Here is a 72089-nt window from a genome sequence, read left to right on the forward strand (position 1 = left end):
ATCCACTCGTCAATGTAAGTGATCCCCTCGGGACGCTGTTATTTGTCTATGTAGTGTGCACACTAATCAGTCAACACAAATTACCCGGGGCGGGGGCTCGGGCAGGGGGGGGGGGGTAGGGAGACTTATGAATATAGCGCGGGCGCAATATCATACACACGATTATAGCTCAATGATTACAACAGCATGCCATTGTCCGGAGGCATTGTGCGTAAACTTTCAGTCACATGAAGTCGCTCTCCCATTAGCTTAACCCGGAGCTTAGAGCGCTTAATTTAATTTCAGTGAATGCCAGCAAGATCCCGCGTCTGCATGCAGTTACCTGGCGGTTTGTAAAAAAAGGTAAAAGATCTGGACCTGGTCGTAAGGATCGAGCTGAAATCATGAAATTTGACGATATTCTCGTAACTCTTGGGGAGTTTGGCCGTTACCAGAGGTACATCTATGTCCCCTTTTTCTTGCTGTCGATACCCAATGCGTTCCATGCGATATCTATCGTATTTCTCGCTGGATCGGCTGATCATTGGTGCAAGGTGAGTTTGGATTTTACTTGAACAGTTATATTTTATAGACTAGTCAGTGATGGCCATAGAGATATAGGCCTATACTAATAAATCTCTATTGTGATGGCGCATCTCCGCGCAACTATAGTGGTGTAAACACTGTAAATCCGGTTCGAGCAGGAGGGGGGGGGGGTGATATCACTATATTGACCTGAAAATTCAAAATTTTTGGGACATCCACAACAATTCTGCCATCTTTCAGTCAAAGGCCTATGACCGGCCGGGGCCTATGACATTTTAATGGCTAACATTGTATTGGTTTTGTTGTGATGTACGTACTCCGGCTTAGGGAGTTAGGCCTAAACTATTGTACTGATCTAAGTAAATAAATAATAAACAAATAAATAAATGACATTAAACATTTGTAGGGTGCTTTATACGGATGTTTCAAAGCGCACAGTCTAACGAAGTAATAGACTCTACAGTTAATATGCGAGCGGAGCGAGGAGTGAGCAAAATTTTCAGTTGTTGGCAGATAGGATGTCCAAAAAAACTTTCAAGGGTGTGGAATTAGGGGAGCAATGCGGCAAGCGAGTGTAGTAAGCGAGCATTAAAAAGTTGCACTTAAATAAGGGCAACTTTATCAATAACGAAAACTCTTGAAAAAATGAAGTAAAGTTGTCATATCAAAAAAGAGCAAATGAGTATATAAACAGTTGAGATTTGTTCAATGAAAATAAAAAAAGATTGCATTTTAGAATGCAATAAGACCAATTTATTAGCACTTTTACTGCTTTTATGTATCATTTGATGATTAAAAGATTATTGTTTCTGCCATGTTAGAGTGAATATGCGTGTGTGTGAGTGTGTATGTGGGGAGGGGTTGATTGTGCATGCCGTTCCCCTCTCCGAAAAAGAAGGGGGATATATTCCCCCCGCCCGCGGGATTTACGCCCGTGCATCTCCGTAACCACCCTAAGTAAGTATCGCGAACAGGGATATCTACTAGTTCTGATTCTGAAGGATATCGGCATATCCCTTTAAATGGCGAAATATTCATAGTATGTCCATGGACCCTTGTGGTAGGGTCCATGGTATGTCGTAGCTTTATAGCCCTAACGAATTTAACCAGTGGCATTATCACGTGGGACGGTGGGAGTGGAGGGGATGAGGGTGGGTGGGGTCGGGGATTGGGGTGAAATAAACTGAGGGCAAGGGTGGACAAAAGAATGTATCCTACATGTAAATTCAGTTACTGTGTATTTTTTTCGTCATTTTTCAAAGTTTCGGGGGGGGGGATACCTCCCATGCCCCCTTATCTTATTTCCGCCAGCTGTCAAGAACGCAATTCGATCTATAAATCAAGTGTGAACCTTCGCCCTTCCAAAAGCGTCGTCTGCCACGATGAACTAGCTGAATACTTGAACTGACAATATGAGGGTTGCGGGAACGGCGGCGGACATCACAGGGTCCAAGAACATGAATGTTGCGTATAATTTGTTTGAAAGATGGGGGGAGGATATTAAGAGCACTCCCCGTGTTTATACCAATGCCACCTGTCTTTGTTATAATATTGTCCAGGAATACTGATATATAGGCCTATCATTCAACCACAACAACTGGGCCCGAGATACATGAAGGCATTTGTCTGAACCGCGTTTTTTTTTACTTGAATAATTATGTTTCCAGTTCCTCACTGGAAATGACTACATGGTTCATTCGTGGATTCTACGTGTATAAAGCATCGGTCTCGAGCAAGACAATGGAGCATTAAAACTAGATGAGCTGTTATGAAAGTCCTAAGTACTCGAGCCTGTCCCGAGGCATGTAACGCCAGTGGGGTGCAGCTAGCCGCATGAATGTTGCCCCGAAGGCGCAGGTCAAATAATATTTCGCGCCCCAGCCTAAGGGGTTCATTTCCAATTGGTCGATTGCCAATTCGTCCAATTACCAACTCGTCTACTATAATTTGGTCTATCATCAGTTCGTTCACTATCCACATGGTCTAATTGCCATTTCTCCAATAACGGTTGGTTTAATTGCCATTTAGTCCATAGCCTACAGATTTGGTCTAATTGGATAAGTGTTAATTGCATGGGCATATTGAACGAAAAAAAAGTATTAGACCAACTGGTATTAGACGAAATGTGTAGAGACGAACTGGAGATAAGACGAAGTGATTATTGGACCAAATGGTTGTAAGACGAAATGCTGATGGACAGAATGGCATTTAACCAAATGAAGGTAGACCATATGGTGAATGGAGGAGTTAGCAGTCTATCGCCGAAGGGTGAATTACGAATTACTCCTTCATATTATATATACAAATTTACAACATGACGTGTGTAAATAATTTTCGAGATAAGAAGCTTGCGTTTATGAGTAGAATATATTTTTATCTTTTTATTTTAGCATAACGGCTGACTCGATCTAAGCGTTTAGAGACCGGTATAGAAATAACAGTTATATACATCTCCATGCTCTTGTCAAAGGAGTCCTGTTTTGCGTCGACGAGTGTTGTTTCGGTAAAAAAGGAGCTAAAATAATGAAGTTTGACGATATTCTCGTTACAACAGGGGAGTTTGGCCGTTACCAGTTATACAGCTATGCCATCTTTTTTCTTATTTCGATACCTGATGCGTTTCATGCTATAGGTATCATTTTTCTTGCTGGGTCGGCCGATCATTGGTGTTCGGTAAGTTATTGATAATTTTTCGGATTTATTTCTTATCAAAAAGTAAAATAAACTAGTCACGAAAGACGATAATGCCCCGCGACCTTGCCATTGCATGTACTATGCTTGCCATTCAATTCATTGCACTGATCCCCCTTTGAGTATAAAATAGCCCATCACAAGAGTCACATATGCTATTATGATCCATCCTTCCTTCTGCAAGTGGAAGTAGTTGAACAAAGATAGGACTTACTCGGAATCAAGGCCGGGGAGCGTTTCATGAAAGGACCTGCATGTCAGATGTTTTATCCATCGGGCCTTGTTTTATCCCACAGTTACCACAGTAACTAACAGTGCTTCTCAGCCAATCAAAATCGAGGAAAGTTGTCTGGGGCCCGTTGCAGAAATAGTTGCGTTTAAACGCAAGTCAAAAATCAATCGCAAGTCTAAAAAGCGCGCTGTTGATTGGTTGAAAATCAAGTTGCGCGTGATTTTTAGAGTTGCGTTTGATTGCAACTCTTTCTGCAACGGGCCCCAGATCTGACAACTTGTCGGATGAAAATGTTAATGAAACGTTCCTCAGTCTTGTGTAAATTACTTACTAGTATGCACGCCAAGCAATTATACAGTGCGTATAAAAAAAAGGTTACACTTTGGAAAAGCCCTGGGAATAAAAAAAAATATACGACTTGCGTGTATTTTTTTCACTTATAATCTTGGGTTTGGGTCTCATCTATCCAATGAAACTGAAAATTATGACAGAATGTTACACTTGAGTGAGTACTGTCCATTTTTGTAAAGCTCGCAGATATCTGTGCGCTCAGAAATGCTCGTTTTTCACGCTTTGTCAAGGAGAAAGGGCGAAATCAAACTTACTCTGCGAAACATTTCTCATACATTTCCCTCGCACTTTTAGTCAATTGAAATAGAATGGATACATTCAAGCATTTTGTAATAATTTTGCCACCCAAAATAAAATTTTAACATTTAGTAAGCACAATCTTTGCCCTTTTTTGTGCCAGCTGGATCTGAGGTAATTACTGAATCTGAGCAAATGTTTATATCAGACATCTCCAGCATTTTTTTCACTAAGTTTTTATCATTTAAAGTGGGTTTACATTTCATTTTTCATTTAATACTTGTTTCTCCACACTTTTTCCAAGCTTGACAATTATAAATGAAAATCAAGGCTAAGCCATTTCATGTAAATCACAACAAAGCAACCAACGCCTCGATGCCCTCGGTGTGTGTACGCGTTTGTGTGTGGGGGGGGGCACAATGCACTCCTCGAGGTGTTTTGGGCAAGGAAACAAGTTTTAAAGGTAAAAGATATCTTCAAAACAATTTTACTAGCTAAACTCCATGGGTTCTTAATGATCAAGGTAGGAAGGTCTACTTTTATTTGCACAAACATTTCAAAGTTTTGCGCAAATCATTTTTCACTAACTTTTCAAAAGTGGTGCTCACTCAAGCGGAAATATTTTTCGACAGTTATATCGTCATTTGCTTAAATGGATCTGTAGCAATGTTAAAATGTGGAAAAATGTTCAGGATATTACAAATATGCGATTTTACAGAATTTTTTCCAAGTGTAAACCTTTTTTTTGATACGCAGTATAGTAGTGTCAGACCGGGCTCCGTGACAAGCTTTGACATAATCAAGAACAACATGGCTAAATTAGCATAAACACTATAAAGACATAATGATAGAGATATATTTTCAATATAATATACCCAGAAATCCTCAAATTGGCAAACTTGGGATATGGAAAAAATATAGACCAGTGCGGAGGTAATAGAGGTATCCTTTGGAACACTGGGTTCAATTTGCTCGTGCTGGTTGAGTGGTTTAATCTGTTATTGTAAGTTAAAATTTTACTAGACAATAACGCATTTCGAAAATAAATATAAAAAGTTGGCTAATTGATCTGGCGGATTTGGCGGCTTGGAATAAAAACGAATTTGGCAATCAATATCGTTCGTAAAAGATGCAGAGAATCTGTTAGTAAATACTGATCTCTTCCTTCTTAATTGATGTTACTTAAAATATGACAATAAGGGAGGACATTGAAGTGTAAAACACACTACTTTTCATTTGCAAGTGAGCCAAGCGAGCGAGCAGAAAATTCAACTTTCTGCTATGAAGAAATTCTATAATGTGATTTGTATGGATAAGTGCGAGCGAGTGTAACATGTACTTTATCTTAATGTTAATGATTAAGAAATTATCATGTCTGTCCTGAAAAGTAGGAGGGATATATTTTCCTATCCCTCTTGATTTATACGCCCGTGCATCTATATTAGCATCCTTAGCTTAGGGTGTGATGAAAAAGGTCCTTGTAACGTGTTACAATGTACTACTTCACCCTTAAAACCATTGAAGTAAGTATAATTGATGAATTGTGGATTTTTTAGTCTACGGCAGCCATTTTGGGCGCCATCTTGGATTTTCTAGGTACCCTGAAGTGCTTATATTCACGCTAGCCTGTATCAACAAATTGTGCTGCCGCCTAGACCATTGGATGTGAACCAAGATAGGATTCTAGGGTGGATAATGTTGTATCCATTTTCAGTGAATGGCGGCCATCTTGGACGCCATCTTGAAAATAACCACTGTCCCGGGTGCGGATTCTAGTAGATTTTCAAAATGTTATTCCTGAGGTCAAATATTACCAAAACCGTTGAGAAACCATTCGTGGCAATTTGTCCCGGGTAAGGGTATTTTTATTCGTATATTGACCAGTCTCGCATGGCTCCTTGGTCTCCGGAGCAGGACAATAGCTCAAGTTTGAAAATCGATGCGCTATAAGTCCGCGTGAATAGCCGCGTGAATGCTGCTAGGGCTGAACTCATTCTTCGTAGACATATCTACAAAGTTGTGTAAATATTAATTTCATTCAAGTCGAGATAAGAAGCTGGTGTTTAGGAGTAGAACGTTTGTTTACGTTTTCGTATCGGGGTCTGACTACTGTAACGCTGTCGAGGTGTAGATATCATCACTGACTTTATGCTCTTGGTACTGGAGTCCTTCCTGCTTTGCGTCGACGAGTGTTGTTTTTGGTAAAAAAAAGGAGCTGTAATAATGAAGTTCGACGATATTCTCGTTACGACAGGGGAGTTTGGCCGTTACCAGTTCTACAACTATGCACTCTTTTTTCTTTTGTCGATACCTGTTGCAGTTCATGCTATATCTATCGTATTTCTCGCTGGGTCCGCCGATCATTGGTGCACGGTAAGTTTAATTGGATAACTTTCAGATCTATTTTCTTATCAAAAAGTAAAATAAATCAGTCACGAAAGACGATGTATGCTTGTCATTTAAATGGTCTGTTTAAAAATCAAATTCAAAGTATTAATTCCATTTGAATATATAGGGCCTAAAGCCAAATAAAGGGGGTGGGGTTTGAACACCTGTCACCTCCACCTGCGTATGCTGCTGGTTACCATAGTAACTAATAGTGCTTCTCAGCCAATCAAAATTGAGGAAAGTTGTCAGATCTGACAATTTGTCGGATGAAAATTTAATTCAAAGAATTCAAAACATAGCAGCTAGAATCACAGAGAGAGCTCCTGGGCCCTGTCTTACAAAGAGTTATGATTGATTTGATCAATTGAAACTATGGACGGCCAGCAACGTCAACATCTATTATGCATGTTTGTTCAAAATGTTTTCTAGCTATGATGTGTATTCGTATGCATTTATTGTTTTCTTGAAAATTCACTCTGCTTCTCTTTGCATACAAACGACATTATAAAAAAAATTTTGTAGAAAAAATTATGACACTGATGGATTTCCATAGAGTTACGATTGATCGGATCAATCATTTAAGCCAGTTCGTAGTTCCTTTCTGCGCATGATCAAAAGATTCTACGCATGATCAGAAGAAGGTCATTTGTACTAAAGTGACATGGCGTTTTAAAATCTAATGAGATAAGCACCAACTTTGATGTCTTGATTATTCATATATTCTTTTGAATTGTCGTTTTCATTTACATCCACAAAAAACGACAATACTTCCACGAACGACTGGTATTTCACAGTTTGCAAAGTACATTGTGCAACATTATAAGATATGCATTCAAAGAAGTTATGCAACAAATGCCTTCATTAAGTGTTCATTTGTGTGCTATTCTAGTCACCTGGTCTATTCAATTTCTTCATCCTATGTAAGGCAAGCTTACGTAATATCTTGCTTTGAAATCTGCCTATCATAATGAAAGAAATGAAAGGTCATTTGACCAAAATTGTCCATGAAGTAATTACGAACTGGTCTATTCTTTGTAAGACGGGGGCCCTGGTCTGACTTACAACTCGATCATCCCTCCTTCGTAACCTCCACTGGCTTCCAATTGACAAGCGGGTTCTCTTGAAAATCCTCCTCATCACCTATAATAATAATAATAACGTTTATTTACCCAGGGTAGCCACTTCAATCATAAGACTGCTCTTCCAGCGGGCCCTGCATAACATAATATGTTATTATTACCCTTCTCCAGTCTAAATGCTGAGCGCCAAGCAAGAAGGCAGAAGGTCCCATTTTTATAAGTCTTTGGTATATATGACTCGGCCGGGGATCGAACCCACGACCTCCCGTTCATGAGGCGGACGCTCTACCACTGAGCCATCATGCCCGGTATAACAGTATATAAGTCTCTTTCTGGTTCAAGCCCTTCATATCTTTCTGAACTCATCAACACCTACACTCTTCCCGACGTGCTCTCAGGCCACAGAATAAGCATTTTCTTCAGGTTCCTCGTTTTAAGACACAGTACTATGGCCATACTCCTTCACCTTCAATGCTGGAACTCTCTCCCGCTTGTCATTCGGAGTGCACCCATTATCCAGACCTTTAAGACTGCACTAAAAACGTACCTGTTTAAACATTGATTATGTCTTTGCTTTATAGATTTTATTTGCAATGTAATAATAAAGTTCCGAATTTGGAATATGTCAAAGAGTTATTGTATCATTAGATATGCTTTACCATATTAAATTGCATGATTTTATGCCATGCTGTATAATGATTGAATATTCATATTATAATCTATTATGACCATATGGTATATTATTAGTTGAGATATCTAATTCATGTATATACGAAGCGCATAGAGACGTCGTGTATTATGAAATGTATTAAGAAATATAATTTCATTATTATTATATAGTATTACATAGGTCATGTAGATTCGAATCAGTGATAGGTCAATACGCCATCACGTGACCATAGCTGCGAGGACCGCATTTGTTATATTCTAGGTTTTGACGTCACCTCAGGGAATATACCGCGTTGTATTTTCAATTGCGGCGTTATATCCACTAAGGTGACGTCACTCGCTGCATACAAGTTGCGCAACAAGGTAGTTGATGTACGCGCTAGTGTTAACGCGTCGATTGCATGAATAACGCGCTTAATGTATTAAAAAAAACTATTATGACGTAGATGGATCAGAGCAGTAGCAAGAATTTCGGATTTGAGCCAGATGATGAATACAATTTCTGATGGCGAATCCACATATACTATATAATATAACAGATATTGCCTGGTCTATCGTTTTAATAAATAACATTTCAACTCCCCTCCGAAGCTATATTTTTCCCTCGGGATAATATTTTCCCCTCAGCGCTGCGCGCTTCGGGCAAAATATATTCCCTTGGGAAAAATATAACTCCGTCGGGGAGAGGAAATGTTATATTCAAACTCTAGGTAGGCAATATTTATATACTAGTGTATGCAGACATACATGTAATGATAGAGATATATTTCTCTGGAATATACCCAGCAATCCTCAAATTGGCAAACTTAGGATATCGGAAAAAATATAGCGATACGGAGGTATAGAAGTATCATTTGAAACACTGGGTTCAATTTGCTCGTGCTGGTTGAGTGGTTCAATCTGGAATTTATTCAGTCGAAATTTTGCCAAACAATAATGCATTTCGACAATAAATATAAGGAATTTGATTAATTGTTCTGGCAGATATATGGCGGCTTGGCATTAAAACGGATTTGGTCAACAATATTGTAAAACATGCACAGAATTTCTTAGTAAATACTGATCTCTTCCTCTGACAATAAATGAACATGTAGTGGCTTAACCCCCCCCCGTGCACCCCCCCACCTCGAGTCACTGCCAATGCTAGGTTGACACCTACTTCCTTATTAACAAAAGCACGTAAAAGTGGAGTTTTTCACTGTATGTCAAAATTGCGAAAATCAGCAAATAGAATGGGTACACTTTTAACCCCCATTGTAAAAGTGGAATATTAGAGGCATTTAAAGGACAAGTCCGCCTCAACAAAAAGTTGATTTGAATCAAAAGAAAAAAAATCCAACAAGCATAACACTGAAAATTTCGTCAAAATCGGATGTAAAATAGGAAAGTTATGACATTTTAAAGTTTCGCTTAATTTCACAAAATAGTTATATGCACATCCGGGTCATTATGCAAATGGGGAAACTGATGACATCACTCACTCACTATTTCTTTTGTATTTTATTGCAAGACATGAAATATGAAATATTCTAATTTTCTCCTCATTGACCTATGAAACAATTTTTTATTTCTACCCGAACATGTAGAGTTAAAATTATTTAACATTTTACGGTTCAGTCAAGTTGGTCCTTCCTGTCAAATTTGTGAAAAAATGAAATATTGTATACTTCAAACAATAAAAAAACAAAATAATTAGTGAGTAAGGGACATCATCGATTTTCTCATTTGCACGTGACTGAATTGTGTATATTCCGTGAAAAATAAGCGAAACTTTAAGATGTCTTAACTTATATTTCATCCGATTTTGATGAAATTTTCAGCATTATGCTTGTCTTATTTTCCCCTATTTATTCAAATCAACATTTTTCTGAGGTGGACTTGACCTTTAAGGGTCAGGAAAATATGGTCCACTTTGAAAGTCCATGACCGAACATGTTGTCCACCGGGGGGGGGGGGGTTTTTTTGTCGAGAAGTTTTTTTTTGGGGGGGGGCAGAACCTTATCCTCATATCTCTAAATATCCTGCCGAGGAACCGTTCGGATACCTAAAAGCTTGCCTCGAATAAGTGTCGATTTATCATGAGACGCCTCTCGTTTTGTCTTTCAAAATAAATGAATAGGTCTGAGCTTCCGCGCTTCGCACAAGGTGAACACCGAATTTTTCCCATATTGCCTGCTCGTCATCTCGTATCTATAAGCTCCGTCATTCAGAAGACGTTATACTGGTTGAGAGTTTACCAAGGAAACCTGACATTTTCTCAAACTTCAATGGAAGGTCAGAGAGTGATGCCCCCCCTCTCCCTACCTCCCTCACCAACTTGTCTATATCGAGCGCGAAAGTGACCCACACACATTTTTCGTGTTCCCCCAAGACCGAACTGTTGACCTCTGACAAAATAATCTTTTGTGTTCTTGTATTTAGGGGTGATTGACCTACAAAACTTGCTCCGGCATTGTAATACCACAGGCCTAGGTCACTGCATGGTCATCTTACAATCGCTGAATTCATCCGTATACATGCGCATTACATTGACCCCTCTCCTCCATGTATTCCATTACCCTTTTGAATGTGCTTATTTAAAAAAAGTTAAGACAATTAAGTTCATTTTTTATTGATTTCTGCAACTTTTCCCCTTTTCCATCAACAAATTAACAAAGAAACTTCAATAAACAGAGTAGGACTACTATTTTTGACAAGCAAAACGATAAGCAAAGTCGAACTTAGTGGGACATATACAATGGTGCTAAAAAGTTTGTGTATACCCCATCTGAAAATGAGCAGATTTCAAGTGATCAAGTTTTGCCATGTTTTAGATATTTGATCGTGTGAAGTCAGGTGATAAAATCTTTAACTCAATCCCGGGGGCCACTTGCATTGACGAGTGGATACCATGCGCGACCCCCCCCCCCAACAAAAAAACCACGTAAAAAGGATGTCTTTTTCATGATAAAATAAGGGTGTGAAAAACACTAAAATAATGAAAAAGACAAAAATGTTTTATAAAGGATGTACTTTTTGCCTCAACTGTCAACACTACGTGTTTAGAGTCCGATTTGCGCGAGGTGTGAGGTGGGGCCGTACTAAATCCAATGATGTAGGTAAAGGTAGAACCGACGACCGAGGTCCGTGACATATAACAATGAAAATATTACATACTTGTTTCGGAGTTCAATTCAGGGAATACTTGCCAAGGGTATCGTTTTGCTTCCAATACTTGTTATTAATGGTAGGGTTTTACACGCTTAAGGGGTGCATTTTCAGAATATTGAAAATACGTGTTTTAGGGTGCTTTTAAAGACCCCATGGTTTGATTATTATTATTATTATATACGAGTATACTACAGACATAATGATAGAGATATATTTCTCTGGAAAATTCCCAGAAATCCTCAAATTGGCAAACTTAGGATATCGGGAAAAAAATATAGCGATGCGGACCCCATGGTATCAACTCGTCAATGGAAGTGCCCCCCCCCCCGGGCACTCGTTCAATACAGTTTCTTCCTCTGGGCTCCGTTGTTTCCAATCAACAGTCAGCATAAAGGAGTGCATTTTCTGATTAGGTTCACAAACTTTTTAGCACAACTTGATTAAACAAGGTTGCAGAGGTTACCATGCACTATAAAACATTATATTGACTGGATGACAACCCCGAAAAGCAGTTAAAAGTTTATATATCATATTTATTATCTTAATGTAAGAGTGCAGGAGCGTAAATGGGGGGGGGGGGGCTGAGGAAGGGGTAATGTATCCTATCTCGATTTACAAAACCTCAAAATGCATGGGGAATGCGTAAATTTGTTTACTGTATAGGATTATAAATCGTGTCTCATATTTAATTGATTTTATTTATTTTATTTTTTTTCTGCACTCAGCATAAATATGCAACATTACATCTAGTATAGGTGTAACAATTATGTTTTACAAAATAATTCAAGCAATAGTCATAGCAAAGCAATGAAAAATTAATATTAAAAAGAAGCAATATTCAATGAAAAGAAAATAACAGTTTAAACGAATGCAGGAGACCGTCATCGTGAGCGGTTAAGCTTGAAAATGATGGCGGCCTCGTAAAAATTTCATAGAAGTGAATTCATAGTTCAAAAGATACATATATGTTACATGTTAATTTTATGCCATCTATTTAATCTTTTATTCATGTTTTGTTACCAAGTATGGTGTATTTTCCTCATACTCCAAAAGGTATGCAGAGGGAACAACTGGGAGGTCTTTGTCGAAATTTGGTGACCGGAACGGCAGTTTCGCCCAAGTTTCAGAGCTGACGACAAAAACGCAAGTATATGTCGTTTGCCCAGAATCCAGGACTAGACTGCTTTTTTGATTCACCAGTTTTCGACAAAGACTTCTTGGTTGTTCTTGTCACGAAGGGCATTTGGCAATACATTTTTTATGTTCTTGAAAGCGTTCTGCGTCGCGATCAAAAACTCCTTTATCACAACCCGAACGAGAGGTTAATATGTTCAAATTGCATCGTTCGCGTTTTTTCGGAATGTTCCTGTCTTTGGTAAATTGCCAGTTCGTATTTTGCCAACTCGTCCACTCATCACATGGTCTTCCTTCATTTGTTCTATTGCCATTCCGTCCATCAACATTTCGTCTAACAACCATTTGGTCCAATAACCATTTGGTTCAGCCATCACTACGTCTAATCACCATTTCGTCTATGACGATTTCGTCTAATAAGCAGTTGGTCTAATATCCATTTCATTTTCGTTCATTTCGCCCTATTATCACGTAGTTTAATTAGACCAAATGGTATATGCCCCAAATGGCTATTGGACCAACTGGTTATTAGACTAAATGGTGAGTGGACGAGAAGGCAATTAGACCATGTGGATACTGGACGGACTGATGGTAGACCAAATGATAGTAGACGAGTTGGCAATAGTACAAATTGGCATTAGACCAATTGAAATTGAACCCTGTATTTTAATGTAACCACAAACTGACAAAGGGTGTCTCAGATTTTATTTAGGGCTTAGAAATGTCAGATAGATGAAACAAAAGATATGATGGCACGAACAAGCATAAGTTTGACTGAAATGTGGGCGTCGTGATCTAGTGGTTAAGACTCGAGACATTCAATCTCAGGGACGTGGGCTCGATTCCCAGCCATGGCGTATTTTCCTTCAGCAAGAAATTTATCCTAAATGTGCTGCACTCAACCCAGGTGAGGAAAATTATGGGTACCGGTAGGAAGTAATTCCTCAAAAAGTTGTGAGCAAATAAAAGGTGTGAGCAGCCGGAATTGGTAGACTAGATTAGCCGGGGTAATATACCTAAGGAGCGTCTTGAGCACCTAACAAGGTGGGTACGTGGGCGATATAAATCCTACATTATTATTCATTAATGTGATAGAGAGATAAATGGAGATGGAAATAGATATGAAACACTTCAATGGGGAGGGGGGGGGGGGGCTGGACAGTAAGATTGATTGAAAACAACGTCCCCTGTCTTTCTGGTAAAATTATTCAAGAAGGCGTCTCCCGTATAATGGCAATGAGTTCTATATTGTGGGCCCTGTTATACACCTAACTGATTTTCTTTTTGTGTGTGTGTGCAAATAACAACTCCTCTTGATAAATATTTTTCAATCGCTTTCCACTATATTATCTTTCAAAGAGAAAAAAAGGAAACCTTTAGAAATGAAATAACCATGCCATTGATCGACTGTACGAAGTGATATGATAAAAGGCCTCAAGTCCTGTATCTCTCCAAAAAACATTTTTTCCAAAGAACGCATTCATAAAAACACTCATTGTCGGCAGACAATAGCGAATTGCTGAGCATTCAGCGACAGTCATGTAGGCCTATCTAAGAGAAATATTAATGTGTAGGTGTAGTTTATGGCTGGGTCTTCCTGAAGCGAAAAATATTTAATAATAGGCATATTTGGTTCATAATACATAACATAATTATGTATCTTTATGCATGAATGGTGCGAAGGTGCGCCGGGTATGTATATTACCAGGTATATATCACGATAGTGGCGACATGGCACGGTTTTTTTTATGCTCCCGCAGACGAAGTCCGGACGGGGCATTAAGCGTTGCCCATGTCCTTCATTCCGTCCACCCACTCAGTTTCTGCGCAATAACTTGAAAAAATGATGGATAAAAAAAATGGTGTGTAGGTAGATGACACCAAAATAACAGGCTCAGTTCGAATTCGGAGGCCGAAGGTCAAAGATCAAAAGTCATAGCTGATTAGATATGTGAGTTGGTTTCCGCGCAATAACTTGACAAAAATATTGAATGGATTTTCAAATTGTTTGATGTGTAGGTAAATGACACCAAAATACAGGCTAAGGTCATATTCGGATTCCGCACGTCAAAGATCACAGCTCATTAAATATGCGAGTTCGTTTCCGCATGATAACTTAAGAAATGTTCAAGTGATTAAAAAAAAAATGAATGTGTAGGTAGATGACACCAAAATACAGGCTAAGTTCGAATTCGCAGTCCGCAGGTCAAAGGTCAAAACTCATTATATAGTTTGTTCAAAGGTCTAAATTTGTTCATTACATGCATATTGGTTTCTGCACGATATTTAGGGGAAGTTCACCCTGACAAAAAGTTTGTTGTTAAAATAGCAGAAAAAATAATAAAAAATATTGCCGAAGGTTTGAGAAAAATTCATCAAATGATTAAAAAGTTATTAGAATTTTAATCATTGGATTGTGACGTCACATGGGAGCAGCATTCCTACATAGCAAATGGTAAAAAATAATGAAATCTCATTTTCTCAGAAAATTGAAAATGGTTTTATACTGTACCTTTCGCATATCAATATACAAATCATTTCACACCCGATCATGAATAGAAACAAAATTAAGTCATCAGGAACCATACAAAATTTGAAATTCATGCATTTTACATTACATAACATATGGGGCAGCTGCTCGTTTATGACGTCACAAATCCAAAACTTTGAATTCTAATAACTTTCTTAATCTTTAACGGATTTTCCTCAAACCTTCGGCAATCTTTTTTTTTCTGCTATTTTTACTACAAACTTTTCTTCAGGCTGAACTTCCCCTTTAAGTTCAATCACATTGAATGAATTTCTGATCGCGTTTAGCGGGGGTATCTGTGTCCTTTGGACACGTCAAATTTCTAGTTTACAATAATGTTGATATATTTCTATGTCTCTCTCTCGTGGATGGGTAGAATTATCAATGGAAGGACCCTGGGAACGAATATTTTACTGGCTGGACGTGCTGATGCAAATTTGTCATATGAAAGTTTGTCTCATTAATAGTTAACGTAGTCATATGAGCATTATGATGTATTAATGATAATACAGGGCTCCACACTAACCCATTTTTTCTACTGGTCCAACCTATTCATGTCGGACCAGTAGATACCCAGTTTTTCAAATTTTTACTGGTCCGAACCTAAAATCTACTGGTCCCAAAAAGTAAAGAAAACATTAAAAAAAAGGCGCAAGTTTATTTTTCTAGCCTTTCGTGACCCCCCCCCCCCGTAAAACGAAGGAATGAAGGACAAAAAGAAAGCAAGACAGAAACGAAGAGAGTAAGAAAGAAAGAAAGAAGGAAGGAAGGAAAGTCAGAAAGAAAGAAAGGAAGGATGGAAGGAAAGAAGGAAGGAAAGAAGTAAGGAAAGAAGGAAGGAAAGTAAGAAAGAAAGGATGGAAGGAAGGAAGGAAAGTAAGAAAGAAAGGATGGAAGGAAGGAGGGAGGAAGGGAGGGAGGAAGGAAGGGAGGAAGGAAGGGAGGAAAGAAGGGAGGAAAGAAGGAAGGAAAGAAGGAAGGAAAGTAAGAAAGGATGGAAGGAAAGGAGGAAGAAAGGAAGGAAAGAAAGGAGGGAAGGAAGGAAAGAAAGAAAGAAGGAAAGAAGGAAGGAAAGTCAGAAAGAAAGGATGGAAGGAAGAAAAGAAGGAAGCAAGGATGGAAGGAAGGAAAGAAGGAAGGAAGGAAGGAAAGTAAGAAAGAAAGAAAGGATGGAAGGAAGGAAGGAAGGAGGGAGGAAGGAAGGGAGAAAAGAAGGGAGGAAAGAAGGAAGGAAAGTAAGAAAGAAAGAAAGGATGGAAGGAAGGAAAGAAGGAAGGAAAGAAGGGAGGAAAGGAGGAAGGAAAGAAGGAAGGAAAGAAGGAAGGAAAGAAGGAAGGAAAGAAGGAAGGAAAGAAGGAAGGAAAGAAGGAAGGAAAGAAAGGATGGAAGGAAGGAAGGGAGGAAAGAAGGAAGGAAAGAAGGAAGGAAAGTAAGAAAGAAAGAAAGGATGGAAGGAAAGAAGGAAGGAAAGAAGGAAGGAAAGAAGGAAGGAAAGAAGGGAGGAAAGGAGGAAGGAAGGAAAGAAGGAAGGAAAGAAGGAAGGAAAGAAAGAAGGAAGGAAGGAAAGAAATAGAGAAAAAAAATTAAAAGAAAGATTGAAAAGAAAGAAGGAAAGAAAACAGGAAGAAAACAGAGGAAGAAAGCTAAAACTATTATCATAAATAATTTATGTTTCTTTTTTGGCTCAATTAAAATAGCTACGAAAGAAAGTCAGAAACCAAGTGTATCAACACACACATAAATGCATATGTAGGGCTAATAGGTATTCAGACGATACCACCCGAGACCCGATCTGTTTGAACCAAACAGAAGTGAAAATTTACCCTTTTACTGCTTACAGATGACAGAGTTACTCCAATTTTTAGGAAATATGGACATTATAAGAGCCTTTCATGAGTATGAACCGTGAATTTTGACAGTTCTGTGAGAGATTTCTGCCAGAGTTTAGCCAGGCTTCGTTCGTGCGGCCAGTGGAGAATTCACCATGTGGATTGTGTGGCTGACTACATGTACACTGTATGCAGGCTGTATAGTACTCTAGTAACACGTGCGATTCATTCTGTGTGTATTCTGTGTGTGAATTGCTGAATTTCACGGGGGGAAATGGTTTGCTGTGAATTTGACCATTTCTGGAAAAGTTATTGGCCCAACAATGGTTTTTATTACTGGTCATGTCGGACCCTTAAATCTTGCTATTTTTGGAAAAATTACTGGCCCGACAATGATATTTTTTACTGGTCATGTCGGACCAGTAAATCTTCCAATTTCTGAAAATCTACTGGCCCAACAGCGATTTTTACCGGTCTGGGACCGTCGGACCGCCGCTAGTGTCTGAGCTGGATAATAATACATATGATTTATATAGCGTCTTTTCCATTTTGATTAAATGCTCAAGGCGCTTAGAACAGAGCAAAACATAAAAGTAAAGAGAACTAAGAAAAGTACAAAAAAGGGTAAATTACAAATGAGGAAAAATGTCTGTCTTCAAACCTACTACCTGCTGCATGGTGAACAAATGCAATTTTAGGTTATAGTTTTATATATAAAAAAACTATATAATACATGCAATGTATATTGTTGCATCATAAAAATTCTGTTAACAATTGTACACATCGCTATTTAATAAGAACTTTATAGCAGTTTAACAACCATGCTTAATTTATTGATAATGTAATATAAACTTTGAACTTTGTTGTTTAAGATTGTAAACACTTATTAAAACTGTGTATGTAAGGTTGATAATACAAAAAGGGATGCATAAATCTATAACAGCATTTTTACGTCGTAGACCAAGAGGACATTAAACGAAATGGGTAAAGCCTATAAAATAGATAAAAAGATAAATAGATTTGTGTGTCCGGTGTTTTGTAATGGCGTTTTCAATCACGATTTATGTTTTTGTTTGAATTTAAAAAGCGACATTGAACACACCCAAAGAGAAAATGAGGCCAAATGGTTAGAAGTTGAACTGGTTGACGAACAATGCAAAGAAGGGAAGTATAGTCCAGGATAGGCCCCATAGAGAAGGGGTCGAACCGTGTGTTTTTTTTATAGATATACATTGATTTTTTGAAGGTTTCGTGTCAAGAGTGTAAACTGTAAAGTATTGTCTAAACCCAATAATTTCTAAAGAAATATATCATAGCTTGTGTCAATAAGGTGATGAATGCTGCATTTTGAAATTTGAAAATGGCCGCCATATTCCCCTAACGTAATATGTAATATTTGAATGGGGGAAGACAATTTCCACAAAAAAAAAACATTGCAGCCATTATCACCTAAATAACATAAGAAATGATCTATTTCGTTAGAACTCATATTTCAGACAATATTTCACTCATACATGCAACACCATTTAGTTAAGCAAAGCAAAATTCTGTTAAAAATATTTGTTCCCATTTACAAGTACATACAGGGTCTGTAGCGGCCATTTTGACTTTCAAATTTCATCATTTATTACCTGCATGGCAAAATAAATGATATATCTTGTTAGAAATTACGTTTTCAGACAATATTTTACTCTTAGATCACAATAATATGCATTTTATGGTGCTATCTCCTGTGAAAATTGGTTTCCCAGATCGATTGTTCATAAAACAGTCAACGTCTTTGGCGGCCATTTTGAAAGTCAAAATACAATATTTCGCATACATATATGAAACCCGAATAATATATTTAGTTGAAAATTATATTTTAAGGCAGTATTCCACTAATTTTAGCACTCACATTGTGATTGGTTTTTGTCCTGTCAAACATCGTACACAATACTTTTAGGGCCTTTGGCGGCAATTTTAAATATCAAAATACAGGATTTATCACATACATTACATAAAAAAATTATATATATTGTTAGCAATTGTTTTCAGACATTACTTCACTCATAGATCACTATTACTTGCATTTTAGTGCTCACTGTTGTAAAAATTAATATTCTCTATTCATATTGTACAGGGATCTATGGCGGCCATTTTGATTATCAAGAAAATTAATATTTTGTCAAAATTCATTTTTTCAGAGAGTATTTCACTACGGCAGCACGATTGCATGTACTTTATAGCCACTGGTTGTATGGACAATTTCATGATTTTTATGCGCAATTTGTCTATATTGGCGGCCCTATTGGATTTTGCCAATTAATTTGCAGAAAATGCTCAAGGTTACACACGAGTGGCATCATTCAGATGCGTCCTCAAATTGACAAGTAAACATGAAAACATTGTATATCTAAACCTGGTTCGACCCCTTCTATCCTTGACTAAAGTGGAGGTTATGAGACCCAAATGGGTAGTAGTCTGCTGTGCAAACCCTTCTCTCGAGTTAGTAATGATAATAATAGTCAGTTCTTGTATAGAGCATAACACCTTATGAATAACGTCTCTATGCGCTTCCAAAGGACTTGGATATTATTACCCTGGCTGTAGCTCAAGCAGCGTTCACGCGCTCGGCATTTCAATGAGTAAATTCCTGCCAGGCACCCATTCACCTCACCTGGGTCGAGTGCAGCACAATGTGGATTAATTTCTTGCTGAACGAAATTACGCCATGGCTGGGATTTGAACCCACGACCCTCTGTTTCAAAGTCCGGAGACTAATCCACTGGGCCACAACGCTTCCGGTAAAGGGTCTGAATGTGCAGCCTTCTCATGCCTTGTGTACTGAAGGAAGTTTTGTATGTGCTAGTATTTACGTGGAGACACACTAATTGATCAAAGTTTCAATCAGGGTCTGTGCCTGCAGACTAAATGGGTAGAAGACTAAAGTTGACGTTCACAAACGGATTGGTAAACAACAACAACAAAAGCCCTACAAACATCACTGTACGTGTTTGCTGATTATATTCCCTCTTTTGTTTATCATTCATCTTTCATTTCTCCTTACCGATATTCTTTAAAGCGTTTTGCTTATGATAGCGAGCCCCAGCATTTTGATTATTTGTAGTTCATATATATATGTGAATTATAATTTTATGTAAATATCACAATTTGCGATTTGATGTTTGTAATGTATTCATATTAATTTGTAAATGTAATTTGCCTTACAGGTCCCTGCATGGAAAAGTGAAAACTGCAGTCAACTGAGCGTGAGTGTGGACGAGTGCGAGGAGTTGAAGCGCTATGTCAGTATACCTCAGACAAACTCATCTGAGTTCAGTCAGTGCTCGATGTACAATGTCTCCAGCCTGCCCTTCGAGCCACCGCCCGATGTGAACTCGACCACGACGTCCCTGGTCATCGACTACCATGCCCTGGACGAGATACCGTGTTCGGATGGCTGGGATCACGACACGAGTCGTTATAAATCAACCATTAACATGGACGTGAGTAGAATGTTTCCTTTAGCATGTTTAGGTCCTTTATACCTCAGTCACATTTGCTCTACGGCGGTCGTACGGCAAGTCGAACACAGCCGTTTTATTCACTTTTATTAAACCACCTATGTAGCTGGTACATTTTTCTTTTAGTACCTCGGTTACATTTGCTCTATGGCGGCTGCACGGCTAGTCGAAGAAAAAGCCGTGTTAACATTTTTGTACCAGTTATAGGCCTATATAGGTGGTTTTAATTATAATGAATAAAACGGCTGTTTTCGACTAGCCGTACCACCGCCGTAGATCAAATGTGACCGAGATATAACGCCGTTTTCGACTCGCCGTACGGCCGCCGTAGAGGAAATGTGACCGAGATATTTCTTAGCATGTACAAGGATGTCGCCAGTGTGGGGATAGTCTGTTCAACATTTCACTCGAAGACTTGTGTACAAACGGCAATTATGTACTATAGTCTTGTGCGAAGACCCATTTGTTGTTTCATATTCATCTTAAAATATTCCAGATTCTGTGAAAACTAAAAATCCAAATTTTCCAGGATGACCGCGAATAAACAAATAATGATAGTGTCATTCTGGGAAAAGCGCTTTAGAAAAATTGGCTATTATTATGACAGCCATGGCTAACAAGCTTGTCTAAATTCCTGAGAAGTTGGTGTACATATGAACTACAAATAAGGTCAAACCGCAAAGCCATCCATTTAATTCTAGCACTTATAATCATATTCATATTTATATTAACTCGGACTGTGGACTTGGACAGCCTGATATAGTTTGTACGAGACGGAGATTGAACTTCATATTTAAACAATATTGTACTTGTCGTTTTTTTTCAATTAAATGTAACAGTTAATGACCGATAATGTAGATATTGATTGAGGATGACCATAGGTCACTATGGACCGCAGTATTTGTGGACTCTGGCGTTCTCTCAATGGTTATAATAGTTAAAAACTCGTCAAAACGCCACTGCCTAAATTTGTAATGATCAAGTGGAATTTTCCAAGTTCAAATTCGGGTGGTAGTGGTTGTCAAGATGGTGGTGGAGGGGGTGGGGGATGGGGTGCTTGTGTTTGACTCTCCCGAACACCGATTGCAACTGAAGTGTACCAAGCGAAAAAACTGTTTGCAGACAAGAGATGAAATTATGCTCCAAATTAAAGTTGATATTTGTTAATAATTATAAAAGGCCTATTACAATTATTACGAGCAATATTATGTGTAAATTTTTTCAAATATTGTACTCACCTATATTTCTTCATGCGATCCCAGTCATGATTTTATTTTTTCACGTGTCTGAATGAATACATATTCCAAATTTCAAGTAGAAAATGACAATTCTGAAAGGTTACAAACTTCACTGAAAATATTCTGTCTTTTTCTAAAAGATGCATCTAATTAATTAGAAACTACTTTCATTGTTAACAATTTGCTTAAATAAAGCGCAAATCAGGCGACATGAACTCATTCTTCGATTTTTTAGTTCGTTTATTAATATTGATTGATGTTTTCATTATCTTGTTTTGGTCGCAATGTAAAGAATAAATAGATAATGATAAAAAAGATTCAGGTACAATAATAATAATAATATTAATAATAATAATAATAATAGGCATTTATATAGCGCCATCTATCTAGAAATATTATATTCCGAGGCGCGTTGTTATTATTGTTACCCCGGCTTTAGCTCGAGCTGCCTTTCAGCGCTCATGCATTCAAGGAATTATTCCTGCCGGGTACCCATTCACCTCACCTGGGTCGAGTGCAGCACAATGTGGATAAATTTCTTGCTGAGGGAAATTACGCCATGGCTGATTACTTGGCAGAATTACGGTATAAGAATACTATTTCGTCAGAAGCATTTTGGGACTTTTGACTAAGTAAATTCACCCCTTTATTGAATATATCTTGATCTTTATTTTTCAGTTCGATTTAGTCTGTGGTAATAAGGACTTGTCCGACATATCATCGTCATTGTGGTTTGTTGGAGTCCTCACCGGGAGCGTCGTTTTCGGTTACATCGCGGACAGGTTTGTTCACCATATCTCATTTTCTTACAATCGTGCAATTAAAGGTAAATTGCCAATTCGTCTACTGCCAACTCGTCCACTTACCACAGTTGTCTGCTTTCATTTAGAGAGGTATAATGACATTCTGTCCATCAAAGTGTTGTCTAGCAACCATTTGGTACAATCGTCACTTCGTCTAATCACCATTTCTTCTATGACCATTTCGTCTCATAAACAGTTAGTGTAATATCCATTTCATTTTCATTCATTTTTCACAATTAACACTTAGTCCAATTAGACCAAATGGTATATGGACTAAATGGCTATTGGACCAACTGGTTATTAGACGAAATGGTGAGTGGCCGAATAGGCAATTAGACCATGTGGATAGCGGACGAACTGATGGTAGACGAACTGGAAATACACCCAATTAAATACCCCTTATATGATTTTATGAACCCACCCTCATAGTCCGTACCGAGTGGAAAATCAAAAGTGGTTGTTGGAATGTATGTGGATCATTAAAAATGTGAGAGGGAAAAAAGGGTACGTGCAATTGATGTGGACAATACCACTATATAATAAGAGATAGAATACATTGTATCTTGTTAATGGTCAGTTTCAAGGTCCTGGTTGGTCCTCGTTGCCCCCCACCCCCTCTGTCCCTATTCTCTTTGGGTCTCATTTTCATTCTTGCATTTTTGCGCTTTTATGATTCATTTCCTTTTCGTCGGTATGAATTTGTATTGTATTTGAATATCTATTTATAATGTTTGCTTGACATTTTTGTTATGGTTCTATTTGTACATGTAAGCAGTCGCTATATTTCAGTCTTTGGACTGCTTGAGATTGTATTTTGATAGTTTTATTGCAAAAAAGTCCAATATATCATTATTATTATTATAACATCCGGTAGCATACATGCACCGCAAGATATATAAACCATAAATTTCATAAACAGCCCAGCAACTTGCGTATCGCCTTGTACCAGCCAAGTGTTTGAATAAAATACCGATTCAAATCCACTAAAAGACACGTCAGTTATCTCTGAGAACAAAATGGCAATGTTTGTTACAAGATATCACAATGTGTCTGCCCAGTCCACAAATATCACAATAAATGACAATCATGCGCAGAAAGTAAATCAAACTTCAGAGACTGTACTAGAATATGCCTATGTATACAATTACTGCCAAATTAAATGCTGATATTTTTATCTAAGTTTGATAATTGCAATATTCCTGTTCTTGTTTAAAGTTGTATTCTCTTCTATTAAACATGAGAAATATTACTTCCGCATGAATTTTCAACATACTGGACAACAGAAAGTCTAAATCTGGCTCCCAAAATATAATTGTTATGATGATTCCGTCAAATTATTATTTTCTTCTTTGCTAGACAGCAGACCCTGATTCAACTTGACAAAACAAACCTCTCGTCTGTCTGCTAAAATCATTAATGCAGTTCTAATAGATGAACTGATTGGTGCTTTTTTCTCTGATTGACTAGATTTGGTCGATTGATAACACTGTGGACATGTATAACTGGGCAGGTAGCCTTCGGGGTAGCAGTGGCCTTCGCCCCCTCCTTCTGGTGGTTTGTCTTTCTAAGAACTAACCTGGCTATGTTCAACATGGGGGTCTTCCTCGTTGCATTTGTACTTGGTAAGTAAACTATATACAGGGGCCGCGGAACCGGGGGGGGGGGGGGGCTTCAGCCCCCAATTTTTTCCAAAACCATATACAAAAACGTAAAAATGACCATCTGATCGTGAAATTTTGTATGGCTCAGCCCCGCCCCTCCACCACTTTCAAAACCGTTCCGCGGTACCTGATATATGTTGGGGTAGTTTAATCTGGAGGCCCTTCACTCGAGGAAAGTGATTTTAGTATGCACCGGCAGCCTGAAGTAATTTGAAACAAAGATGAATTTCATGACATTGTTCAGGTTCATACAAAGTATTTGCTCGTCATAAAAAGTATTTACTCGTAAGTCGTGTGAGTATCGCTGAAAAGAAACGTTGGGTGATGAGTAATGGTATCATAATGATCATTATTTTTTTTCTTATTCTTTTGTTACAGGAACGGAATTCGTAGGCCCATCAAGGCGTGTAATTGCAGGTACTGGGATTATGATAGGATTCTCTATTGGATACATGGGACTGTCGGTTATTGCTTATCTGATCCGAGACTGGAGACATCTACAGCTCGCTCTCTCGATCCCAGTTGTCGTTTTCTATGCATTTATCCCAGTTGTCGTTTTCTATGCATTTATCCCGTAAGTGGTATTCATATTCCATTCTGGACAATTCTGTAAAACTACGTCCACCTCCCTTTTAACGCGGAACATTCCTGTAGACATTTCGTATCGTTTTCTACTTCATATTATACAGTACTAATGCTATGGCTTGAGCGTCTCTCGGCGTAAAGGGAGAATGCAATAAGCTGGGGTTGGACGCACAGAAAAGGTTAATTATTTTTTTTTTGAAATAGCTTTACAGAGTCCCGTATCACAAAGGTTAGCGATTAATCGTACGCTTGATTTTCACGATTGATTGTACATTGTAGTCAATGCAATCAATCGTAGAAATGTGTTCTACGATCATTGCGATAAAGCTTTATGTTACGGGCCCCAGATATCAGTTGTCCATTATTTTGAAGAAATCATTCGAATTAATGCGCGGATTTTAACGGAGAATCACGTGACACTTCACACAATTAGAATCATGTAATGCAAATATTTATCAGTTTGTAATCAGGGCTTGTGTTTTTGATCATTTGTGTTCTTTAGCCGATTTAAAGCGATCTGAAAATTCTTGAAATATGTGGAAATTGTGTTTGGAATGTCATTTTCCATTTTTACAATGTTAAAAATATTTCTATAGTTTAACTTTAGGTTCACAAAAGAACTTAGATTTAGATTAAGAGATGTTGGAAAGCAATAAAAAAAGAATAGAAAACTGGTATCGAGGCCTAAAGAATAGAAAGAAGCGAATATTTGATATGAAAATAAGATGTTATTGATTATTGATATAGATAAATAAGAAAATTGAGGAAAACCTAAAATTTGCGTGTTTTGTGTTTACATGTTTGTTTTTTAAGGATCGTTTCCGAGTCGGCCCGTTGGTTGTTGAGTGTTGGAAGGATTGATAAGGCCAATGAAATCATCGGCAAAATCTCAAAAACCAACAAAGTTCCTTTGCCCCAGCCAGTCTTCACGGAAAGCGATAAAGAACAAATGGTAACAAGGACTCGAAAGTCCCTTTATTTATTTTCCTTTATATGTTTGATATTAAACAGCAAGTCTAAACATTAACACGGTCCAAATAATGGTAATGATTTTGATAATAATAATTTATTATTTTTATAATCATTTATATACTGCGCTTTTCCCAGAATGGCCCAAAGTGCTTACAACAAGAAAAGAAATTTTTACAACTATAAAAATGAATCTTACAATCCTAAAAATCTGGATTGGAAAAAAAGGTTTTAAGTCCCTTTTTAAATGAAGGAACAGATGGTGATTGTCTAAGAGTAAAAGGTAAGCGATTCCAATATTTTGAAGCGGTTACGGTAAAAATCTCCAGCCAGTTTCTTAGTGATATTATATGTGAGCATTAATGGGTCACTGGAGGCTCGTACATTCCTGCGAGGGGTGTATAGGGTCAAACAATCACGCAGATATAAAGGTGCCTGCTGATTAAGAGACTTAAAAACTAACAGAAGTAACTTAAAAAACTATACGATAATGATGGTGTTATAAGGATGAAGATTATTTAATGGTATTGGCTCTCTGATTTTGTTAAATATAAATATCTCTCGGTGATTTTTATCGCTACTTTCTATCGTAAATATTCTCTGCTTGGGGTACTAGTACGGTCTTTTTCCTTTCACTCTTATCGCTATACCTACTAGTTTCAAGGAGACATTTTGGAATCGGCGAACGGTTGGGTTATCGATCGGGCGGTCAGTCCGTTGCAAATCTTGCCGATCGAACTTCTTCCTCAGTTTTAACACAATACTTTGAGTCTTGGCATACACATTGATATTTGTATGGAGATTTGAAAAAAAATTCTCGAAATGTTAGATACTGCTCTCCACGGTAACAGCATATTCTTACTAATATTATGGTCAGGCGGGATATCAACCACTTTTAGTGATTAGTTCTAGTTCATGTCTGAAATATTCATTATATGTCGTTTTTGCCTGTCCCTTTTCATCATTTTTATTATAAACTTGTTGAATGGGGTCTCATACGACCGTTCATTATCATTTAGCAAAGAGAAAGAGGAGAGAACCGAGCGACCATCATCGATCTGTTTCGGACACCTAATCTGAGACTTGAATCGTTCAACCTTCTATTCAACTGGTAAGAAAATATAACACTCCGCACTGGAATTGTATAGAAACAACGTGGTCTTTCCGAATCACAATTGATATAGCATCTAAGCATTGGAAATATGTGAAGCTTTAAAGTGCCATCGGCTTGTAGAGTTGGCAAGATTATTTATCTAGCCAAGTTGACATAACGTTGATATGTCTTGGCATGTTGATATATATATGAAGTTGTGAGATTTAATATTATATCAAAGCATCTACTTAAAAACGAATCTGGGCCGCAGTGTGGGTGGCTCGTGGCTACAGACCAATATCCACGTGCGCTAAAGATGTACATATGAAATCAAATTTAGCGTTGACTTGTAATATGTAAACATAGCGAGATAACGTATCTCACAATGTTGACATAATAACGTATTATGTGACTTGGCGGAATAAATTATCTCGACATCTCGATAACAAGTCGATGGCATTCTAAAGCGTCTGCAGGCCTATAGGATAAACAGCTGGTTCATTGATTGATAAGTTTATTAAAATCATAGGCTGAGTGATGTCGATTCTGAAATCAACAGCTTGCTAGTGACGACCCTTGAATATATTAATTTAGTGATGATGATCGCTGACATTAATCATCAGCTTATTGGTGACGACCCCTGACCGGAATATCAGCTGAATGGTGACGATCCCTGACTATAATCATCAGCTGAGTGATGACGATCCCTGACTATAATCAGGGGTTTAGTGGTGACAATCCCTGACTATAATCATCAGCTGAAGGGTGACGATCCCTGAATATAATCATCAATTTGATGGTGACGATCCCTGACTATAATCATCAGTTTAGTGGTGACGATCCCTGACTATACTCATTAACTGAGTGATAACGATCCCTGACTATAATCATCAGTTTAGTGGTGACGATCCCTGATTATAATCATCAGCTGAGTGATGACGATCCCTGACTATAATCAGGGGTTTAGTGGTGACAATCCCTGACTATAATCATCAGCTGAAGGGTGACGATCCCTGACTATAATCATCAGTTTAGTGGTGACGATCCCTGATTATAATCATCAGCTGAGTGATGACGATCCCTGACTATAATCAGGGGTTTAGTGGTAACGATCCCTGACTATAATCATCAGTTTAGTGGTGACGATTCCTGACTATAATCATCAGTTTAGTGATGACGATCCCTGACTGTAATCATCAGTTTGGTGGTGACGATCCCTGACTATAATCATCAGCTGAGTGATGACGATCCCTGACTATAATCATCAGTTTAGTGATGACGATCCCTGACTATAATCATCAGTTTAGTGGTGACGATTCCTGACTACAATCATCAGTTTAGTGATGACGATCCATGACTGCAATCATCAGTTCAGTGGTGACGATCCCTGACTATAATCATCAGCTGAGTGATGACGATTCTTTACTATAATCGTCAGTTGAGTAGTGACGATCCCTGACTATAATCATCAGCTTAGTGGTGACGATCCCTGACTGCAATCATCAGTTTAGTGGTGACGATCCCTGACTATAATCATCAACTTAGTGATGACGATCCCTGACTATAATCATTAGCTGTGTGGTGACGATCCCTGACTGTAATCATCAGTTTGGTGGTGACGATCCCTGACTATAATCATCAGCTGAGTGATGACGATCCCTGACTATAATCATCAGTTTAGTGGTGACGATCCCTGACTGTAATCATCAGTTTAGTGGTGACGATGCCTGACTGTAATCATCAGTTCAGTGGTGACGATCCCTGACTATAATCATCAGCTGAGTGATGGCAATCCCTGACTATAATCATCAGTTTAGTGGTGACGATCCCTGACTGCAATCATCAGTTTAGTGGTGACGATCCCTGACTATAATCATCAGTTTAGTGGTGACGATCCCTGACTATAATCATCAGCTTAGTGGTGACGATCCCTGACTATAATCATCAGCTGAGTGATGACGATCCCTGACTGCAATCATCAGTTTAGTGGTGACGATCCCTGACTATAATCATCATTTTAGTGATGACGATCCCTGACTATAATCATTAGCTGTGTGGTGACGATCCCTGACTGTAATCATCAGCTGAGTTGTGACGATCCCTGACTATAATCATCAGTTTAGTGGTGACGATCCCTGATTATAATCATCAGCTGTGTGATGACGATCCCTGACTATAATCAGGGGTTTAGTGGTAACGATCCCTGACTATAATCATCAGTTTAGTGGTGACGATCCCTGACTATAATCATTAGCTGTGTGGTGACGATCCCTGACTGTAATCATCAGTTTGGTGGTGACCATCCCTGACTATAATCATCAGTTTAGTGATGACGATCCCTGACTGCAATCATCAGTTTAGTGGTGACGATTCCTGACTACAATCATCAGTTTAGTGATGACGATCCATGACTATAATCATCAGCTGAGTGGTGACGATCCCTGACTATAATCATCAGCTTAGTGATGACGATTCCTTACTATAATCGTCAGTTGAGTAGTGACGATCCCTGACTATAATCATCAGCTGAGTGGTGACGATCCCTGACTATAATCATCAGCTTAGTGATGACGATTCTTTACTATAATCGTCAGTTGAGTAGTGACGATCCCTGACTATAATCATCAGCTTAGTGGTGACGATCCCTGACTATAATCATCAGCTGAGTGATGACGATCCCTGACTGCAATCATCAGCTTAGTGATGACGATTCTTTACTATAATCGTCAGTTGAGTAGTGACGATCCCTGACTATAATCATCAGTTTAGTGGTGACGATCCCTGACTATAATCATTGTCACGAGCGAAACTGCTCTAATTAACTTATTAATCTACAGGCTACTTAACCACCCTGAATAAAAGACCAAAGGATATTCAAGATATAAATGAAGTTATCAATTTAATGTCACAAAATATAATTAGTCGTTTACATTGAATCGTTGAGAACATAAGTATAATTGCAAACAGATATTCAATAAATCATTTCATATAGAGAAGGAGTATAATCATCATTGACTGTCCCAAGTTTATGGGAAGAGATTGATCTGGAAATAGGCCTTTAAATTATGTTACCGAAAATCTTGGAAAGTTTATCGATTGCTTGATCAAACCTTCAATCGGGTAAATGCGGAGTTCGAAAACAGAAGAGATCGACAAACCACGACGACTACGAAGATTGGACGATTATGACGAGGAACAAGTATGCCGATGATCGACGACGACGACGAAGAACACGACTGACGTCATCAGCGAAGAAGACACGTGTCCTTGAAGAATGAAGAACAAGAGTTGAGTTGAAGCTCTAACTTGGAAGAATTATGGTCGAGTCCGACGAACAATAGCTTCGGCTGACTGAAGTGAGTCATTCCCCTCGAATGACATTTTGACTCATGACCTGGACATAGAGGGTAGGTGCTACCCTGACCTACATTGACTCCACATTGACTCTGGGCTGACCCTAGGTTGACAGCCGTCTAAAATAGGAATAGACCAAATACTTAACAGCAAAGGCCCTAACAATATTCTATTCACAAAGATATCAGCTTATCAAAATCAGCTTTCATATTTATTATCAAAGTAAATGAATAACAAGCTTCTATTAGCATAAGCTTTCTGATAGTCAAGAAAATACATAACAGTTGAGAAATCTAATATAATTATTTCTCTGAATCGTAGATCAATTATATAATTGACTTTAACAGACTTCAAAAATACAACTTTGTTCATTTTAGTAAGGATAATTATATTCACATTGAAGACTGGAGTAAGATGTCATTTGGTGACAAAATGAGCAGAATATATATATATGTAAATCTGTCTTTCTTTCTGAAAACAGACATGCCATATTAAGCATAAGAATTGTATTAATATTAAAACGTATGAACCAAACATTACTTACAATTCGGCATCGAGTAGAAAGGAACCTCCCCGCACTGGGTAGGGTGGCACACGCCCTTTTCCTTGGTTAGGAAACACCCCAAATTGGACCTTCTCCGAAATCAAAAGTGAGAGTGAGCTGGCTTGGCTTTTCTTGCCAGCACACCAAACAAAAATATGAAACACAAAGAGTCTGTCATCCTATACACCTGTTAAACCATAGTCTACTTATTATGACAACCCAGCCTGTTAAAATACCTGGCAACCTATCATGCCTACAGTTTAGTTACTAAGGTATGCAGTCCAAATCTGTACATGGAGTTTAACAAAACATGGACTTTAACAAAAGGGTTATCTAGTTTTGAATAAGATCCTACAATCATCAACTTAGTGATGACGATCCCTGACTATAATCATTAGCTGTGTGGTGACGATCCCTGACTGTAATCATCAGTTTGGTGGTGACGATCCCTGACTATAATCATCAGCTGAGTGATGACGATCCCTGACTATAATCATCAGTTTAGTGGTGACGATGCCTGACTATAATCATCAGTTTAGTGGTGACGATCCCTGACTATAATCATCAGCTGAGTGATGGCAATCCCTGACTATAATCATCAGTTTAGTGGTGACGATCCCTGACTGCAATCATCAGTTTAGTGGTGACGATCCCTGACTATAATCATCAGTTAAGTAGTGACGATCCCTGACTATAATCATCAGCTTAGTGGTGACGATCCCTGACTATAATCTTCAGCTGAGTGATGACGATCCCTGACTGCAATCATCAGTTTAGTGGTGACGATCCCTGACTATAATCATCATTTTAGTGATGACGATCCCTGACTATAATCATTAGCTGTGTGGTGACGATCCCTGACTGTAATCATCAGTTTGGTGGTGACGATCCCTGACTATAATCATTAGCTGTGTGGTGACGATCCCTGACTATAATCATCAGCTGAGTTGTGACGATCCCTGACTATAATCATCAGTTGAGTGGTGACAGTCCCAACCATACCCATGTACCCTTATACGTATTGAAGAAGTTTCCTGATAAATATCATCAATCCCATATCATATAACACAATGAATACTATGTTGTATCTCTTCAACAAACTGAATTTAAGTTCTACTAAAACCATCTCTTACTATAAACATTGTTTGCTTCACTCGGCAAGTAAACACATATCTTAGATAAACAATCTTCTAATATCAGTTTCGCTCTTTCGAATTCCACAATAAAATTGTTCTAATAGAGGGGGATTTCCCTCTTATTTTCTTCTTTTTTTTACTAGGTTTGTTGAGAGTTTAGTCTACTACGGCCTAGCACTGAGCTCTTCTGACTTTGGGGTCAATGTTTACATTGCAGCGTTTGTATCCGGTGCTGTAGAGGTGCCGGCTTACGTCAGTAGTATATTCGCTTTGGAGTACTTTGGGCGTCGCCCATCTACTTGTTTCTACCTTGTGTTAGGGGGCGTCGCCTGCATTCTTTCTATCGTCATTCGTAAGTAAAATAGCAATAATAATCATCACAATAACAACAACAAATACAACAACAATGATTATAATAGTAATAATCATATAATGATAATAACAATAACAACAATAATAATAATGATAAAAAAGTAACATAGGGCATTTGTGACAGGAGTCAAATATATGCTTATTTACACAACCCTGTCTAGAATGTCAACATACAATTAAATGATGTAACTGGTGCAGAAGAAACCATTTCTAGGAATAATGCTAGTTTTCAATTTTTTTTAAAATTTGATTTCAGCGGCTGGTATAGGAAGAGTCGTCATGGCAACCATTGGCAAGTTTGGCGTGACTGCTTCATTCAGCATCATCTACATCTACTCAGCTGAATTATATCCAACACCCCTCAGGTCAGTAAGGGGAGAAATACATAAAAGAGAGAGAGAGAGAGAGAGAGAGAGAGAGAGGGAGATGAAGATGGGGAGAGAGGGTGAGAGAGGTTGATCCAAAAATGTGTCACAATGGTAGAGGAATAAAGGGGAAACTTAATAAGAATGAAAACAGCATGCATATCTATTTAGTGCAAATATGTCATCAATCTAGTGAATCATTTCTGAGGCACAGATGGGTGAAGAAGTCGGAGGAATATTAAAGAAAGGAAATAAATTATATATGCGTCATTATGTGACTACATCATCTTATCATCCAACAAAAATAAGATGTGGACATAGACGATTTTTAATTTTTCAAGCGATTCTGCTGATCGGATCCTCGGCAGAAGGGTGAGAAGAGAAGCAAGAAAAGCAATAAATAACTAGAAATGCATGAAAAAATACTGACTGATGAGGGTTTGGGTCTCGCCTACACAGTACAGGCTCGTCATAGGCGCCACTCTTTCAACGGCGATTGGGCGGAGGAGATATCAACTTAAAAAGTCGTAATATGAGATTAACTTTTGTTAAAAAAATCATAACTTAAAAATGATAAGATCCTGAAGTTTATATGAAACTTACTTCATGAAGCGTACATAAGGATGCTATATGCATTTTGATATCTTTCAATCCCTTTTATTTTATACGCAAAGGAGAGATAAAGAGGCAAGAGCGGAAAAATTCAGTTATAACATAAATAATTTAATGTGATTTTTTGTTGTATTAAAGAATACTCGGTATCGGAATTAACTTTTGTATTTCCAGACCACAAACTCAACGCTAATGATATATACTGGATTTCATAATGCAGGGGAGACCTTAATGAACGTAGCGTATCACTAATTTTGTGTCTTTATTGTTTCAATTTGTTTCTATTCAGGAGTGTAGGTATAGGGATGTGCTCCATGTCATCCCGTGTAGGGGGCATTATTGCCCCCCTCATACGGATCTCCGGTCGTACTTGGGCCCCCCTTCCGTTCATAATTTATGGTTCAATGAGCATAGCAGCGGGTCTTCTGGCTCTTCTTCTGCCTGAGACCAAGGGGCGCAAGCTACCTGAGACTGTACAGGAGGGAGAGAATTTCAGGTATTTTTGTGGACAATATTCCTTATTAATAGGGTTGAATGAAGTTAGCTATTGGTTTAAGTCTTTGTGTGAAAAGGACAGTAGCAAGCCGATTTGGACAACTCATGATGACAAGGGGAGGTGATGGGATTTGGAACTGTATTGAGAATAGGGATTCAGGACGTCCTCTTCTATGTTGGCGTTTGGGAAAGAGAGCTCCAATCTAGACTGATGAAATATAACAGGGGACATAATCTATGAGAGTGTTTGAGAAGTGGGGGACCTTTCAACGGGAGGGGTCCACTTTTTTATTCAAACATTGAATTTGCTTCGAAACTTCTGCGACAAGAACATAAATGGCTTATTACCACTCATTTATTGCATAAATTACCTAGCATAACTTTGATGACAAAAATAATAAATGGAAATATCATTAGATAAATCCAGCTTACCAGTCACACCATCTTCTTGGCGCTAAGGGGGAAGGGAGACCATTTTTACAAACGTATGTATTGTCCTTTCCCCTCAAATTCTCACACCTTTATCCAGGGTACCCCCCTCTCCTGTGATGTAATTTCTGATGAGCAATCTTATCCAACCTTCGATTTAATCCCCTTTAACAACATGAACAAGTTCTTAATATTTCATCCATCACGGGATAGGGCCTATTGACACCCAGAGAAAATTAATCTTCAATATACAAAGCTTTCTTTACTTGACCTTCCTTAATTTGTAAACTACACACTATTAATGCCCAGAATCGCACTAAAAACCGCTCCATTCACTTGTGTTTATATAGTCAGAATTTATCATTCAGGTTATTGCTCTCATTTCTAATTTACAGAAATACCAGATCGGATGAGAAGTACATGGAGGTCCCAGTTGATGAAAAATATGATGTTCCCATGGCAACCATCGGAAATGCTCCCGGTCACGTTGCATGAGACCAGATATCACCCTCACTGAACTGCATGGACAGCATTGTTATGGGAGGATTATGTTTAAGAAGAAAAAGTATAATTATGTTTCACTTTTTAATATACGTTCATTGTCATTGTCAGGGATTAGAATAACAGTAGGCCTATATATTTTTTTTACCGAAATGAAAAAATACCTCAGAAAAGAAAAGAGAGAGGAGAGAGAAAAAAAATAGATGCATGCCTATTATTTGAAAGAGACATTGTCAATAGTGACATGTTTACTTTACGTCATTGCGGGGGCACTTACTATATTATTTGCGTCAGGTATGTGCCACGTAGATCACTCCCTTTTACAATCAAATTTTCATTCCAAAGCATGGTATTTTTTTTATTTGTGATGAAAGTAAGGTGAGCAAAATTTGTGTACAGAATGACATCAATGCAAGCACGAATTGTTTTTGTTGGTATATATATGCTAACATGAAAAAGAGGGCATTTTGAGCATCATTAATTTTGTATGTATGCAGAGGGCACTAATGAAATAAAGCAAGTGCGATGTATTATTTATCGTTTTAATCATTTTTTATTTTTTTTTAAATAGGGCTCAGTGGTCGAAGAAGGGACACTTTAAGCACCGTCCAAAATCATAATCAGGATATTCATATCACTAAAGAAACATTAGGAGCGCGAAGCGCGAGCTAAATGATTTTAATATTAATATAGGTCCTACTTACCTGAAAAAAGAAAATTTCAAGCATCGTTTCATTCATAATTATGATGAGTATCTGAATATAATAAAATGATATGAGCGCGAAGCGTGAGCTGAACTTATTTTTTATTTATTTTTTTTTTTTTGGGGGGGGGCATTTTAAATTTGAAAAGATTCATATTAGGTATATGAATGCGAAATGTAATGTATATCACTACACAAACATGCAGGCCCGAAATGGTGCTGAATTATTTTGTATTCAGTCCTGAAAAGAGTAATTTTAAGCACTTTAATGTAATCACGAACATAGTGTTTATCTTATTAAAAAAACATTGAAAGTACGAAGCGCGAACTGAAATACTTGTTTCTATATTGATTTGAAAACAAGAAATTTCAAACGCCAGGCAATCCTTATGAACAGGATATTTGTTTTGTTAAATGGACAATCATGGGCGGAAATCTGTCCCGATAGGTAGGGGGGACCACGGGCTGGAAAATTTGACAAGCAAATAAAAAAAAAAGGTTTTCACCCGAATTTTAAGGTCATTTAATCGAAAATACATGTATCATTTCGGTTGTGAATTATTTTGTTTCCACAATCATAAAAGACAAAAAATAGTAGGGGGACATTTTATATTGTGTCCCCCCTACTAGTTTTGGTAGGGTGACGCGTCCCCCTGTCCCCCTGGGATTTCCGCCCATGTGGACAATGCGAGCGCCGTTTTATTATGAAATTACATTGAAAGTACGACGAGCGACATGAAATATTTTTCCTACATTCTTTTTGAAAGGGAGACATTTTTATAGTCGATCCAACTATAGTGTTGACTTTGGAAAGATATTTTATCAAGTTCTCAATGAAATCATGTTTTTTGCGATATCCAAAGACAGTCTTTCACATTGTGTGATTTGAGGTAGGTAAGTTTTTAAGCGCCATGCAATCCTTATTCTGATTAGGATATCTTTTTTTGGACAATGCGAGCGCGAAGCGCGAGCGATTTTTCTTATTTTTCTTATCAATAGTGACCTGAAATGGTTGCAGTTTGTCTCTCATTGTGTGATTTAAGGTAAGTTGGTGTTTAAGCGCCATGCAATCTTTATGAACAGGATATTTGTTGCATTAAATGGACAATGCGAGTGCGAAGCGCGAGTGATTTTCCATTTTTATTATCAAGAGTGACCTGAAATGTTTGCAGTTTGTCAATCATCCCCTCCTCTCAATTACTTATCTTTCCCTTTTTATTGGTTTCAATTTTATTTCCTTTATTCACTCTTCCTCTCCTCCTTCTCGTAATGTAGTATACAGTAGTAGTCGTCGTCGTCGATCCGACTATACTGTGTTATTAGCTGACTTTAGAAAGATGTTTTATCAAGTTTTTAATGAAATCATGTTTTTTTACGATATCCAAGACAAAGTCTTTCACATTGTGTGTTTGAGGTATTTTTTTTGTCTTCTGTTCATCTTTCAATTTATATATTTGTTTTGTAAGTTTTCAAATTGATTTAGAAAACAATCATCTCTAAATAAAATACAAGTACAATGATTTTAATTATTCTGTGTTGGTTATTTATGAAATATTGCTACCACATTAATCTGCACGATTTGAAGTTTTTGAAAATTTCATTATTCATGGAATGTGTCCTACATAAAATGTCTGTTTAATTTCAGTTTAAGGTGTTTGCATTTCCTTTTTTTTGACAAATTATGTGTCAGTTTTATTGTTGCTTTTAAAGATAATTTGACTCGATGTTTACATTCTGCTGTATATGTATATCTTTATTCCTAAAGATACCTTGAAATCATTTCGTATCGCGAAGAAGACGATAATAAAATGTAGCTATGGTTTCTTTTTGAAAGAAAATTGTTTGAAATGTTCGTATTTTGTGTCACTGGTGTTTCGTAAGATACTTTTTCCCAATCATCAATAAACGTTTGAATGCGACTGCAATTGTTTGGAATTGTTTTGGCTGATCAACGCATGATTTATATCATAGACCTAAAAAGAGAATAGATAGACGATTAACGCGAACATTCCTTTGATGCAATATGATATTCACCGCCAACTGATTATGTGTATCTTCATGCCAAATACAGTTGTCTCACTTGCATATAGTAGTGAGACTATAGGCGCCGCTTTTCTGACGGCGGCGGCGGCGGCGTCAACATCAAATCTTCACCGAAGGTTATCATTTTTTTTTTAAATGACAACATAACTAAGAAAATTTATGAACCTAGTTCATGAAACTTAAACATAAGGTTAATCAAGTATTACTGAACGTCCTGCCCGAGTTTCAGGTCACATGACCAAGGTTCATAGGCGGCGAAAATTTCTAAATTTGAGGTGGGGGACGATTCCCCCTAAATTTGTCGTTGATAACTTTTTTTTCTGTTTTTTTTTTGTTGTCAATAAAATTTTGTCGGTCCCCCCTTAAAATTTTGGTTGATAACTTTTTTTTTGCTTTTTTGCTTGTCAAAAAAAATTTGGTGCTCCCCCCTAAATTTTTGGCTTCCGCCGCCAATGCCAAGGTTAAAGGTCATTTAGAGTCAATGAACTTACACCATGTTGGGGGAGTCAATGTCGAAATTTTAATCTAAGGTTAAGTTTTTGAAATGTCATCATAAATTAGAAAGAATATAGACCTAGTTCATGAGAAGTTGTCATAAGGGTAATCAAATATTACTAAACATCCTGCTTGAGTTTCAAGTCACATGATCAAGGTCAAAAGTCATTTAAGGTCAATGAATTTTGGCCAAATTGGGGTATTTGTTGACTTACCATCATAACTTTATCTGATTCGTAAAACTTGGACATAAGAGCAATCTAGCATAACATCCTGTGCGAGTTTCAGGTCACATGATCTAGGTCAAAGGTCATTAAGGACAACGAACTTTGGCCATGTTGGAGGTAATTATTAAATTACTGTCATAACTTTCAAAGTTTATAGTTTATAAAAAGTAGACATAGGGGTAATCAAGTATCACCGAGAAGTCTTGGGTCACATTATCAATTACAAATGCCATTTAGGGTCAATGAACGTGTATGATTATATAAATGGTATTTATTGTGAATAATTATTTTATAGTAGTCAGCACTGCTGCTATATTGAATCGGGTAGTGCAGGTGAGACTGCCAGAAGCGCTACACTTGTTATGACAATAGCAACAACCAAGGTGTATCTGATCTTTTACAGAAGAACATTTTTTGTCTTAGTTTTTATGTGGCCGATATCCTGTTTCAGAATATTCCTTTCAATAAACATGTTTGAAATTTGGAGTAGCAAAGGAGACGATTTTTTTTTTGATTCGCAAACTTTCAAACACACAATAATGACCTCCTTTGAGAGACACGATCTCTACACGCGGTGTGCCATATAATCTCTAGAATATTAGGGAGAAACCTGGGGATCGGGGGGACTGTGATTATCAATAATAAACAATCATCAAAATGTAGCCTCTTTATCTTGAAATATGCAATACATTAAATTTCCCCCAACAAAACATGTCGAAGGTTCCCATCGACGGTAATCCAGAAAAAATGAGCGGTTGGCATGCTCCTCTGTATTGTTTGCTACGATCGTGGATATACTATTGGTACAGTCTTTATTTAGGGATCTTCACCCCAGTCTTCACCTCCTACTCCTTCCTCCCGTCTTCTTCTTCTCATCTTCCCCATATGCGGCGGAAGGGGGGGGACGTGTCCCCCCTAAATTTGAGTTGGGGGACGATCCCCCACCCCTAAATTTTAAGCTGATGACCTTTTTTTTTTTTTTTGCTTGTCAATTTTTTTGCCTGTGTCCCCCTCAATTTTTTTTTTTGCTTGTCAAAAAATTGTGGTGGCCCCCCCCTAAAATTTTTGGCTTCGGCCGCCAATGATCCTCCCCGGTCTTCTTCTTTTCCTTCTACTCCTTCTTCCTCTCTCTTTTTTTCTTCTTCGATCTCCTTCTTCTCCCTTTTCTTTCTATTTCTTCTTCTTTCTTCTGCTTTTCTTCTTCTTTTTCTTTTCTTCTTCCTCCTTCCTCGCTCCCGGGCCTTGATCTTCCTCTAAGACACACGCCCTCAACGTTAATCGGCCGCCATCTATAACGTGTGCTATCTTCTGATATAAATTAAAATACTGCTACAATATTTCCTAAATTATTGCTCTTTAATTTCACATTATGTCATCCAAAGGGGGTCCACGAGCAGCAGGTACAGATGGCAGTGATTTCCAACATCGAGAACAAGTTGCTTCCCAGTATAAAATAAGGTATATATGTTATTTTTAACATTAATTAACTCAACTCCGCAAATAACTGCTTAGTGCTGTAGTAGTGTAGACATCGATCGAGCCTGGCGGGATGGCGTTGGGGCCCGGGCCGGGACCAGCGGGCTCCGTACTCGTGGCTGTCCGCTGCGTTGCTCCTTGAGGCTGGAGAGCTTAATAAATGGGAATGTAGTATTCATAAGATAAGATATGTCTTATAAAATCTTAATCATCTTGTCCAATATTCATAAATAGTTATAATCTTTCTTGTTCTAGTTTGTAAGGTGCACGCGACACAGACTGACAGAGTCACTGTTTTTGTTCCTTTTTTACTTGATTTTTCCCCGTTTTCTGGCAATTAATGCCAAGAGGTAATATTTATTTGCATTTCGGTTGCGTTAATTTTCAAAATTTTTATTCATTAAAGACAAAAATTGAAGAGCCCCGACGGGGGGATTTTGCATTGCAAGTACCTATGGTGGCTGCACGATAGCAAGCCATCTGTGTATGAGGAGAATAACAAATAAAATGTTAAAAAACTCCTCGAAACAGACGGCTGCCAGCTGTCTAGACAAGGTTATACCATGACATTGTAAATTGGTGGCCCAAGACATGTATGAATGCACCACTAAAAGTACAGACCAAAATTTTCTATATCTGTTTATATAAGCAACTCGATCTCTCACTTCTGTACATGGCGACAATAACCAGTGCATTGTACCACTGTATGAGCCTTGCACACTACATGTACCTCTGGTAGTGCACACCACTTCGTTTTTGGCAGAGCTACTTGAGTAATCATTTTAGGTTTATAACCACCATTCAAATAAAAGAAAACAAGCTCAAATTATAAACTGGATATTAAGGGACCGTTGAAAGAATGACATAAGCTCATGGCCAAATATAGCCCAACAAATGGAAAGGCAAATCCTCTAAACTCAATACTATACTAGAATGATTTCAATGATTTAAAATCAAATTTAAATATTCTCATGTCTTTCTTTTTTCAGTGTGCAACTGAAGTCCAAGTTCCGTACATGTCTCTTCATCAACATCTCCGTAGTGTTCATCCAACTATTGACGTTTGCTGGAGCGCACTTCAAGATCATTCCGTCTGACTATCACCCGTTACCATGGCAATACACATGGATGCTGAGTGGAGTAGTATCTCTCATCGGTCTGAACGCTCTTGCTAAAAATAAACGAGAGATGCTGAGCTTACATAATCTCGGTCTCGCCATCTTTGGATTTGGAGGCGTTTTCTTCGGAATGACTTTCCAGTATTCAGCTCATCAACGATACATCGCATCGGGAGAGACAAGACGGATTGCAGACGTCCCTCTTCATTATATCTGGGTGTTCATACTCGCCCTGAATGTCATCAACTATTTTGCAACATATTTTTACTCAATCAGACTGAAAGCAGCGTGGAATGTTCGGAAAATGAGATGAACTATATTTTTCTTTATCCTCAATTATGTATTTGATTTTTATCTATTCATTTTGAATACTTTGTCAAATCAGTTTTGGATAACCATGTCTTCTTGAAATTCCTGTTGAAAAAGTTTATTTTTAGGCAGTCACATTTGAAGTCTGGACCAGTTGAATGAAACATTTGGAAAAGTGCACTTTTATTTTGAAAACATTGGACACTACTCATCTTACATACAAATAACGATGTAACAACTTATACAGAAATTTACACTTCAAGAATGTACTGTACAGAAAAAATATTTATGTATAAGGTTACACCAAGTAACAGTGACAGAGCTTTAGAATAAATGCGCATTTACAATGGTTTGACCCTCAAAAAGCTTTGTTTTCCAAGAAATTTAAGGTACCCCTGTTGCTATTTTATATGCTGAGAGAATCATAATTTACAATAGTCTTAAAGGGGAATCCAGCCTTGGCCATAAAAAGTTGTGTTGGGAAGGAGAAAAATAAATCAAACAGAATGGTGAAAGTTTGAAAGAAATCGGACAAGCAATAAGAAAATTATAGCTGCTTTAAAATTGAGATCACTAATACTATGTAGATTTCAAATTGGCAACTAAGTAAGTAAATTATGACAAGGGGCAAGGACAACTTTCCCATAGGCCATGTACTTTATTATCAGTGATTTGTGGGTTTCTTCTAAGTACCTATTCTCCGGGGGCAGTAATCTATATATAATCCAGGTAGTATTTTGTCTTATGTCCTCATGAAAGAAAAATATAATTTGAAATAAAACTTTTGGGAAAAATGACATTTTAGCCATAATATGTATTGGAGTACATGAAAGGGTAGTCCTTGCCTTACATCACTATGACATCCCATATGCGGCCAATTTGAAGTCTCCATGGGTATAGTGATTACCAATATTTACAACTTCTAAAAATTCATAACTTTCTTGTTGTTTGTCCAATCTTGTTCAAATTTTCACCTATCAACTTGTCTGATTTTTCTTTTCCAAATAAAAACAAGTTTTTATTTGGGTTGGATTCCCCTTTAAGGTTTCCATGATCAGTGCTATAATTAAAATAAAATCTATACTTTATATACAGGTACTAAAGTCAGAACATGTAAGTTAAACAAACTAAAGTTCTGTGAAAGTGGATGAATAAATGACTGTCACAAAATTCGACAAATACATTAACATCTGTTCAAACATTGCACTTCCATGTAAACTAGCATTAATCAACCTTCAATAATTTGAATACTCGCCTAAGTCGATGTAATTCTTTTTAAAGTCCAGATTATGCAAAAGATGTGTCATATACTGTACATGTACCTCTTCAAAGTCTTATTTCTCCCTAGTTATCGCTTTTTCTGTATGTCAAACAGATTTCTGTGCTTCCAAGAGATTGGTCTATCATTGGTCTTAGGTGTTGCAATTTGCAAAGTTTGGGTTCCAAAATCTATCATAATTCTGGTTAGGCCTAAGTCTGGTAATTAATTTGCAAATTTGCAATTGATTGCTTGTCTGCTTCTTGCAACAAGAAACAGTTTCTGACATTTTACTATTGACCCCAGGCACATTTGTGGCCAGTGTACATGTAGTTCAGTAGAACAATCAGTTGTACCGAGACTGAAACTTTTAGTCTCCTACATGTACTTAAGTTATTTGTTGCACTGTGTCTTACTTTTCAAAATGAAATATATTACCCTCAGAGGTTCTGTCACAAAAATATTGATGGTGAAGCTGCCAGCAATAGAATAACAGAAGGCTTGGCTTTCTTTGATTGTAATGCAAATTGGAAACTTATCTTTGATTATTTGGGGGAAATCCAAATATTTAATTGAAATGGCCTCTTATGTGTAGAATTATATTCACTGATAAAGAAAACATTCCAAATTAAATTTCTTAAATGGAATTGTACCTGTATGAATGGTTAATTTTGTATGATGTTTTCATGTTGTATTGCCTTGAGCATTAAGAAATTTCCATTTGGTCTTTACCCGCTTTGCCTACCTTCAATTTGGTCTCCTAGTTTGTTTACAACCAATTTGTCTACTATATATTTGATTTAATTGCTATTCAGCCTGTTTACCATTTTGTCTAATTTCTAGTTACATAATAGCCACTTCATCTCATACCCACTTGGTCTAACACCACAGAGTCTATGGCCGTATTCTGAAGTAATGTTTCAGTTAAACCTCGGTTTATGTCTGGTCTAACTCCAGTCAAAATCTCACTTTAGACTGCGGGTTTAAGTTGGACTTCACCTAAACCCGGAGTTTAACTATTTAAACAAAGTTTCAGAAACACAAATCACGCTAAACTGGCGTTAGACTGGACCCGCGGTGGAAGTGTGGATTAGTTGGACTGTAGTTTAACTTACACCGAGGTTTAATAAGTTAAACCCGACTTCAGAGTACGGGCCTATATGGTGAGATGAACTTTTAAAAAAATCAAATAATAAGTGGACAAAGTGGAGATTAGACCATCTAGGCTTTAGACCAAATGAGAATAAGACCAATTGAATATTAGACCAAGTAGAAATTAGACCAATCGACAGTAGACCAAATGGGTTTAGTCATGGTCTTGTTAGAAAATCTAAAAATTGGGCCATAAATCTGTGAATCTACTCAAGTCACCCATTACACCAGATGGAGCTGGGGGGGGGGGATGGGGGTGTGGCATGTGTGCGTGTGTCCGCGTTTACTTGCCATTGTAATCAAATCCGGGATTCAGTTCAAGTTAATTTGTAAGAGCTTTGGTGATAGTATGGGGGGGGGGGGGGGTAGAGAGGGCATGGCACAAAGGGGGCTTAACAAGGTGAGATTATGCAGGGTGGAACCAAAATGAACGAGGGACGTTTCTTCAGATTTTTTTTGGTCAAAATTGGCACAGAATGCATCAATCCAAATCAATTGAGTAAAGGCCAGGCAAATAGGTGTTCTTATTTCCCCTAGACGAAGCAACTGCTGAAAAATGCATGTCATTATAGTGATGATTCTGAGACATAGAAAAAAAAACTATAGAGAAAGAGGGAAGAACAAAAGGGAGAAAAAAAGAAAGGATGAAGGAAAGAAGAAAAATAAAGAGAGAGAGAAAGAAAAAAAAACGGTGATATTCTTACAGCCATCATCTTCGTCAATCTTACAATGAACAATTACCTTAAGTTCAGGCAGGAATCAAACTTATTCCCCTACAGTTTCCCATAAATGGGAGAAAATTTAATATATAGGATATATAGGATTATAGTGGAGACCCATCAAATTTTCAGAAAATTCAATTAATTTCACATGAAATCGGGAAAACCCATGTGCAATACTCTACACCCGTCCCCTTCTCTTTTTTGCATCCATCGAAATATTGAAGTTGTAATTTCCGGAAGTGAGGTTGTAACCTTTATTTTGAGCGCGCGCGCGCGATATTTTGTAAACACCACAACAAGAACATCGACCAGTGCAGTGCAGTGTCTCTTCACTTTTATCTAAATTGACCTTGGCCTTTGATTCAGGAAAGTTATCATGTACTCGAATGTGTGCAATGGCTTTTAAGTCTTCCCATGTATATGCTTCATTCTTGTCTCCCCCGGACAAAGGGAGAAATTTGGAGGAAACCGAGGTGAAAACCGGCGACAGAGAGCTACCAAAATGCCGTGAAATCCAAGTGAGTGCGGTCGGTGAAGCCTTCGCCACGCCGAACCGTGCCCGTGTGAGTGTGGTGGTGAGAAGCCAGAAAGAAACTGTAGCGGATTCCAAGAACAGCGTTTCCAGACGACTCGATTATGTCATACAAACTCTGCATACACACAACGTGAAGGTACACAATAAGCATAATTGATTAGAACAAATTTCACAGTAGACTTTCTAACCAAAACCTATTTAGACAAAGACACAAAACAAAACTTCAAAAGTTACAAAAAACTTTTACTGGTGATGAAATATAAAAAGGTGAGTGGAGGGGGAGGGGCATGGGGATAAGGAAAAGGATGGGAAAAGTTGTTTAGGTCAATAATCAAGGGAGAAGAGGGGAAATAAACAAGATGGATAAGATAAAAATTAAAGGGGTAGAGAAGAATAAGCGATTTTTGTTTGTTTGTTTTAGGCCTATTTATTTACATACGGTAAAAAACCTGCTATCAGCCATCAGGCTGTTTTTCAGCAAGTCCGTAGAACATACGTACAATGATATAAAAACAAAAACAAATTTATACATGAGTGAATAATAAAAGGAAAGTGACATTAGAATAACATATTTCGCAACTTAATCATGTTAATTACACACGCAACCCCCCCCCCCACCAAAAATATACACACGTGTCGTTTAATGATAAAGCTAAAATGTCATGGGAAATAAATTTGATATGCTTCGGGTAAAACAAGAAAGAGTTACTTTATTCCGGACCAGTTGAGGAAGTTCATTGAAAATATGCGATGCATTATACAGTGTACTCAATTTCAAAATATTTGTGTTGGGTTTATCTAAAACTAGGGTTCTTTCAATATTTCTTAGTGAATATGAGCTTGTTTTGGTACATAGTCTGGAACAAATAAGAACTGGTGCTAGATTATTTAAAAGTTTGAAAATTAGAGTTACTAAGTCCTTTTTTATTTTAACATTTAGACAGTCGACCTTAATCCTCTTGAATAGTTCAACTCTATTATATTGGAAATCTACTTGTAACACAGTACGCAGGTCACCATATCCACGGCCAGGCCAAATAGTAGTACATGCAAGTCATGTAAAAAAAGAAGGGTCTTGCTTGTGTCACCACTCACCAGTTTACTGAGATACAGATCAAGAGGATTAAATTTGTTCAGTTTATGTTTATAGCAAACAGATAATTGCTACATCTATTTTGAAACATTTTTATAATTGTTAAATCCAATAGAGTGCCTCCTACATGTATATCGTGAGAAATTGTGAGACAGCAAGAAGGTCGAGATTTCAAATGTGGAATGATTTTTGGTACCAATTATGTATTTATGTTTTTTTTTACAGGAGGGAGATGTGAATACAACAAGATCCATCAGAAGAATTGACGGTCTCTTTCACGTTGAAGCAGAAGTCGTGATTGTCTTTGTTGATCTTCTCAAATGCCAGGAGGTGTGTAACTTTCTCGTTGAGAAACTGGACGACTCTGTCACCGTCTCCCTTCCTTGCTTCTTCCACGCACCCCACAATGTGGATAATGTCAGGTATGCAATGTTTGTTTCAAATTCCAAGAATACTGATTCAGCTGTTAAAGATGCCACTGAATTTGGGTGTTTCACTATTCTTTTATTGAATATCTTTTTTTGCCAACTTTTTCTCCCTTCCCCTACTTTTACATTTCTCCAAATTGAAGTTTAGGACCCCATTTCTTGCATCACATACAAACTGGAAAGCATTTATTGTTTGTAGATATCTATGTTATTCAAGCAGGATGGTCACACCCTAATTGAAGTTTTCCAATGTTCATTGAAATAGGTAATTTGCCAAATTTATTTTTTATTATGTAGATCTATACACGTATTTGCAAATATATATAGTTTGCATTTAAATCAACCTTCTCTGAGTGGAATAATCTAATAATGTTTGAAGTGGAAGCAATCTTTCAGACTAAAAGATTGGATTTGGGAAGAGCCGCTTGTAATGATCTTGATACTATAGATATAATATATTTTGTTCTTTTTGTATTTGCCAATTTATTTTTATGTTAAATAGGAGACAGGCCTGTGTAAATGCAGTGAAGAATGCGAGGCAGAAAGCCATCGAGGTAACACGGTTACTCCGTCAATCATTGGGTCATCCCATTATGATAAAGGAGGAGCAATGTCATGAGTGGGAGGGACCTGCTGAGGCTCAGGACACGAGTAATGGTCAAGAAGGACCGATTACCTTTCAACAACGATTGACCTCGGGGACTTTGAATGCATCAGTCAAGATCCTGGCCAGTTTTGAACTTATTCCAAGAGAAAAGATGAAAGCCAGTAAGACGTGACAGAGGCTAAGGGAGTACTACCCTGAGTGAATGATTGACATTTTCTAAAAAAACCCTTGGTTTATAGCAACAGCAATACATAGAGAACAACAGATTTCTCAGACTTTTGAAGGATTGCATGTCATCTCGTTACATGATATTGCTATTTCACAAAACATTCCATGATTATTACATATGAAAGGGGAAGTTCACCATAATGAAAAAAATTGTTGTAAAACTACCAGCAAAAAAATAATAAAAGATATGGGTAACAGATAGGGGTTTGAGGAAATTCCATCAAAGATCAAGAAAGTTATGAGAATTTTAAAATTTTGATTTGTGACATCATGTACGAGCAGCTGTCCCATAAGTTATATGATATGAAATGAATAATTTTCAGTTTTTTAATGGATCGCGATGACTTTCAAGAGTTGAGTGGGTGTAAAATAATAGGTTTGCTGATATACATTATACTGAGTGTGCAATAAAACTCATTTCAAATTTTTTTTAGAAATGACATGTTGTTGACTTTGTTAATTCATGATACATGGGAAGCTACTTGCATTTTACATCACAAATGAAAAAAATATTACATTATGATAAATTTTAAAATCTTTGATGGATTTTCCTCAAACATTCACCAGTATATTCATATTTTTTCTGCTATATTTTTTACAATAACCTTTTCTTTTTGTGAGGGTGAACTTCCTCTTTAACCATTTTGTCTCCAAATAAGATATTATCATTATTCATTTTAAAATAAGGGGAATAAGATGAACATGATCGATACTACATACAGATAACTATCAATGCAAACAAGGGTGGATAATGTGTTTATAACACATGTATCAAGATTTTTTTTATTGCTGGTGTCTTGAGGGGGGGATGCAGTATAATTGCATGGCACTGCCCATGTACAATATCAAAAATGTTTTATAGTGTTCAAAGTTTGAGAATAAAAAGGACATGATTATGCATTATTTTAGGATTGTTTTATTTGTCTTGATAACGAGACCAAGAATTCCTTGAGGTCATTTTTTTTGTTGGGGGGAGGGGGGGGAGGGGTCCATTACATTTAAATGGTTAACATTGAGAATATAAATTATAGAAATATGCAAGTAGGTTGTAAAGTCTTGATTGATGAAAACAATTGCTCAGGGAAATGGTTTGGAGAACCTGTGGTCACACATCATATAGTCAAGTCCCCCCTTCCCCACAAAAAAAAGAGAAAATTTACCATAAAAAATGATTGATAATTTGATATATACAATTATGTTAATTTATGCAGACCTTGTTCCATTATTGTGCTGTGTATTCAAAACCTGTGACAAACTTCTACTGGGCCAATAGAATGATTTCACTTTCTCCTATACAATGCATAAAAAGGTAATCCAAACATGGAGGTTTTAAAGTTAGAAATGAATAGAATATTGATAACTAAAATAAAAATAAAAGTATTACCAAAACTTGAAAAGAGTAACTCCTTTGCTCTATGTACTTTTGACACTGTGCATGCATAATTGATATTGAAGACAACAGATACGAATTCCATGTTTTTCCCGCAACATTTTGGCAAGTCAGGCCAAGATGAAACTTGCAATGATGTCAAGCCAATTCATTTCTTTGTCGTGAGACATAATGGCCTGAATTCACAAAGGTGGTTTTTAATACCCTCGGTTGAACCCATGGTTTATGCAGATTTCCTGTATAAATTACACTTAATTTAGTGTGTATAAAAAAAGTCCAATGCTGATGCACGCTTTTGTCACAGTGCGCCAGGGTTGATTTTTTAAAAAAAAAAAAAAATCGGATCAAAAAAATAAAATAAAAAAAATCTGATTTAAATAAAAAAAAATCGGATTTTTTTTATTTAAATCAGATTTTTTTATTTTTTTTATTTTTTAAAAGTTCCTTCGAAAAAAAAGCCTGATTATCCCCCCCCCTTACTCTTACAATGACATCAATATTGATGTTATACATTTCACCCCTAATATTGTTCTTAACCACATATTTTGTAATTAAAATCCAGTAAAAATGGACAATTAAAAATAAATTTGAGGAATCATGTATCTGAACTTAATTCTATCATACATAGGCCTATGAAGGAATATTCCATAGGGAATTCCCAGTGAGTAGAGAAAATTCCCCTCTGGGATTTTTCATTCAAATATTTAAAAAATCCAAGAGAAAAAATCCCTTATCAAAACTGCCAACAAACCCTTTGCCAATTACTAGTATTCATGTATATTGTAAGAGAAATAATTCAAATCAATGATTTTTTTTTTTCAATTAGTCACAGCTTTACAATAGTCAAAGAGAGACTACAACTGTATATGTTTAGGATCTTTTTAGTTTGATAAAAAGCTCTTCTCTTGCTACAGATATAGATGCAAAACTCAGTTTTGGAGAACAATATAGGAGATAGCTTAGTCAAAGGGTGACTATACTACATTATGTTACTGTAATTTTTTACATTAATCTACAATTTTTATTCCCATATTCTCTACAATAAAATCTGTTTGATCCATGAAGTATGAAAAAAAATCTACTTTTAACTTAAAGGATAAAAACTGCAAAACTGCTTAAATTACAACATATGTATTACAAAAAGAAGTATTTTATTTTAAATGAGACACAGCTTACAACTGCCAATGATTGTAACTGAAGTACCTGCATCTTACAATTAAATGCAGTGTTAAATGTATATTCTGAGTTTTGCAAATTGTTGTTATAGAGCTCTTTCCATTATTACATGCAGATACAAAACTTCCATTATTTGTAGCACTGAACATAAAATGGGCTGCAGTGACTTAAAAGGTTTTATAAGAGAAAGCTTTTCTCAACAGTCAAATTATGACTGTACTACATTATGTTAATGTGATTTTTATAATTATGTTATTTAAAACATCAAATGTATGATAAATGTAACAATACGAAATAAGAGGCATGTTAAATATGTTGATTACATGCAGGTATCATTTTTGTCTCACCTGCGAAGCAAAGTGAGACTATAGGCGCCGCTTTTCCGACGGCGACGGCGGCATCAACATCAAATCTTAACCTGAGGTTAAGTTTTTGAAATGACGTCATAACTTAGAAAGTATATGGACCTAGTTAATAAAACTTGGCCATAAGATTAATCAAGTATTACTGAACATCCTATTAGAGTTTCATGTCACATGACCAAGGTCAAAGGTCATTTAGGGTCAATGAACTTAGACCATGTTGGAGGAATCAACATCGAAATCTTAACCTGAGGTTAAGTTTTTGAAATGTCATCATAACTTAGAAAATATATGGACCTAGTTCATGAAACTTGGACATAAGGTTAATCAAGTATCACTGAACATCCTGCATGAGTTTCACGTCACATGAGCAAGGTCAAAGGTCATTTAGGGTCAATGAACTTTGGACGAATTTGGGATATCTGTTGAATTCCCATCATAACTTTGAAAGTTTATGGATCTGATTCATGAAACTTGGACATAATAGTAATCAAGCATCACTGAAAATTTTGTGAAAGTTTCAGGTCTCATGATTAAGGTCAAAGGTCATTTAGGGTCAATGAACTTTGGCCGAATCGGAGTATCTGTTGAATTACCATCATAACTTTGAAAGATTATTGGTCTAGTTCATTAAACTTGGACATTAGAGTAATCAAGTATCACTGAACATCCTGTGCGCATTTCAGGTCACATGACCAAGGTCAAAGGTCAATGAACTTTGGCCGAATTGGGTGTATCTGTTGAATTACCATCATAACTTTGAAAGTTTATGGATCTGATTCATGAAACTTGTACATAAGAGTAATCAAGTATCACTGAACATCCTGTTCGAGTTTCAGGTCACATGATCAAGGTCAAAGGTCATGTAAGGTCAATGAACTTTGGCCATGTTGGGGTTTTTTGTTAAATAACCATCATATCTCTGTAAGTTTATTGGTCTAGTTCATAAAAAGTGGACATAAGAGTAACCATGTATCACTGAACATCTTGTGCGAGTTAGAGTAGTATTCAAAGTCAGCACTGCTGCTATATTGAACCGCGTGATGCAGGTGAGATGGCCAGAGGCATTCCACTTGTTTATTTTACATGACAGAAGTAGTTATGTGTAGGCGAAGGATCAAAACTGGAAAACTGCCAACAAACCTTTTCTCATTGACTTTTATATATTATATATTTTTTTTTACAAACTGCTCTCTGAAAAGTCTTTGGATTATGTGAAAACTTTGTTAAGAAAGAAATTGACTAATAATAACTGACAAAGAATGTAAAATTTCAGAAGAAAAACTCGACATAATTTACAAAAAATGAGTACCTATTGACAACATACATCTGTAGTTTTTAAGGAATTACCTGATTTTATTAATTTGATTTTAATTTGTTTTAAGTAGATATGAAGACTTTGTTGATCTTTTGTTGATATAAAGTTAATTCAAAGTTTTTCAGTTGACTTGAAGAATTAAAACTGCATTGAACAAATACTTTGTCCATGATTTGTACATTTTTCAATGGAAGTGATTTAAATCAATGATTTTTTAAAAAAAATCATGGTGATTTAAATCACGATTTAAATCAACGTGATTTAAATCCGCTAACCCTGCAGTGCGTCAAATTGACACCTGTTACCAAGGTTAGATTGATACGCAATTTTATTCATGAGTCCACTGTTTGAAGAGTGGACTCATGAATAAAAAGCATGGATAACCACGGCAACAGGCATCAATTTGGCGCACAGTGACAAAAGCGTACATCAGCATTGGATACTTTTTTATACACTCGCCCGATATGCGCTAAATTAAGCGTAATTTATAGAGGAAATCTGCATAAACCATGGACTCAACCGTGGGTTTTCGAAACCACCTTTGTGAACTTGGGCCGAGCTCTTGTAAGCAATAATAATGAAACAATGGCTGGGAAGGATTAAAGGGGAATGAAACCTTTGGAACAAATAGGCTTGTGTAGAAACAGAAAAATCAAAGAATAAGAATAAAGAAAGTTTGAAAAAAAAGGACAAATAATGAGACAGAAGCATTTGAATATTGCGATCACTAATGCTATGGAGATCCTCCCATTGGCAATGCGACAAGGATGTGTGATGTCACTGATGAACAACTTTCCCTTTGGTGGACTATAAAATACCCTCAAAATGTCTATTTTTGCTTTTTCTTATGATGATACAAACTCTTTATCCATGATGTATTCTTAAAAAATATGTATTACATGCCCTCATGTAGAAAGAACACATGATCTATGGATAGATGTGATAAAAGAGGCAATTCAAGTGAAATATATACTAAAGTAATGGGGAGAGTTGTTCACAAGTGACATCACACATCTTTGTCGCATTGCCAATTTGCTATCTCCATAGCAATAGTGATCGCAATATTCAAATGCTCATAACTTTCTCATTATTTGTCTGATTTTTCTCAAACTTTTGTTGATCTGTTTCTTTGATTTTTCTGTTTTCACACAAGCTATCTTGTTCCAATGGTTTCATTCTCCTTTAAGTTTACATTACATTCAATGGGGGAAATACCAGGAGGGGGAGTGTGTATTTTAGTTTTTGTCAGACGTGTATCAATCAGATATGATTATTTACGTCTGGGACTGACCTTTAACGTCACAATCCGAAAGACGTGACCAGGGCTCGAACCTGTACATCAATTTGTAACTTCCCCACAGCTTGGATTACAGGCGCAAGCCACAATGCCCAGGGGATGGGTGCACAACTCATTTTAAATGAAACAATTTGAAAATGTTCTGTTTGATAGCGATAGTGTATCCATTTTTTGATATATCCATTTTTATGTTTTTCTGCATTTACTTAAAAGCAATGTGACAGGATAAATTTCTTAAAGTTATTGTCTGAATATAAAAATGAAAATTAAATTGATACCCCCTCTTTCACTCATACTCTCATTTTCTACCCACCCCCCCCCCCCCCATACCACCCATACCAGGAACGGCCACATGTTGGGAATGCTCTCAGAATATTTTCAAAAGGCAGCTAATTTGCAGAAAAAAACACTGCAACATACTGTAGTTATATCCAGTGATAATTGGATTATCTGTAATTAGAATAAATTTGCTTTTGCCTATCAAATGAAGAACATGAATAAGAAATTTCCTTTTAGTAAAGCACACGCAAAAACATTGAGGAAATGAATTAGGGAAAACTGCTACATGTATAAGGGATGAAATAATGTTAATTTGACATGGTCTTGGACAGGTGGTGTTTCATAAAACTGTTGATCCTTTCTTGAGGTTAATGATATTCACTATAAAATGTTAATCGGTAATTATTTAGCGTGCAAGAAAGGTTCAACAGTCATTCTTAGTCGCTCTTAACTCATGACCAGCTTTATGAAACGGCCTCCTGAATACTATTCCACTTTAATTCACACAATGTCTCTACTTGTAAGATTCTTTCCCCCAAGGCCCGAACGCAAATCTTATGATTAATTGTGGAGTCGATTGTTATGCTTGATCATGCCCATCTCATCATGCAAATGATGAAACCTATTAAATTACCAAACACATAAAAATATGATGGCAGTCGTGATCATGTCATGTAAATATACAATCATTTATTTGAATACGTGTTACAAGAAAATATACACACAAATGTACTGGTGTTTTGAATACATGAATTTGTAAACAAAGTACTTGGTTTCATTCTGATGAGAAACGCACCAGGGGGCCTGTTGCATAAAACTTGTTGCAATAACAAATTTGCAGTAGCAGTTTAAAGCTACTGAAATCCTTTAATCTGATTGGTTGGAAATATTTCTTTAAATAAAAATAATGCATTTGTTATTGCAACAAGTCTTAATGAATCTGGCCCAGAGTTACTGTTGTGGTAACTTTGCTATCCAATGGTAGCTTTGCTAGCTTGCATGGAATCTTTCATTCTGATTGGCTGTAGAGTATTGTTACCATGGTGAATTACCATTGGGTGACACAGCTACCACTATACAGAACTTTTCATGCAACAGGCCCCAGTACAGCTTCTCATGACAAAGTCTAACTTTGTATCAGAATCATTTTATTTTTTGAATTCTAGGCATCAATTTCGCTATTTACCTATTTCTAGGAAATATTAGGGGGAGGGGGGATTCAATAACTGGAACAATTTCATGAATGATTTACATAGATCTGAGTTTATAACATAAATACATTCTTATTTACAGGTAATAGTAAAACATTCACAATGTGCTCCAATATTTATAGAGTGGCAATCGGCACATTAGTCCAAATTTAATTCACCGAATTCGCTAATTGATCTTTAAATTCCAGTAAATTCATTAAACTAATATAATAAATTTTCTATAAAAGTGCATTCCGAAATGCAGGTACACTGGAGTTACTCTTCATTATATTGATTTCAAATCAATTCATGCACATCAGTGTCGATGCTACAGCATCAAACGTCTCGAAAAATATTCAATTCCATAACCTTGCATATTCTGCATTTTTCTGACGGCATCACACAAATTAACACTGAATGTGTAGGTTGATGTACTATTTTTGTACATAATTTGTGCTTCACTTTATCAATAAAATACAGTTTGAAATTAAAAAGCCTGAGAGCTGCAACATAGTTTGGTAAGGAAGATATATGACGATTCTCCTCTGTATGGCTAATAATCTCAGTCCCATACATTTGATTCTGTGTTTGTGAACAAATGTAGCATCTCGCTTTAGTATTCTGCACTTTCAAGCTGCATTACACCTATAATCACTGATAACGTGCAGACGGATGTCTTCAGAAATACTTTAATTTGTAGTTCAGTTTATCCATAAAATGCGCTTTTGTAAAAAGCTTGAACATGCTTTGGCGATAAAGACAGTATATATCTTGAGTGTAGTTGATGATTTCTTCTTTATAATTGACAATGTCAGTCCCATATACTTCATTCCGCGTCATCACCTTCGCCTTCCTCTTGTTCATCCTCATTGGCTGGCTCAGGGGCAGTTTCAGGTCTGCTCTCTCCTTCAGCGACAGTTTCCTGCAGAAGACACAAAAAAGATCAAGAATGATTTACTATTTATCAACTGCACAAGAAATCTGAGTCAAATTGAACAGGACCGAAGTCAACAGCCCTTGTTGTAGAAAGAGTTTCATAAAATAAACAAGTATTAAATGTGACTTGTGATCGGTTAAAAATCAAGTTGCGATTGAATATTGGAGTTGTGTTTGATTAAATCTCTTTCCCCGAAAGAGCGATAGAACCCCCGAAATAAGTATATTGTTTCTTTGGTTACAGGACATTTGCTCTGGCGACGATTGCTCCGCTCTGAATTCCAAAAACCAATCAAATGACTAACTTTAATCCTGGATTGAACACTCTACCCTACCCTAAGCCTAAAATAAATAAAGCCCTGAACAACTGTTGCATCACAATTTCTTTTCACTCCTGAAGACGGACAGTCAACCTGTCCGAAACGTCGAGTCTCTCTACTACTCATCATCTCTACTCGCCGACTCAAGCCAGCATCTCCTCATCAGCTCTACTACTCAAGCTGTTCTCACTCAACATTCCTTCTGGTTTAGTCCTTTTCAGGACTATTTTCAAGAAAGAATACTCTACTCTCAAATCTCCACTTTCTTGCCTATCCACTTCTTCTCTTCTTCTATCCACTGTTTCTATAACACTCCACATGGTGTACTGTAAACCACATCAGCAAATTTCTTTTCTCTTTTTTTTGCCACTGCAAACAATTTCACCAAAATTGTATGGTATTGGTACCTATGCAGACTCTTGCCATTTAACAGCTGTGTGGAAACTTAGCACCTAGAATGTGCCATGATACCTGGCCAACATTCACTTTGTTATTCCTAATAGAAATCTTATTTAAATCAATTACGGTAGTATTCACAAAATTTAGGGATGTTATGGTAGAAATTTAGCTAACCTCCTGAGCAGCAGGTTCTTGTCCCTCAACGCCGTTGTTCATTTGTTCTTCTAAGATCTGTTGAGCTGCTTCAGCAATCAATTCAATGTTACTTGTCTGTCCTGATTCTTCCAGTTTGAAGTACGCAGCCATCCTCTCCTTGACCACATCCCTAATGATACCTGTGTAGGATAAAAAACGTGAATTAAATGAAGAGCAATTAAACATATTCTTCTCAACATAATTATTTCTACTTCCCGTGAAATTAACTTTCAAAAGATTTCTAATTCTCCCCTTCAGTCTGTTTACGAATATTTATGAATCATGATTCCTTACAAAAATATCAACTCCATAAATAGGACAGTACAAAAAAGGCCTCGCCAATCCCCCCTCCGATACAAATGAATAATATAAAAAAAATAAAGAAAGGAATAGAAAATATACTACTACTACTAATAATAATAATAAGCAAAGATAAATAAATGAAATGAATTAATGGCTAAATAAAACAATAAGTAAATGAGTACATACCAATCAAGTTAAAGAGAACCAACAAATACTAAATTTGAGACATAAAGTGAGAGTAACTTACCATCGAGAACAGTCCTTCCAAGAATTGATTTGTCGATACACTTGGCAACCTCGTCCATGAGCCAAGGCACAAAACCTAGTTCAACATCCCTCTCAACTGGATCATAGAAATAACCATTATCGTTGAGGGTACCAAACACTGATGGTATAAGGTCTGCAAGGTAGCTCTGGGCAAAGGCTCTCGCTGCGATCTTCTCCGCCGTCTCCTTCTCTTTCTTTAATACCTCCCGTTGCTGCTTCATCCTCCTCTCCTAAAAGTGCAAATTAAACAAAGATGTACATTTTAACATAAGAATCATGATCTGATTCATACATCATTTGATCACCAGAGTGTCCAAATGAAAATTTGTTTGAGCTCTATTCATCATTAGTACTTTTCACATTTTCAATATTTAACAAACTTTGCATTAAAATACTTTACAGGAAGATTGAGACACCTTCAGCTGAATGGAATACATATTATTGAGAACCTTGCTTCAAACAAGGAAGGGTCACTAATTATGCCTTAGAACTTCTGAAAGGAAAGCTTTCCAGGGAATTGTGAAATCTATCACATGACCTTCCATTTAACCAACAAGAACATCTTTTGCTGATGAGTTTCAATGAACAGTTCTTGTGAATGGTTTGAAGACAAGGATCATGATTTCTTTATGAATGACAAGGATCAACACCACTACACTACCTTATGAACAAATAATACCAATATCATCTTGCTCAGGCATCAGAATAAGTATCAATAACAGTTAGCTTTGAAAAAAAAGTATAGAGCTACCTTGTGTGTGTAATTTTTACTCATGTCTTTGATGAATGTATTTTTTTTGTATATTGTGACTGGAACTGCCAGAGTATAAAATAATGTAATCTAGATACTAGAGGATGAAACATTGCTCCGGGCCCCATCTTAAAAATAGGTCCTATTGATCCGATCAATCGCAACTTTGGATGGCCAGCAACCCCAGCAAATAAAAATGCAAATTTGTTGAAAATGTTATCTAGATACGATGTATATTCATACATTCATTATTCTCTTGATGATTCAGTGTGATTTTCTATGTTTACTAAGGAGATTTAGCAAATTCCCTGTATTAAAAAGTTTGGTATGGATGGATTTCCATACAGTGGCGATTGATTGGATCAATCGTAACTTTTTAAAGACAGGGCCCTGGGTTACAAATTTAAAGATCTATTACATACCTTCTCTTCTCTATGCCTCCTCTCTTGTTCTTCTAATCTCTGTGTCTCTACAAGCTCTGCGTTGCGGAGTTCTTCAAATGCTCGCTGCTGCGCTCTCAGATTGGCCAGTTCTTCTTCTTCCATGACTTCAAGTAGAGCCTGCTCTACGGTCTTTCCTACCAGCACCTCTAGGATCGGTTTGACTTCAATGTCAAAGTCAAATAGCTGTATGATAAACAATAACAGGAAATCAGAAAATATGGCTAAATTTCAGATAATTTTCATCAGGGGAACATACTTGCTCTGAATGTTAATCAGTGCTATTAAACCTTCATCTCCTTTTTGAGGATTTACAGGTGCAACAATTTCTAATTAATCGGTTAATGAGGAAAATTCATCATGTAAATATAGAATCAGTAGTCAAATAGCTCCATAGAATCTAAAGTCAAATATATCAATTGATAAAGACATTAATGCTATATTAATACAAAGGTCAAGGTTCGTACAACTTGTGAGTATTTGGTATGTCAATCAAATGGTTGGCAACTGTATAATAGATCTTAATAAGAGTAATTTTTGACAGGCGTTGATTTATTTGCTTTTTAAATTTTAACCTTGTTATGTACTTTTTGTTGTTGTTATTGCTGTTAATTTGCTCAGAAATGCCTTGACTGAGCATCTAACTACGATGGAGAGTGTGCTATATATAAATGGTTTGTATCATTATTGTGAATTATTATAATTATCCTTTTATAATCATCCTTATAATGATAAATTACTGCCTTCATTATCATCATCATTAACTACCGGTAATTGACTTACATCCCCTTCGTAGATCTGTGTAGCAACATCCATGCCGGTCTTGGCAGGAATGAAGAGCGGCGTTGGTGGTCTATCAAGGAACGCATCGGTCTGGGCTTCGACATCCGCTTCCTCTACTCTGTCACTGAGTTCCTCCAAGTACAGTTCAGTCTGGACGTCGATGTGTTTCCTTCCTTCTACAGGCTCAGGGGATCTCGGTCTAAGTTGATCCTTGGCCCTCTTGGCTGCGATCTTACGCCTCCTAATCTCCTGTTGTCTCTGGATCTCTATCGGATCGGGTTGAGCTGTCTGTTCACGATAATGTCCAAACAAAACATAATTAGAAATAGCAGGATTTTTTCAAAAGATTTTATACAAATTAAAATAGTTTTTTTCTATTAAACAACCATTGAACAACTATAAATGTAAATATCATTTTATACAGGAGAAATCTACAAGGGAATATGGTCTACATACAGAAAATGAAGAGGCTGTTCAAAGTGCATCTTGTCTAGATTTTCTGGCCTGGGAATAGAACAAGTTATTGTAGATTTTCTGCTATAAATTGGTCTGGATTTGAATGGCACCAACATCTACAAAAATTAAAAAACCATCTTTACGGGGTCAGTCTATCAAAATAAATTCATACAAAACATAATCGCGAAGGGAGGCTCAATAATACTCATATTTCAAAGTTCCACTTCCCCATATAAACAACAATGAAAGTACATGTAGTGACATACCGCAGGTAGAGTGTGTTGTGCGTATGTGTTTCCTCTGACAATTCGCCTGTCGTACATTATATTACCAATTGGCACTGGCTCTGGGTTTCTGTGAGAGGAAAACAAAAACATAACAGAAAATCTAAGTATAATAGACATCTACGTATTTGTGAAATAAAACTTACGACTCTAACTTAAGATCTAGGTAAAACATGAAAAAAACACGAAACAGAATACAATTTAGTTATAAACCACCATGGTTAGCTTCTACATGCATTTACATGTATCGTAAGTGCAACAAGTGAAGATCAAAACAAAACAGAAATTTTTGGTGTAGGCCTAGACATACGGTAAGGTAGGCCTACATGTAATTTCTAGATTCTTTATCTAGAAGCAGCCTTAAATTTTAAGATGGGCAAATTTATAAAGTTTAATGCAATTGAGCGAAGTCAGAGAGCGAGCAAAATTTAAACCTTTTCATTACAAAAATCCCATTTTGTGATAGATTTTGAAATAAAATTTAGGAAATAATTATTAATAGGCCTATTTTTCACCATTCTCTTTCCTGTTTATTCAACTAAAATTTGTTGATTACAATATATAACACTAACAGTTGGGTCACACAAATTATGTTGATAGTAAATTCTGACTCTTTTGTTTCAACCAACAGTTTATCAAAAAAAAGTTTAATGTTGGTTTCATTTCGTCTTGACTGAGCTGAGCTTGTTGTCGTATTAACTGCAAGGAATTCAGCACTAAACATGCTAAAGACAGCAGACTTTCACACTTCAGATTAATAAGAACTAGATATAGGTCCTAATTTTAGGGTTCTAAGTTAATTTGAACTTACTGTGCAAGTGGGTCTCTGTATTTTTTCCTCTGAGGAACCGCTCTCGGTTGACTGGCGAAAGTGTAGGTGCCACTTTTCTGATTCTGTTGCGGAGTTGGTAAAACCGTCGTCATTTTGCTTGATTTTTTAAATCCTTTTATCAAAGTAGAAACAATATTTCAGTTACTCAGTTGAACTAGAAGAGAGTAACTTTCACATGCACTAATCTGTTGTATTATTTGAGTCCTCCGTTTTTGTTGTCTTTATCACTAAAAACAGCTGTCAAATGCGAAGTCTGAATTCTCCTGAATTTCGTTGTCCTCGGCGTGCACAGGAGTGGTCGTCGGGGAGGTCTGGCGTAGAGTGAATATAATTTCACGTAAATAATTTGCATGCACGCGAGACGTAGCCGTGTGTGTGTACGTCACTCTCGTGCCGGGATTTGGATTGTTTGGGTTCGCAACAGAAGCCTCATCACCGGGGGTAACTACTTAAAAATTCCACCGCTTCAGATATTATGTGATACCTTACATTCAAGTGAATATTTCTTGTTTAAAAACTTTGAATGAAACTACAGAAAGATATAATTGGAAAAATACTCAAAAATAAGGTGAAATATTAGATGCAATAAAGAACTATTTTCTTTAGCTGCGCATGGTTTCTGTACGAGGGCCGTTTATCAAAGGAAATAAATAAATATTGGTGGCATAGCAACCTACTGTATGACGTCCAACGCTAGCTGGCAGTATTAAAAAAAATCTTTAGGTCAGAGGTCAGAGGCATGTTCCTGTAAACGTATTCAGACGTAAACACAATAAAGTGGCGTGAATTAACGAATAAAAATGTCTTTTTCAACGATTCTGAGGACTGTCAGGTTGCCAGTGTATAGAAGACCACATTGCCAATTATCCTGCTCATTATTAGGACAATACAGTCACGGCAATACAAGTTTTAGAGCGAATTCTTGTTTTGTGAAGAATTCGCCAACAAATTTTTGCATGAATGGGACTGTCTCCAGATCCAGGTCCAATTTGAAACTCCGGACGAGAGACCAAATTTGCACTGCCTCAGACTTACACTTTGCTCATTTGTCCAATAGAAATTTATTAGTTTCCTCAATTCAGCAAGTGAGAACGTTCTCTAGCTCAGACTCGATGTCTAAAAAGGAAGAGTAAGTATAAAAAAAAGTTAGGATAAAAAAAAATGGGTCTGAAAAGTGAAATGAAAATTTTAACAATATCTGAATCTGAATTCTGATGATGTTACTGTTAGAAATTTGTGACATTTCACAATTTTGCTCACATTTTCCAATGCCACAAATGCATGAGTGAGAGAGTGCATGAGCATGATGAGAGTCAATCAATGTCTCTAGCGCTAGCCTAGGTTTTACACTAAAAAAAAACTTCATCAAGTTTTGTAATTTCTAGTTAATTTTTGAGAGGCAGTCTCGTATCTTGTGATACTTTATTAATTTCTAAGACAAGGCTCCACATTAACTTTTTTTGGTGGTGGCCCGTTCGGGCCACCAAAACCTTCAAATAATTTTTTTTGGTGGCCCATTAGTAAAGTTTGGTGGCCCGAAAAATATAAAGAAAAACATCAATTAAAAATGAATAAAACAAACTGAAATATTCTGCAGTCACTACCACGTACCACTATTCTTTGTACATCTTGTATGTAAATCGTTCTTGCTGTTATTTTACTTTGCTTATTTTGTGGTAATATATAAATTGTTCTACAATGTATCATTGTGAATATGAAATGATTGAAAGAGAATAAAAGAATTGTGTTGCTCCCAGGTTGTGTGGACTTTTAATCTCCGTATAGACACACACTCATAATGGTAAAGTAAATAAATAGTGCATATAGCAAACTCAGATTGATTTACAAAACAATGATTTTTCCTTCCTTTTTGATCGTAAAACCTAGATTATGCAGGCCCCAAATCCAGTTTATTTTCTCTTTTCAAGCATATTATAGCAGGAGAAAATCACAGAAAATATGCTGCAGAATTAGAACAATGTATAAAAGGGGGAAATGAACAAAAATAATTTTTAGAATAGTATATTGAAAAAAAAAGCAAAAATTGTAAAAATGAATAAGTGAAATAAGACAAAAAAAATGAAGTAAGAAAAAACAAAGAACAGGAAAAAAAATTGAGAAAAAAAAAGAAAATGTAAGAAAAATGCATAAGACAGAATTATCAGAAAAAATGGGGAAAATTATTATTATTCAGTAGAAACATGTTCTTTAATCAGGCATATTCAATGGGAAGGGGTATAAATGGTTTAATCACTGTAAAAAAATGACAGAAAAAAATAAGAAACCGGCAAGTTATCTGGAAAAAACAGTGAGAATATTCCTTCCCTATATTTGACAAAATGATGGAAAAAATTCACATTTCATATCAATAAAATGCCTTCCCAAAGTATTTACTTCCTTAAGAGTGGTTTAAGAAGTCATTTATAAACAAGAAAGAAAGAAGCTGTCTATTCAAGACAGCTTCGAAAATAAACCAAATATCAACATACATACAAATGCACATGTGGGACTGTGATGTACTCACCTATGTGTATTAATGCATTTGGAAATCGGTCTTTTTGAGTCAAAAGAGAGGTCATAATTCCTCCTTTTAATGCTTGCAAATTATCAGGTTTCAGTAATATGGATTGTAGAAGGGCATTTCATTGGTGTAAAATGTGACTTTGACGTAGATTTTCAAAGTTCTGGGGAAGATTTCTTAGCAGTAACATTTCGCATCGTGGCTCCCTGAGTCTGAATAGTCTGCTAGTGCACAGCCACCTGCAGTGGTTTCATGCATGCAAAGCTCAGCCAGACAGCCGGCACGGCCGGCTGAATAATAGTTACTGTATGCTAGCGGTAGGCCTACATACTGTCATGACTGCAATCTTTGTGTGTGTGTATTTGTGTGTAGATTAACAAAAAAGGCGCATTACGAATTGACTTGCAATTTGAACTGTAGAAAGTTGATAAACGCATGCAAATACGGGAGAAAAATTGCGCTACTTTGAAAATTATTGGTTGCCCGATTCGGGCCACCAAAACTTAACATTTTTCAATAATGGTTGCCCGAGATGAATTTTTGGTGGCCCCGGGCCACCGGGCCACCGCTAATGTCGAGCCTTGTCTAAGAGTAGAGCTTTACGATATTAACAAATCCACCCCAACAAAAAGTTGATATGAATAAAAAGAGAAAACTCCAAGCATAACACTGAAAACTTCATCAAAATCGGATGTAAAATAAGAAAGTTTTCCAGTTTTAATTTCACAATACAGTTGGGGCCTACATGTACGTACATACCGCTATGCACATGGTGGTTGGTATGCAAATGCGGGGACTGATGACATCACTATTTCTTTTGTATTTTATTGTATGAAATACAAAATGTTCTAATTTTCTCCTTACTGTCCTGTGAAACAAATTTTTGTCCTTGAATGAGGTATTACCATTGACATTGTTGTAACATTAGATAGTTCAGTTAAGTTGGTCCTTACATGTAATGTCGATTGGGTAAAAATTTAAATATCGTATAATTCAAGCAATAAAAAACGAAAGAAATAGTGATGGACAATCATGGGCTCTTATTTGGATGTCACCAATTGTGCATATCAATTTTGTGAAAAATTTAAGCAAAAGCTTTGAAATGTCATAATTTTTTATTTTAAATCTGATTTTGATTAGATTTTCATTGTTATGCTTGTTTTGATTTTTCTCTATTGATTCAAATCAACATTATTGGGTGGACTTGACCTTTAAGGTATTGATCATAGCAAATCCTGTTGTAGGATCAAGTGTAAGAATTTCATTCAAAATATCCCCCCTCCCATTTCTCCACAAGTCCAAAGCAAATGTGCACACAAATGTAGTCTGTGTGATTCATGTGTGTGTGTGGGTTGGTCCAAAATTATACAAACAATTATTCAAACATTTTACAGCATTTTATAAGCATTTTTCCAAAAAATTATTTAAGAAAATGATTTTATTGGAAAAAAAAGGTAAATGGATTACTGTACCTATTTTACTCTGTTTTCATGAATATATTGTTTTGGTACCTGAGGTCTCCCCAATTTTAATCTACTTTGATTTGTCATCGTATCTCTCCATATGTTTTTTTGTCTGACGTTTTTGACAATTGTGAGCTCAGATCTGACATTTTTCCTTGATGTGGGCTGAGATGCTCTGTTGCCATGGTAATTATTTGATTAAAAAAAGACCTTGATAAAATATCCAGCTGGAGTCAAAAGAAAAATAAGATCTGACATTAGATCATTGGCCATAAAGAGATTCATGTGAGAAGTAGATCTCTTCTAACAAATTATCTTTTCACAATCACTTTTTTTTCCAGCTTGTTAGCTGCAGAAACCAGTAGGTGAATCAATGCTTTCTAGGTATAAACAAAATTGATTGTGAACTGTTAGAGATCTATGTGTATGTTTGACAGGCTTTTTAAGACCTTTGTATATTTTGGGGCACAGGTGATCACAATATAAAAATACTACCAAGACAGGGAAGAAAGGACACTTCAGCAAACCTGTGTAGAGCAGACCTCTGGGTAGCATAATTTAGAGACAACAAGCACTAGGGTGTGAGTGCCATTATGCATTAGCGATTCTCACACTTCTCATTTGATTGCTTTTGTTCTTCCATTCAAAAATTCACTTCATAATTTTATGTTCCATTTTTTGCCCATTTTACAGAATCACAGTCAATTTCTTGAATCGGGATGGTGAGACATTCACAGTGAAAGCCAAAGTTGGGGAAACTCTGTTGGATACTGTGATTGACAATGATGTTGACATTGATGGCTTCGGTAAGATATTCACTTCCATTGCACAGGGAATCTATGCAAATTGTGAGTCCATGTCTGTGAAAAGTGCAATTTTGCATAAATCAACACTGCTTCACCTGAAGTTAATGTGTGGGCATTGAAATTTAATCAATCATGAGTTATAAAAAGTGGTGAGAGATTATTCACCTGATGTGCGTTGTTTGAAATTTTGTCTGATTAGTATCAATATCCTGAAAGTGTTGTGATCATTTGAGATTGGAACATCAATAAACCAAATAATTTGAAGGGAAATATTTTTCTCATTTCCTTCCCTTTTTTAATTGCTTAATTTGCTCCACTATTGTTGATGATTTAATTAAATCAAATTTACTTTTCACAGTATTTTCAGAAAAGTAGTGTTTAGTGATGCATGATCCCAGAAATATGGTACCGGGAGAATGCTATCATTATTGTCATAAATCTTGTTCTACTCTGAAAATTGACAAGTTGCCCTTGATTTTTGTTTTCTAGGAGCCTGTGAGGGAACGTTAGCCTGTTCTACATGTCATCTCATATTCGATGAGGATATATTTGAGACTCTGCCAGAGAAGCTTGATGAGGAGGAAGATATGTTGGACCTGGCCTATGGACTAGAAGATACGTGAGTACTATATTCCTTTCAGTTCAGTTTCTTTCAAGGTTTATCCAATTGTAAGTTTAATATTGATCTATTCTTACAAAGAGTTGCGATTGATCTGAGCAACCACAACTATGGAAAGCCTTCAATGCCAACAACTAGAATGTATGTTTATTCAAAATGTTTTCTAGATATGATGTATACTCATACATTAATTTCTGTCTTAATAATAATAATAATAATAATGGTGGCTACTTATATAGTGCACAGGTCCACCTTTCGGTGCTCATGGCGCTTCAAGGAAAATAAACAGAAAACACAACAGTAATAGAAAACAAACAAGAATAGAATTTCAGTTCTCCTGAATAAATAGACAATTAAACTGTTAATGGGAGATTAAATAAGTTTTTAGCTGGGACTTGAATGTTTCTGTAGATGAAATTTGACGTAATTGGATAGGCAGTTGATTCCATAGCTTTGGTCCTATAACAGAGAATGCATGGTCCCCCCATTTGTGTTTTGTTCTGGGTGTCTGGAGCAATAGGGCATCAGATGATGAGCGAAGACTTTCTTGACATCTCAGTGTGCTTCCTCTTTGTTTACATAAAGATATTGCGCTAATTTCTGGTAGGAATAATCTTTAAAAAAATGCTAAAAACTACAATACAAGAGAATCACCAAATTCAAACAAAACATTTTAATATTAAAAAGAAAAAGATTAAAATTATCACTGCATTCTCTTCTGTACTACGTGCCCTTTCTTCTCCTTATTCCTTTCAACTTTGGAAACAAGCTTTTCATGAGTTAAGCACAAGTATATGCAAAACTAGAAAATGCTATGTGCTATGTCGGGCAGACACAAGAAGGGATATTCAGCACAAGAACAGGTCACGTGTCTTGCATAAAGTCAGTTTTAACTTACAAATGACATTACGAATTGACTCCCAGGAATTTTTCTTGCTCAAAGAATGCTTACAGTCTTGAGTATTTCTAATTGAGCATATTATTTTTAATTTTTTCAAGTACTTTGAATAGAGGCTAGCATTTCCAAAATTTTCTGTGAGTTTTATAATTGCACAGCAATTTCTATCTTTTCTGAGTATCTTGTATTGGGTAAGTGATTATATTCAATTTTATTTTTCAGGTCCAGACTTGGGTGTCAGATTAGTCTTACAAAGGAGATGGATAATATGGTTGTGAGAGTTCCAGAAGGAATCAATGATGCACGGGATGTATGATATTCACTGCTTATCAGGAGTATATATATATATATATAATCTTAAGTAATCAATATAATTTCTTCCAGAGGGTCATACTCGGGGAAAAAATGTCACAATTCGTGATCCCATACATCTTTCAGCCTGCAACCTCACAATCTTGCATGATTTATTTTACATTTTGTTTGAGTGATACCAAGATGGATGGATGGCTGTGACATATTATTTGCTTTGAACCCAGTGATGCTTTATCTTGAAAGTACATTCGATTTTGCTAACATCCATAACAAAATCATTTGTAATCTGCATTTATATTTGGATCTGGGAGCTGCTGGTCACTGAAAGTGGATGCAGTGTGCATCTTTTTTTTCCAATATCTGTTTTGATTGGTTGTAGGGCTGTGGGCTGAAAGATGGTTGAGCCACAATGTGCCGCACTTAACCCAGGTGAGGTAAATCATGGGTACCTGGCCGGAGTATTTTTTGAAGTGCAGTGCACATAATGGCTGCTCTGTCAGAGCCAGGGTAATTATGCTGCATTAATGTATGGGGTATAGAGACTCCTTCAAAGTAAGCGTTAAGCCCTATATAAGCAAGTATACCTATTGTTATTTTCATGATTTGTGACATTTTTCTAAGGATGACTGCCAGAATGGTGAAGTAATTATCACTGCTCATTATGTAACATCATAGACATGTGACATTTTTTTTTAAGCTATGGCCCTTTTGTATTCATTTTGTTTTCTAGCAGATGGTTTAATTATCTTATTGTCACATACCGTCATGGCTAAACCCATTTGGCATACTATCAGTATACAAATAGCAAATAAGCATGAGTGCGATGGTGTGGGACTTCGCATGAGGTGAAAGAAAGATGCCCTATTCAACGAGGTGTTAGCCGAGTCATCTCTTTTTTTCACCTCATACGAAATCTTGCATCATTGCATGAATAGGAATATTCGCTATTAGTGTTGTGCAACGCCTCGGAATCTAGCAAAAATATGAAAAACAAGAGTTTTTCCATGTAGTAATCTATGAAAAGGGACCATGATCATTAGATGAACTTGTTAAAGGCAATTCTGCGTATTGTGTAACTGCTTAAGATGTACACGTAGCTTTATTTTTGTCATAATTTTAGCTACATTTTATAGATATATTGGGGTTATTATTTTACATGTATTTTGTATATAGGAATAAATCTGCTATCCCAAGCATCAAATTTGGGGAAATTGCTTCCAATCTTAAAGCTTGGAAATATCGGATGATGATATCCATGTTATGATAGTGTTATTTGTAAAAATGACATGATTTTTTTTGTATTGCAGTAATACAATGCACCAATATTCATAAATGATCATGACGTTACATGTGATTGTCGGGGGGGGGGGGGGAGGGGAAGATGTAATTCGTTATTGAAAAGACTCATTTCTGCCTGCCTGAAGTTTGATTGGAATTGCCCTGTGTTGGACTCTAGTTCATAGCTACCTCAGATCTTCAGGATAATAATATTCAATAATAATAGTACATATTTTTATTTGAAATCCTAGCCCAGCAGGAATGCAGAAGGTTTTGTTGGTATACAGAGCATCAGAAATTTAGCCAGTTAACATGAGGGCACTGTGGTCTTTAAATTCAAGCCATTGCATGTTTTCCTTCAGCAAGAAATTTACCCACGTTGAGCTGCACTCAACCCAGGTGAGGTGAATGGGAATAATAATAACAATGCAGCTCGGAATAGATTATTTATAGATAGATGGTGCTATTTAATTCCTATTATTAATATGCTTTTTGTTAGATCAATTTATAATCACACAGATTGACAACTATTACCAAAAGGGGAAAAAATCATATTTAAAGGATATAAGAAAGTGCTCTGTATATTCATTCATATAATGATAAAATATCAGGGCTAAATTAAACCCAAGGCCACCCAAGTCCATGTCCTTTGATGTCGTCAGAAATGGAATTGATGCCCCTCTGATTATAAGCAGACTGAGGGCCAAAATAAGAGCCCCCTTTTGCCCGTGGCCTTGGTGCCCCCCTTGCGGTGATCAAGACAGTGCATGTGTCCCATTGAAAAGTATAATTTACTATTGATGCCCTTTTTTTTAAAAGATGTTTAAAGTGAGCACCACCTTTCCTTTAAAAATGGCCTTGACCCTAGTTATTCTTACTTGGAGCCATGAAATATTATTTTCTTCAGTATGCATACTGTTTCATACATGGTTCATTGTCTTTTGGCTTTTATCAACAATTCAACAATTGCTTTAGACATGTAATGCGCTAAATTTGCGTAATGTTTGTTAAAAATTTCCAATGGTATGAAAAGATCAGGACTATGTAAACACAATGAATGAATTAAAAAAGAACAGTAAATTCTTATATTTTGTATGTTTTATGATTTTGTTGTATTGCAAGAGAAACCTTGGTTGGAAAGGTTAACTAAGAAATGGCAGGAATAGTGAATGGATGGATAGATGGATGAATGAATGGATGGATGAATGAATGGATGAATAGATGGATGAATGAATGGATGGATGGATGGATGGATGAATGAATGGATGGATGGATGGATGGATGGATGAATGAATGGATGGATGGATGAATGAATAAATGAATAGATGGATGAATGGATGGATGAATGAATGGTTTAGCGATTAAAGGAGTAAGTGGTTGGTTATGAAAGAACGATTGAATGAATAATTCCTGTCCTAATGAAGATATACATTGAGATCAATGAATTCAAATTCGTTTTGACAAATCAAGGGACTGAAAAGTAAAAACTGAATTATTATTGACAACAAATGTACATATTTTTTCTTCTTGATATTCAACCATAGATATGTTGTTTGCTTGTATATCTTCATACAATACTTTATTTTTTTTCCAAAAAAATTGTTTCAATAACATCTCAAAATAGATTTTGACTCTAGTTGTGTTCATTGTGATTTGGGTCATAAAGAAGTTTGTAGACAATGTACAATAAATTTGTTTATTCCCCTCAACAATATCAGTTAACACACTGTCTAATTAAAGCTTTTTCACAATTTTTGTCTCCTTTTTGTTAAACAGACATTTTTCCACAAAACCGGAGTTATTTTCAGAGTAGAAAATAACAGGTGATATGTCAGCTGGCCTGTGTCAATCAACAAAAATTAAACATAGCAAATAAAGAGGAGAGAGAGAGAGAAAGACGTGGAGAGCGAGCAAAATAGAAGATGGGCATGCACCACGGTAATATTTCCGTGGCATGCACGAGTACGGAGAACTTGGAATCTCTTTCCAAAGTAGAGTAGCGCCCCCTACGTGTAGACATTGCAGCAGCATATAAAATACATACACAATATTATGTATGCATGTGCTGGAAATATGTATGCAGCCCCCGCCCCCCCCCCAAAAAACAAAAAATCTCATCCGTGTTAACGATAAATCCATTAAACTCCCTTCTTTATATCTGGCCGTTGTTGCCTATCTGCAAACCCGATAAATTATTTTCAAAATTATTGTTTGTATGAAAATATGACCAACAGTTCAAAAATACCCATGTAGAAGTTTGGGATCATAATATCTTCGGGAAAGTGTTTTCCTGAAAAACAGTGGACCACTTTAAAATTTTTGCCCTATTTCCCTCAATAATTATGCCAAACGGTCGTTTAGTCGCTCGAAATAACGCGCTGACACAGTGCCTTATTAGGGATATAACCGTTTTTAGGTCAATATACTATATGAAAATATAAGTTTGCGCTTCGCGCTCGCATTTTTTCGTTAGATCCATGTCCTGTTTATCAATGCCGACGAATAGTCCCTTTTTTGGGTTAATATATTATATCTTATATATTTAGAATATCTTGAAAATGCTACAGCGAGAAGAGGATGTCGCAGTTATCCCGCAAGTTTCCCTTGACATTAAGTTGTTTCTAATAAAAGCAAATAATAAGAAGAGTAAAAATAAAGAATTAAAAATAGAGGAAAATATTTGCGCAGGTTTGATGAAAATACATCAAAAAATATGAAAGTAATAAAATTTGAAAGTTTCTGATTTTTGACGTCATACGCGAGCAGTTTCCCCATTTTTCATGTAATACAAATTCCATAAGTTCTCATGTTTTCGTGAGGGAACACGATAAATTAAATTACTTTTCTTATAAAGGAAGGTATGAGATGATGTCTGATTATATATCCTTCGCACGAGATCACTTTCATTTTTTTTATAAAAGGACATGAAAAAATAAATCATATCCCATGCACGACGTGTTGAGCAGCTGCTCGTCTGTAACGTCACAGAATAAAAACAAAACAATTATCAATGAATCGTTATTGTTTGACGGATTTTCATCAAAACTCCGCAAATATTTTAGGTCATTTTTTCTGCTTTTATTATAACCAACTCAATGTCAGGGTGAGCCGCCCCTTTAAAGGATAATCCATCAAAAAAATAATTGAAATGTTTAACAAGCATAGTATATAACACTGAAAATTTACTCAAAATCGTATGTAAAATGAATTAGGACATGTCCAAATTTTACCTAATTTCACAAAACAGTTATATGTACATCCTGTTCGCTATGTAAATGAGAGGATTAATGACATCATCCACTCACTATTTTTTTTCGTTTTTTATTATATAAAATATGAAATATTCTAATTTTCTTTTTTATTGTCCTATGAAACAAACTCTTATTCCTCCTTGAACATATGGAATTGCCATTGTCTTAACATTATTGGTTCAGTCAAGTTGGTCTTTATTGTCAAATCTGTAAAAAATTGAAACATTTTAGAATTCAAACAATAAACAAATCCCGAAGAAATAGTGAGTGGGGGACATCATCTACCATGCATTTTACCAAGTTGTGCATAAAGACCCGTATTGTGAAGTCAGGTTCAAGTTAGACCACGGTCTCACTTTATGCTAAAATTATGGGGAGCCAAAAATGCAAAATTTCTGTTTATATTGAATATTTTGTATGTTTACTATTTTGTTTCACCTTGCTTTCATAACGAAGAATGATACTTCAGTTCTCATTCCCAGACAATACACGAGTTCGTAGTTTCAAAGATTTCAAAGCAAGATATTACGTAAGCTTGCCTTACATAGCAGGATGAAGAAATTGAATAGACCAGGTGACTAGAATAGCACACCAATGAACACTTAATGGAGGTATTTGTTGCATTCCTACTTTGAATGCATATCTTAGCATGTTGCAAAATGTATTTGACAAACTGTGAAATACCAGTCGTTCGTGGAAGCATTGTTGTTTTTTATGGATGTAAATGAAAACGACAATTCAAAAGAATATATGAATAATCAAGACATCAAAGTTGGTGCTTATCTCATTAGATTTTAAAGCACCATGTCACTTTAGTACAAATGACCTTCTTCTGATCATGCGTAGAATCTTTTGATCATGCGCAGAAAGGAACTACGAACTGGCTTATAATGAGCAATTCGGGTGCCACATGAGTTGATAAATTGAATGTGTACTGTAAGGGATTTGTGCTCCAGTTGGCTCTCCATAGTCATACAACTTTAAACCAGGGTTAAAATTAAACCCGAGTTCAGAATACGGGACTAAGTGTTTTGTGAAAAATAAGATAACTTTAAAACTGTCATAAGTTTCTTATTTTTCAACGTTATGTT

General features: G+C 36.5%; 5 protein-coding genes and 1 long non-coding RNA gene across 7 annotated transcripts; 4 read left to right on the plus strand and 2 right to left on the minus strand.

The window, feature by feature from the left end:
* The first annotated feature begins 236 nt into the window (after positions 1-236).
* Positions 237-35211, plus strand: LOC121413921 (organic cation transporter protein-like). Of its 2 annotated transcripts, none has more exons than XM_041606926.1 (11): positions 237-533; positions 20028-20303; positions 22238-22341; positions 23830-23984; positions 24402-24570; positions 25422-25560; positions 26597-26688; positions 31848-32056; positions 32333-32441; positions 33343-33549; positions 34373-35211. In XM_041606926.1, the coding sequence occupies exons 1-11, from the start codon at positions 384-386 to the stop codon at positions 34470-34472; spliced, it is 1710 nt and encodes a 569-aa protein (XP_041462860.1). In that variant the 5' UTR covers positions 237-383; the 3' UTR covers positions 34473-35211. The 2 variants fall into 2 exon arrangements, with proteins under 2 accessions (XP_041462860.1, XP_041462859.1); XM_041606925.1 differs by lacking the exon at positions 237-533 and adding an exon at positions 6050-6409 and having other exon boundaries at positions 34373-35210.
* Positions 29766-30711, minus strand: LOC121413922. Its single transcript, XR_005969786.1, has 2 exons — positions 30569-30711; positions 29766-30143 (listed from the first exon to the last, which is right to left on the minus strand). It is a non-coding gene; the product is annotated as an uncharacterized LOC121413922 (long non-coding RNA).
* Positions 35212-39210: 3999 nt separating the features above from the next.
* On the plus strand, positions 39211-41348 carry LOC121412671 (protein jagunal homolog 1-like). Its single transcript, XM_041605446.1, has 2 exons — positions 39211-39404; positions 40412-41348. Exons 1-2 carry the CDS (start codon positions 39316-39318, stop codon positions 40851-40853), a joined length of 531 nt encoding a protein of 176 aa, XP_041461380.1. The 5' UTR covers positions 39211-39315; the 3' UTR covers positions 40854-41348.
* A 2903-nt stretch (positions 41349-44251) lies between these two features.
* On the plus strand, positions 44252-46858 carry LOC121413923 (interleukin-1 receptor-associated kinase 1-binding protein 1-like). Its single transcript, XM_041606928.1, has 3 exons — positions 44252-44652; positions 45835-46031; positions 46540-46858. The coding sequence occupies exons 1-3, from the start codon at positions 44368-44370 to the stop codon at positions 46814-46816; spliced, it is 759 nt and encodes a 252-aa protein (XP_041462862.1). The 5' UTR covers positions 44252-44367; the 3' UTR covers positions 46817-46858.
* A 6506-nt stretch (positions 46859-53364) lies between these two features.
* On the minus strand, positions 53365-60262 carry LOC121413924 (radial spoke head protein 3 homolog). Its single transcript, XM_041606929.1, has 7 exons — positions 59830-60262; positions 59001-59088; positions 58279-58566; positions 57478-57681; positions 56285-56534; positions 55714-55874; positions 53365-54806 (listed from the first exon to the last, which is right to left on the minus strand). Exons 1-7 carry the CDS (start codon positions 59940-59942, stop codon positions 54711-54713), a joined length of 1200 nt encoding a protein of 399 aa, XP_041462863.1. The 5' UTR covers positions 59943-60262; the 3' UTR covers positions 53365-54710.
* A 298-nt stretch (positions 60263-60560) lies between these two features.
* Positions 60561-68833, plus strand: LOC121413925 (adrenodoxin-like). The gene is made up of 4 exons (XM_041606930.1): positions 60561-60979; positions 64528-64640; positions 65130-65259; positions 66380-68833. Exons 1-4 carry the CDS (start codon positions 60651-60653, stop codon positions 66471-66473), a joined length of 666 nt encoding a protein of 221 aa, XP_041462864.1. The 5' UTR covers positions 60561-60650; the 3' UTR covers positions 66474-68833.
* Positions 68834-72089: the final 3256 nt, after the last annotated feature.

The sequence above is a fragment of the Lytechinus variegatus genome, chromosome 4 (assembly GCF_018143015.1).
Source record: "Lytechinus variegatus isolate NC3 chromosome 4, Lvar_3.0, whole genome shotgun sequence".
In the NCBI taxonomy this organism is placed as follows: Eukaryota; Metazoa; Echinodermata; class Echinoidea; order Temnopleuroida; family Toxopneustidae; genus Lytechinus; species Lytechinus variegatus.

Bases quoted from the DNA above. Each gene is read 5' to 3' on its own strand.
- LOC121413924 (XM_041606929.1), bottom strand. From the start codon at position 59,942: ATGACGACGGTTTTACCAACTCCGCAACAGAATCAGAAAAGTGGCACC. The intron at 59,089-59,829 runs GTAAGTTCAAAT...TTCCTCTCACAG, and splicing joins TACAGAGACCCACTTGCACA to AAACCCAGAGCCAGTGCCAA. The intron at 57,682-58,278 runs GTAAGTCAATTA...TTTATCATACAG, and splicing joins CACAGATCTACGAAGGGGAT to CTATTTGACTTTGACATTGA.
- LOC121412671 (XM_041605446.1), top strand. From the start codon at position 39,316: ATGTCATCCAAAGGGGGTCCACGAGCAGCAGGTACAGATGGCAGTGAT. The intron at 39,405-40,411 runs GTATATATGTTA...TTCTTTTTTCAG, and splicing joins GCTTCCCAGTATAAAATAAG to TGTGCAACTGAAGTCCAAGT.
- LOC121413923 (XM_041606928.1), top strand. From the start codon at position 44,368: ATGTGTGCAATGGCTTTTAAGTCTTCCCATGTATATGCTTCATTCTTG. The intron at 44,653-45,834 runs GTACACAATAAG...TTTTTTTTACAG, and splicing joins TGCATACACACAACGTGAAG to GAGGGAGATGTGAATACAAC. The intron at 46,032-46,539 runs GTATGCAATGTT...TATGTTAAATAG, and splicing joins CACAATGTGGATAATGTCAG to GAGACAGGCCTGTGTAAATG.
- LOC121413925 (XM_041606930.1), top strand. From the start codon at position 60,651: ATGTCTTTTTCAACGATTCTGAGGACTGTCAGGTTGCCAGTGTATAGA. The intron at 64,641-65,129 runs GTAAGATATTCA...TTTGTTTTCTAG, and splicing joins TGTTGACATTGATGGCTTCG to GAGCCTGTGAGGGAACGTTA. The intron at 65,260-66,379 runs GTGAGTACTATA...TTTATTTTTCAG, and splicing joins GCCTATGGACTAGAAGATAC to GTCCAGACTTGGGTGTCAGA.
- LOC121413921 (XM_041606926.1), top strand. From the start codon at position 384: ATGAAATTTGACGATATTCTCGTAACTCTTGGGGAGTTTGGCCGTTAC. The intron at 25,561-26,596 runs GTAACAAGGACT...ATTATCATTTAG, and splicing joins AAAGCGATAAAGAACAAATG to CAAAGAGAAAGAGGAGAGAA. The intron at 32,442-33,342 runs GTCAGTAAGGGG...GTTTCTATTCAG, and splicing joins TTATATCCAACACCCCTCAG to GAGTGTAGGTATAGGGATGT.